Source organism: Zingiber officinale, chromosome 2A, assembly GCF_018446385.1.
Source record: "Zingiber officinale cultivar Zhangliang chromosome 2A, Zo_v1.1, whole genome shotgun sequence".
In the NCBI taxonomy this organism is placed as follows: Eukaryota; Viridiplantae; Streptophyta; class Magnoliopsida; order Zingiberales; family Zingiberaceae; genus Zingiber; species Zingiber officinale.
Genome location: NC_055988.1, coordinates 167188986 through 167261074, shown reverse-complemented (window position 1 = coordinate 167261074; position 72089 = coordinate 167188986). Strand labels below are relative to the sequence as shown.

Here is a 72089-nt window from a genome sequence, read left to right as displayed (position 1 = left end):
CAAACTACAACTATTAGTTTTAGTTCTTGATTTGAAAAAATAAATAACTAAATTCATTTAAGGGGATACAGTAGCAATGTATACCACATTCTTCTTGGATGTTAGAGAACTTTTGACATGTTGCAGAAAAATATCTTGAGAAGGAGAGAATATTGAGTGGACAGTGTCAATGACTTGGGGCACTCCCAATAACTTTAAAAAACATCAGATACTGTGTTAAACAATGAAAAAAAAATATGTGTTAATTTAGTATGTCCAACATAAGACCTGACCGTTCACCATTCTTGATATTTTCCAGTAGAACACCAATGATATTAGTTTAGTTAGACAATATAAAGCCTAATCATCATCTGATATGTGTGATTGGATCTTCACAATAACGATCAGTAATGACTAATGTGTAAACCCTGTTTAGTACCCTAGGTGAAACCAACCATCGCCAGTAAAATGTCAAATACTTGAGTTTGACAAGTGAAACGGTCATGGGTTTTTATTTCTCTGTGCAGTTACAACACTGTGTATCAATCACTCAGTTTAGGTAGCATTGGGCAATCTCTCATTACCGAAAAAATTGAACTACCTATCCTATGGTGTCAACTTATTTAAATCAAAAGTAAGATCATTCAGATCCTCAAATAGCCAAATTCTGCAAGTGATCCGCATAACAGATCCACGTTTTTTTCTACACGATTATCATGTTCTACAGCTCCATTACAGTCCACATTCCAAAGTTGTTCTTCAATAAATTCATTATTGATCGATCAAGGAATCGTCAATTCAAAGATCAGCGCCTTCATTCACAGGCTCAAACGGGAGCAACAAAAGCATGAGTAATGGGCACGATTTAGCATAACAAAAAAAGGAAGAAGTAGAGGACACTTCCCGTCAGAGGATTTCGTGTCGGAGGCCATGCCGTCCCTGATGGACTCGTCGAAGTAATCGTCGATGTCGTTGGTGGTGATGTCGGCCCTCCATACCTTCTTCCCCTTCCGCGATCCCTTCGCCGCCTTCCTCATTCCCTTCTTCGCCAACTCTGCTGCCATATCAGAGGAATAAGAGGGAGGCAAACGAACGAAGACGTCGAAGAGGGGAGACTGCGTCTGCGAGCAACTAATGGCTTGCGGCGTGACCTAATGTTTGGATATATATCGGAAGGCAATATTATTTGAAGCTTTTTGCCAAAAGAAACGGTTATTTATCAAAAGAGTATTCAAAAAAAAAATATATTAAAATAATGTTATCCTCTTTCTATCCCTCTCGTCAAACTCTTAAATCTCTTCTCGTCAAATTCTTAAATCTCTTCTCTCTCGTCATTTTTCAATGTATCCTCTTTCTTCATAATTAAAATGGATTTGATATATTTCGATATCAGGTTCATCATTAGACATGATATGATCACATATCAGACTCATGATAGACTTGTTATTTTCTATAGGCTCACGCTAAGTCTGATATTGAATCATATCAAGCTTACATTAGACCTAATATTTTCTCTTATAATATATATTAGTGGTCAGAGGTCGATTCTCAGGAACTGATAACCTAGAGTTTACCCCACCATCATGACAAAAAGGTGAATACGCTCGCCTCTAGCGCCCCCGCCAACCCGTCCCAGGGCCAACACGGAGGAGATAAATCACAGGAGGTTACTAGCCGGGCTACTAGCCTTTGGAATAGTGACTAGCACATAAGGGAGGTATTTTATCTCGGCTTTGTCGAGATTTGAACCCCATACCTCATGGTGTCAACACCTCATATGCTAGTCACTAGACCGTCCCGAGGGGACTAGGGTTTACCCCACCATGCGCCTATGGTCTGTGTACCTGCATGAACCTCCCTCTATATCCGTGGGGCTGACACTAAGGGGGCCGCTAAGATAACGGATCTACCTTTTTCTTATAATGCATATTGGGCCTTATATGAAAATTATCAGGTCCATGCTGCCCTGATATGGTCTAATATTAAGCATTTAGGCCCAGCGTAAGTATGATATTTTCCAATACGCTAGGTTGATATTTTCATATATCAAGCTCATGCATTGAAAAACGACGTGGGATTTAGGAGGTTGACAGGAGGGTAGGAAAGGAATAACATTATTTTTAGTGCTCTTTTGGTAGTTTTGAAAGTAGGTTGTTTCTTTTAGTAAATAAGGAAATGTGGCCGCACCTTTTAGTAAAAAACCATATTATTTATATTTATTCAATATATAAAGATATTTAAATAACTCATTAAATTTAATAAAGAATATTATAAATTATTTATTTATAAAATTCTTATCAATTTTATAAATAAATAAATAAATAATATATAATATTAAATTTGTTAGCTAATTAAATAAGATTAAAAATATAAATAATTTATTTAATCAAGAGTTCGATAATACATAAGTGAACGAAATTCAAACTATTTTTTTAAAAAAAAAAACAAATCAAGTTTGAATAACCAATTTAACATTTGATTTATGTAAGGCCCTTTAGCTCAGTTATTTTATTACATAAGTTTAAATATGGTTCATTTATCGTTACAATAATCTATTAAAATGTAAATCTAAAATTGCATGTTAACTAGAATAGAAGATTTTTTTTCCCCGAAAGTGCAATAACTAAAATACTCTTCAATTGAAATGGTCCTTTAACTAATGCACAAAAATTTTAATTGACAATTGGTTTGTCATCTAAGTCAGAAGGATGATGAGCATTAGGGGTGTAAATCAGTCCAACTCTTCGTAAATCGCTCGGTCAAAGCTCGAGTCGAGTTCAAGTCGGATCGTTTAATATTTGTGTTGTCTTAAACCCATTTAATACTGGCTCGAAGATTTATTGAGTTAACAGCTCGATTAATTTAATGTTCTAATATTTAAAATAAATATTACTTTAAAATTTAAAAAATAAGTTGAGGAGATGATTATGATTAGAATATTTTATTAAGTTCAAATCTCAACGAGTCCGAATTCATGATTAAATGACCGAGCCCGAGCTCAAATTTAGAAACTCGCTCAAGCCAAGTCTTTTTAATTAAAATTTTATAAACCGAATTAAAAAGGAGTCTAAATTGACTAATCCGTAGATTGTGGATCCAAGTGGGGTAGGATAAATTGATCCACATATTGAGAAGAATTTTTTTTAAAAAAATGAATTATGATTATATATAATTTTTAGTGAAAATTATTGCTTTTGCTTTTTATCGTAATTACTTCTACTAATATTAATATGTATAAGTGTAAAATAAAAATTAGAAAATTTATTGATTTTTTTAAAAAATATTTATTTATGAAATAATCAAAGTCGTAGAGAAATAGAAAAGCCCTCAGTTTGTAAAGTCATCCACTAGTTCACATTTTCTTTCTCATTGCGCAACGAGTCTAGTCAAATAAAACGATCTCGAGTAGTCGGGTATTATGGGGACACGTCGATTGGTGTATTGAAACTCTAAGGTTATTTTGATATGATCAATAAATTAAGTTAGGTCCTGTATATTTTTCACCTTGTGTCTAAGTGTGCAGGAGCTTAGGAGCACAGGTAGTCGAGCGAAAGACGCAGCTAGCGAGAAAGACAGTACGCGATGCGTCCGAGGGACGAGGCGCTGCGGAAGAATATACTGGCGGACGAGAAGGAAGCGTGCGGTAGTTCCGAGGGACGAGAAGCTGGAGCAGAAGATTGTTCAGGGAGCAAGAGATGCAGCTAGCGAGAAAGTCGGTATGGGGTGCGACCGAGGGACGAAGACTGCGGATGAGTACGTTGGCGAACGAGAAGGAAATACGCGGCGATTCCGAGGGACGAGAAGCCGGAGTGGAAGCCCGCTCGAGAAGACCGGAACTTGGGTTCGGGTGAGTCCTATTCTGGATGGCAGAGATCACACAAGCGAGCGGATGCGAAGTTGAAGACCTGGATCGAGGCGAACTGAACCGGAGCAGTGGACCCAGATAAAAAAAGTCAACCGGAGTTGACTTCTGGCTACGGGGCGCCCGGAACAGCCCGGGGTGCCCGAAGCAGCCCGGGGCGCTCGGAACAGCCAGGTGCGCCCGAAGCAACCCGGGCGCGCCCGGACCTTGACTTTTGACCAGATCAAGTTTTGACTCGATCTGAACGTTGGGGGATAAAGTTTATCCCCCAGGACGCCCGAAACCCTTCTAAGTGCCCCGACCAAGACTATAAATATAGTCTTGGTCCAGAAGCTTTTCAACAACTCAAGCAATTCATTCTTTCTACACTTGTACGCTCTCTCTGTAGTTAAGCTTTTGTTTTCTGCGCTTCATCGTTGTAAAAGGCTTCTCCGCCTGAAAGAGTTCTTAGTGCGATCATCTTCCTTGGATTAACAACCTCCCCGGTTGTAACCAAGTCAAATCCAGTGCCTCGTTTTTTATGATTTACTTTCTGCTTACATTATTTTACAAGTGTTAGTTTAAGAGTTCAAGAAGAGTCGTTTTAATTTGGTAGGCTATTCAACCCCCTCTTCTAGCCAGTCGTAACGGTCCTATAAGTGGTATCAAAGTCGAGACGCTTCAGGAGGACTAACCGCCAATCGAAGCAAAGACAATGGCCGGACCAAGCATTCACCCACCGAAATTCGAAGGGGACTTCGCTACCTGGAAAAAGCAGATGCAGGTATTTTTTACAAGACAGTTTCATTTAGTTTTAATAATGAAATTTGATTTTGTAACTCCAGAAGGCAAGGAAAAATATCAATGGACGAAAAAGGAGCAGGCCAACTACGTGGCGAACGACAAAGCAGAATACCATCTGCTAAGCGTTCTTCTGCCACAAGAAGTCAACCGAATCGGCAACTACACCTCCACAAAGGAATTTTGAGAGAAGTTTCTCGAGCTGCACGAAGGAACATCCGAAGCCAAGCTCGCTAAAAGGGATCTACTTCGCAATCAGCTCACTAGCCTGCGACTTGGGGAAGATAAGACAGTTGCACATCTGCACTCGAGAATCAAAGAGATCATAACCGGACTATCAAATCTCGGAGAAAAGGTAAGTAACCGAGATTCGCTAAGGTACGCGCTAAATTCTTTTCCGAGAAATTCAAAATGGGTGTCACTAGTAGATGTCTTTTACATTTTAAAAGATTTAGAAAAAAATTCATTAGAAGAATTTTTTCAACATTTGAAGTGCATGAGTCAAGATGTGCAGGTATGAAGGAGCCCAAGAACAACGTCGCCCTCAAAGCTTCGAGAGACGAACCTGAGTCAGAATCTTCTCTCGACGACGAGGAAATGGTAATGATAGTAAGAAGATTCAAGAAACTTTGTAAATCTAGATCTACTAACCATCTGCAGGGGAAAAAGAAAAGGACGATTCGCTGCTACCACTGCAACGAAGAAGGACACGTCAAGGACAACTGCCCCAAGCTAAAGGACAAAGACAAGGAGAAAGGTAAGAAGCCTGTCCAAAAGCGAAAGACCCTAAAAGCGACGTGGGATGATACGTCGTCCGAATCAAAAGTCGAGGCATTCTCCGGACTCGCACTAATGGCGAGTCATCAAGACGACGACTGCGATTCGAGTTCTTCCGAGATGAGCATCGAGAGCATCAATGAAGAGGGAGCTTCGTCGGAAGAAAGTAGCAGTTCATGGGGAGACACGGACAACGAAATCGACAAGGTAAGTCAGGTACGTTCTCTTCCTCCCGATAAACTTTTTAAATTTGTTAAACTGTTAACTAAAAATTGCTGTAAGTTTGAAAAAGAAATCAAGAATTTAAAATTAATATTAGCTAAATCTTGTCCCTTAGAAATGTTAGACAAATCAAATCCAGAAAATGAAAAATTGAAGTTAGAAATTCAAATTTTGAAAATTCAAATAAATAACTTGAAAAATCATGCATGCTTATCTAATACAAATTTTAAAAGATTTAATAATTTAAGTTGGTACTTTAGATATCATCAGGGACAAATTAGGAATATTTCAAGAAAATATGTCCCTAAGAAATTTTTAATTAATCCAGTTAGCTGGAACCTATATTGGGTTACTAAAGTCTTGTTTAAACTAAAAAATTAGAATTAGAGCTTTCAGCGAGAAAATTAAACAGATAGTTTCTTTATGAGGCTTTGTCTAAGGAAGTGGTTGTTACTCCAATAACCAAGAAGGTCTAGTGCCTCACCACTACCTGGAAGCCAAAATATTGAAATAAAATGTTAAATTAACTTTCTGGCAAAACATTAAAAATAGAATTAATTAATGCTTTAAGAAGTTATTCAAACATTTTTTTTCTATTTAGAAAATCTCTTTTAAGTTTTGTTTAGAAAATGTTTGCGTAAATTTTCAAAACTTACTTGTGTTTAAATGTTTTTTTTATTGTAAATTTTGTCAAGTTTTCAAATTTTTTAACTTATAAATTTTCGTTAAAAAGTTTTTTAAAATATTCTTTTGCCTAAAAATATTTTTTTTGAAATTTTTAACTTAGAAAAGTGCTTAAAGAAAATTATATTTTTTCCTAAGTTAAAAATTTTTCTAAAATTAGAAATTTTTACTTAAATTACTTAGAAAAATTTTCAAAAACTTTTTTGGGTTGCTAAGTCAGAAATTGTTTTTAGAAAACTTTCTTACTTAAAGTTTTTCTTAGAAATTTTTGTTAGCGATTGAAAATGTAAACACTTAAAAATTATTTTTACTTATGTTTTATTGATCGCAAAAACTTACTTCGAACTTTTTGATTTAGAAATATTTTCTAGATTTTTTTTAAAGTTTTCTAAGTTTTAACCCTTAGGGTGCGTTTGGTTCAAGTTATCATGTATAACCTTGGTTATGTGATTACCAGGTAATCACATAACCAAGGTTATGGGGAATAAAACATAATCAAATGTTGTTTGGTTCAACCTAGGTAATGCAATAAAAACTTATTTGTTTGAAGGTTTTAATGAATACCTTAGTTTAATATTTTACCGTATTACCCTCAGTTACAAAACCAACTATACATAATAATAATAATAATAATAATATTATTATTATTATTATTATTATTATTATTATTTATTTATTTATTTATGTTTTTTTTTTCTTTTTCTTGTATATTTTTTTTACTTTTTTATATGTTTTTTTATTTTTTAATGTTTTTATATTTTTATATTATTTATATTTATATTTTTTACATTTTTTTAATTTTAATTTTAATTTTAATTTTAATTTTAATTTATTTATTTTATTTTTAATTTTTTTAAATTTTACAAAAAAAATTTTAAAATTTTTAAAAAAATCCAAATTTTTTTAAATTTTTTTTTATTTTTAAAAAAAAAATTAAAATTTTTAAAATTTATCATTTTTTTTTAAATTTTTCAAATTTTTTAAAATTTTAAAATTTTTTAAAAAATTTTTATTTTTAAAATTTAAATTTTTTTATTTTTTTTTAAATTATTTATTTTTAAAAAAATAAATTTTAAAATTTTAAAATTTTTTAAACATTTTTTTCTCTTTTTTTCATGTTTTTTCTTATCGGAGGGTGTTTTTGGTAAAAAAAATTCGTTAACCCCGGAATCAAGGAAAACCTTAGTTGTCTGAGGTTTTCCGATTCCGGGCTGCATGACCCTTTTGCTGACGTGTCGGGCATGAAACATTACTCAGGAATCATCGAATACCTAAACCAAACAAGGTTTTTGTTGATAACGTTGGATGGATAACCAAGGTTATCAAGAATAACCCTGAACCAAACGCACCCTTAGATTTTTTCTTGAATCCCCATCTTTTTTATGTGATCAAAAGGGGAGAAAAAAAAATATAAGTCTAGGGGAGGTAGACACATTTTTCTATCTTTTTACATTTAATTGCAATATAAGTTAATTTATTTTCATGTATATTTTTTCCTATCTTAACTTGGGTTGCTCACATCAAAAAGGGGGAGATTGTTGGAACCCCAATGTTGTTTTGGTGTGATCAACAAATTAAGTTAGGTCCTTTATGTTTCTAACCTTGTGTCTAAGTGTGCAGGAGCTTAGAAGCACAGGTAGTCGAGCGGAAGACGCAGCTAGCGAGAAGGACGGTACGCGGTGCGTCCGAGGGACGAGGCGCTGCGGAAGAGTACACCGGCGGACAAGAAGGAAGCGTGCGGTGGTTCCGAGGGACGAGAAGCCGGAGCGGAAGATTGCTCAAGGAGCAAGAGACGCAGCTAGCGAAAAGGCCGGCACGAGGTGCGACAGAGGGATGAAGACTGCGGATGAGTACGCTGGCGGACGAGAAGGAAACACGCGATGATTCCGAGGGACGAGAAGCCGGAGCGGAAGTTCGCTCGAGAAGACCCGAACTTGGGTTTGGATGAGCCATATTCCGAATGGCAGAGATCACCCATGCGAGCGGATGCGGAGTTGAAGACCCGGATCGAGGCGAACTGAACCGGAGCAGTGGACCCGGATGAAAAAAAGTCAACCGGAGTTGACTTCTGGCTCCGGGGCGCCCGGAGCAGCCCAGGGCGCCCGGAACCCTTCCGGGCACTCGGACCTTGACTTTTGACCAAATCGAGTTTTGAGTCGATCTGAACGTTGGGGGATAAAGTTTTATCCCCAGGGCGCCCGAAACCCTTGTAGGCACCCCGACCAAGGCTATAAATATAGTCTTGGTCCAGAAGCTTTTCAACAACTTAAGTAATTCATTCTTTCTACACTTGTACGCTCTCTCTGTAGTTAAGCTTATGTTTTATGCGCTTCATCGTTGTAAGAGGCTTCTCCACCTGAAGGAGTTCTTAGTGCGATCATCTTCCTTGGATTAACAACCTCCCCGATTGTAACCAAGTCAAATCCGGTGTCTCGATTTTTATGATTTACTTTCTGCTTACATTATTTTACAAGTGTTAGTTTAAGAGTTCGAGAATGATCGTTTTAATTTGGCTGACTATTCACCCCCCCCCCCCCCCCCCCCTCTAGCCGGTTGCAACGATCCTACAGGGTGGAGGTTGAAATTTAATTTATATAACTAATTATATATAATTGCTAATCCAAACCAATAAATAATATAAAATTGTCTAATAAAATAAAATTAAATTGCGAAAGATTCAAAGAGTAAATATTATTTTTTTTACTAAGACCGTTTAATTTTTCTTTAAAACATTAAAAATTAACTATAATTCTAAATTTAAAATTAATTAAAAATTCGAGCTTACTAATAATTCTTTTTTTTTCAACTTTAAGTTATTTCCTTCCTAAAAAAGAGACTAAAAAAACAATAAATGCATAATTTAAAGTAAGAAGAAATCATGAAGCTCCACATATTTCTAAAATTGAGTGCCAAGAACAGTGTTAACGGAATCGTTTAACAATGAAGGCACAAGGAGATATTTACACCACTTGACCTGAAACTATAAACAAAAGGGGAGAAGAAAAAAAAAGTTTCACAGAAGGGGTTAGTTTATTAGTACCAAGCTCTCCACCATATGTGCATCTTGCCGAGATTTCCAAGTGAGATGGCTTCTTTAATGAGGCACTGGACCTGCCCTTCTACGGCTAATGGTAAAGAAGGTCTGGCTCCAACCCCAACCACAATTCCTTCGAGGCGTGCCTTGATATTGCTGATGGCCCGCTGAAATATATGAAATGTTGAAAAGAGTTTAGATAACTTTCTTAACATAAATGCATTAAAATGTCAGATATGCATTATCATCATCAATCAAGAATTCTCCTTATTTTGTTAAATAAATAAGATTAAGTAATTTTGTGTCCATACATGTGTACATGCTTAAACATTTATACAATGTCATAAACAAAATATGAGAAATTGGCTTTAATTACTTCCAAGCAAGTAAATAAAGTATGGATTATAAGAAATGCAAGAACTTTCCGTTTCATCTAAATTGGATGATAAAGAATCAAGGATTTTGAAATAATAGACCAAACCAGGCTATGTAATCAATGGCAAAGAATTCATAGAGAAATATGGATACCCACCTGTGCGTACGGATTTTGAACTTCCACCTTGCTGGATTTGTGTGATTCTGTCCACTCCACCAAGGGATCGTACAAGAAAGTTTCCAAAATGATCAACAACATTTCTCTATTTGTTCTCAGCACTGAAAGGGTAATTTCGCAGGCCTTTAAAAAGACACCCTTGTATCCCGTAATACCAAGACCATCAATCATGTTCTGTACTCCATGGCAAAATATATATTTAAGAAGAAAAACATCTTCAAAATAAATAAAGAAATGCATTTAATTCCTTACCTGGGTTAACCTAAAAGGTACCAACTCAGGCTTTTGGAATTGTAACCCTTTATCAAACAAGCAACTGAAATCAACATGGATGCAGTCACCAGTAGTCGAGTCAAACAGAATGTTCTCGCCATGCCTATCCCCTAGGCCTACAATGTGACCAACCATGGACCACACAGCACAGGTATGTGCATAAGCTACCCTTGCTCGAAACCACGAAGCTGGCTCTGAGAAAGTAGTCAAGAACCATTTGTGGAAAACAGGAGGGAACATAGGGAGGATTTGTGATTTCAACATCACCTCTTCAGATGTCTTGCGTCGGTCATAAATGTTTCTGATTTTAGGATCTGTCCTCCGTTTATCGAATTTCTCACGGGAAAAGTAGAGGTCCTGAAGAATGTGCCAAATCCCACGCGTATGTGGCACCCACTCCACCAGCCCACAATCCTCAGTGAGGGGGGTCACAGCAAAGGTACGGATATATAATTTTCTTTTGCGACTCTCAGGGAATTTGAAAAAGAGACGATTAATCATTGAGGTGAATTCCATCATCCGCGCATCTTTCCGCAAGTCATCATTTGGCTTGCAGAGGAACGGATGGTGAAAACCATCACTTCCAATAAAGACAACCTGCAATTGCAAAATAATACCGTTATAGCAAATATTTACTAAATTGGAATGGACATATTATGAGACGAGCAGCATTTTCCAGTGTTTTTCACATAACGATCAGATAAAAGAATTAGCTATAAACACACCATGCATCATCTCAATGATATTTTGTTAGGTGGACGAAACAGTTCGGGAACAAAATAATGTACTTTTAATTAGAATTTTCCTAGCAGAAACATGCAAAACAGCAGAGCTCAAATTGATAAATCCAGGTTAGTAATCTTAGTGCTCAGCACGCATTATGCAAGAGAAATGTGAATGGACCGATTCATCAACTTAATTTTGAGGTTGTCATTGTTGTTCATCCAGATCAAACTGACTGCTGCATAACTTGCTTTTATTTCAGTTGTGCAGGGGCAAACCAGAAAAATACTCGTACCTTTTTTGGTCGTTGAAGAGAAGAAAGGATTTCAGCCTCGTCTGATATGTCAGATATCATAACACGATTAGATGTTGAAAATACATCAAAACTAGGTGAATCTGCTGAAAGACTAGTGTCATAAATGGGTAAAGTGACAGTAAGAGCCTGCTGGACTGGCAATATGATATCTAGCGGCATCATTCTTTTCAAGGCACTAAATTCAGTTGAGATATCCAATGTTTTCGACTTTGGCTGTCCAGGATGAAAGCACAGCTTAATGAGGTGACCAATCAAGCTATCAAATTGAATAAACAAGTCCCTGTTTTCACTTCCAGTTCTTGCAGCTTGTATGATCTGAGCAGCAGCTTCGCACCTAGCAGCAACTGCTGACTTAGAAACGGCAGCCATCGTCCAAAGAACTTGCTGTGGGTATTTTTGTAGAACCGATGTAATTATGCACTTAACAATGCGAACTATTTCTTTATTTTCATGGCAGATGCGAGAAACCAATTGAGATAGCACAGTTAGCCATTGATATGTCGGTAAATTCTTCAGGCAACCCCGCATAATACCTGAGATCTGAAAGAAAAGACAGATAAATAATTACAAACCAGACTGTAGTGATGTACTAAGTATGGAACAGAAAAATGCGAGTACCTTTACGAAGAGAGCTTGCATAGACTCATCGGTTGAGGAACCATCTCGTTGACATATGCTACCAAATTCAAACCAAAGTGTAAGCAATCTTGGAAGAGCTTCGAACAAGTTTTTGTGCCCATAGTAAAGTCCTTTTGCATAAAACATCAACACAGCAGGTAGATACGACCAACATGCCTTCTCATTAGTAGATGCATTCAAAGAGCTAGTAGCAGTGCGGGAAGCAAGATTATCTTCTTGACGTCTCCTGGCATCAACAAGCAGATCATCAAAATATTTTGCCATGAAAAATAATCCTTGTTCCCACTTGGGTTGCAGTTTCCTCACTGTTACATAATTATTCATAATCTCCTCTTTCTGCTTTTGACCTGTAGAGTGAATCCATTTTGTGTAGAGGAGAATGGTTTTAGCCAGATCGCGGTCCACCTTTGATGCTTGTATATCAACAGCAGTAACTGGATTCGGGATAAAAGCCTGGAGCTCAGCTATGGCTTGATCAGATTTTCCAGTAGACCAAAGGAGTTTAGCTTTCTCCATGTGGACATTTGGAGCACCAGAGGCACATGCATTAAATATTGCATGGTGGGCAGTCTCGTAGTGACCAGCAGAACGACAAAGCTTTGCATACTGAAGCCAGCAGTTTCCCACTTGAGCACTCAAACTATTCGCACTGAAAACTAACCTACGAAGGGCTAACAATGGCTCTCTAGCCCAAAGAGATGGTTGTGTGAACTTTAAACGATTTTCCCAGTGCTTAGTCATTTTTATAAATTTTGGATCATTCAAAGTGAAGGATGTTTCAAGGAATGAACCTTGCCCAAGAAGAGCACTATAATCTTCCAACTCACAAAGCATGTGAAGCTTCACTATGTACGGATATGCACGGACATAAGAATCCATACCAGCGGCTGCCAAGGGACCAAGTAATGCTTGTTTTGATTGTGCAATTCTCTCAGCAACCATGAGCTGATCTTTCTTCATCATGGCCTGTATAATCTTGGCAATCCCCAAATCAAATGAAGCAATGCTCTCAGAGATATTGCCTGCTACATCTTTTTCAGCAGAAGAGAGGTACTCATCCATCAGATCCCATCTGCCTAATCTCCATGCTGCCTGCACACCTTGCATGCTCCATGTCTCCTTATATTGTGGCATTCTAGAGATTAGACCATCTACATGTGTAACCATGGCTTGAAGGTGGCACATGTTAAGCAAGCAATTGAGATAATCTGAATGCCTTTGAACTGAGGAAGGCTCCATCTGCAAAGCCTGTTCACATAACATCAGTACTTCTGCCCAATTTCCTGCTTTTTCATTTATTAGAAGTTGATCTTGCAGTTTTGATGTTTTTCTCAAGTTAGCCAAACCAGAGAGGCCATCAGGCTGATCTAAACCACTATAGATCTCCATCAAAAATGATATGTCTTCATCGGCAAAGGGATAATCTGAATCACTTCTTGTGGTGGGTGAATCAGTGGAACTTGACTTCTCAGGCTTATCAAATCTGATTCTCACAGCAACTGGATTGAATGAACCGGACTTCTCTCGGACATGTGATTCAAAATACATCAGTGCACGAGCATGAGCCTGGCATCTAAAGGAAGCCTTAGCAAGAGTAACTTTTGGAATGGACGCTAGTAGCTCAGATACATTGACCATAGCTTCACTTTTAACTTTAAGCCAAGAGGGAGCAGGTTCTTGTTTAAGATCATCAACCCATTGACCTAGATTATCGAGAAGAGTGAAAACAGCCTGTACGCATAGTTCACTCTGTTCGCCAGCAATTTCATGCAATGTAGCTACACTGTGCCCTAATGCTGCAGCATTAAGCACAGATAAAATTTCCTCAGTTATGCTATGCCTTGCTTCAAGTGTGCCATGACAGACAACATTAAGTACTAAATACGGTAGCAAAAAAGCAGCTGTCTGCATATCATGTTGTACTATTCCTAGGCATGCATTGAAAATACTCGAGTGTGGACCAGTTGTCTTAGCTGTAAGCTTCCTTATCCAAAAGAATATCCATTGCCGGAATGACATTGAAGGGTAATAAACAGGACCAACAAATGTTGAATCACTTACAACAGGAAGTTGAAACCTTGAAGTCAAACATGGTGCAATAATTTCCTTGACATAATTAGAAAATCGATCCCACAACGTTTGACCCCTTATATTAATCTCATTATGCTGGTCAAAACCATATGAAAAAGTAATTTCAGTTGTAAGATCCTCACTTAGTGATGCCTGGCAACCAGCTAGCTTCAGAAGTTCTTGTATAGCCAATGCAGCTGAATCCTGGACAATTGTATCAGAAGCAACTCTGAATGCCCTGGCAAGATGTTTCTGAATTAATTCAAAAATTAAGTCATCATCAGAGCATTCAATTTTAAAGCGCTCAGAAGATATTCCCTTAAATTTAGCTGGGTCTATAGCACCAAGTGCGCCTAAACAATCTCCACAGACTAACTTCAACCGTTGGCCAACTGCTGTCCTTGACTCCTCTGCACAACCTCTTAGTAGTGATGAAATCAAGGATCTTATAACATCCAAATCCACAATAAAATCTCCAGCAATAAGAGCAGTAACTTCCTCTCTTTTCAAATTCAACAGCTTGCTTAACTCACATGCCACCATATATCTTACATTTAGACTTTCATGATTAAGACCATCAACAGCATCTTGCAACTGATCATTCAGAGATGTTGATTCCCTTGCCTCATGTATGACTTTGTTCAGTTCACTAGGCAATTTCAACAACTCTAGAAGATCTATGTATTTTGGGTATATACTGCTGCTTCTTTCAACAGCAGTCAAGAATTCATCGTCATGGAACAACTTTTCTCGTGACTCGAGATCTGAATCATTGATGTAAAATTAAACAAGTTGGTGTTCAGAAATGCAGGTAACTAAACTAGAATTAATAGCCAAAAATCAAATTTGATAATAGCCTTTGTGAATACAATGTTGGCTGAGATGATAATTACAGAAACATGAAAAAGTCATTTGTTGGAGCATTAAAAATGCAATTGTAACATCATAAGCAACATGTTGAAGATATACTACCAAAAAAAAGAAAACATGACTTAAAGATTACAAAAATGAACAAAATTTGGATATAAAATAGCAAATAATAAGGCGAAATATATTGCATAGAAGGTTGTTCTAGATGATAGACGGTCATCCTAATGCCAGATGCTTAGACGGTAGACAAGGGGCCTAGGCAGCCATCGTTATAACAACATTGAAATAGAAAATAGAAGTATGTTAAATTAAGAAAAAACTAATGTTAATTTCATATTTAACAGTTGTATACCTAATAATCTAGCATAACAAATAAACATGCATTAACAAACTCTGGAACTTCTGGTAGCATGTTGCTATGTATCATGGGTATGGGTTAGTAATTTCTTGAACTTTCCAACAACTATCATATCCTCTATCCACAACCTTAACATAGCTTGTTTTGTGTGCCAAACAAAAGAACAAATCATGGTAAACTAAAAATTTTTGTGTGCCTGAATAAAAATGTGAACATAACAAAAAGATCAGTCCAATTAGGCATATTTGTAGCCAAGTGTTATGAAGGACAGTAGTATTTCAGAATGAACAAGGAACAGTATATTCTACCTCAGAGTGTAAGGTTTAAAGTCAGGTGAGCAATGTGTATATTATTTATTGCTTTGTTTCCACATTCCTTGAATTGACTTGTTATGGTTATGTTTTCTTGCTCCTATTTCCTCTGATTAGTTAATCCTTTTGAAATGAATCTTTTTGTGTGTATCTTCTATCATTTCTTAAAATTCGAAAAAGGTGATTTCTTGAAATGTTGTTAAAATTTAACTAAACAACCTGTTATTTGACTGAACTAACGACCTAAAACAATGTCTGCAAAAAGAAATTGTATAAACCTAGCTGGTAATTTCATACAATCCAACACAGAAAATGACAGAACTAGTGCACACCTTGAAGACACAATATGTTGTGAATAGCATGTAAATAGGTTGGCAAAATGGATGCTAGTAAGCTTGAATCCTTTGCCTGTGCAAAAAAAAATAATTAGTTGAGTGTTAATAATGGAGAATGAATAAAAAAATTCACATTCTGATATTCATTTACAAACCTGCTTGCGTGTCCAAGGAATCCATGAAAGATTTTGATGGAAAATGCTAGAGGACAATTTCGATCGTGGGTGAGCAGAAAAGGCAAGGCAAAGGAGACTAAGAGCTGTTATAGTTCTTTCTGGTTTTAGTGGAGAAGCTTCCAAGTTAGCAAGAAATGAACAAATTGAATTCCACAATTCATTTGCAAACTTTTTCTTCTGCTCAATATCCACAAGAAAATTTGAGGTGAACTCTATGTTTGATTCTGCAATCTTTTGAATCTTGAACGTAATAATAGGGTTGATTTCCATTGATCTGTTGCTACTGATTTGCATCAACCCGGATGACTTTAAATAAGCAACAGATGCGCTAGCATCAACTTCACCTTCTAGAGTATCACTGGAAATTAGTATAGAGAGTGCTGCTTGGATACATTGAATCAAGGGTAGATAAGGTATTTCCGAGTACAGCATCTTAACAAGAAGACTAGGTTCCCAAATTTGAGGATGGCAGCTTTTAGCAATTCTTACGTAGGCATTACACAAAGCTAACTGATGAAACCCAAGTGTCACTTAGAGAATCAAAAACGAATAAAAAAACAAAGTTAATTATAAATTTACCTGAAGTTCGCGACTCTCTGTGCTACATATGGATCTAGTGAAAGCATTAATGATCTCACTAGCTGTAGATTCAATAATCTTAGTTGGACAACAAGAATGTAGCAGATGGAGGCAAGCACCCATACAAGAATCATATGTTGTGTTTCTGCAAAGAATTAATGTATCATTAGAGAATTGAACGTACTACTTTCTAAAACAAAAAAAAAAAAAAAATGTGGAACCGCCACATCAGCGGCCCCCCTAGAGCCGGTCCCACGGATATGGAGGGAGGTAAATGCAGGTACACAGGTAGAAAGTGCATAGCGGAGACGTTAACCCCAGGCAGTGACACCCCGGGGATCGACCCTGGACCTTTCAGCCACAGAACCATGCACTCCCCATCTGTGCTACGCCCTGGGGACTACTACTTTCTAAAACAAGAAGTGTAGCAAGATAGAGCTTGCAATTGTCTCAAACAAACAAGACAGCAAGCTTCTGCTAAATCAAGGCTTTCTATATAGAATTGTTCACTAAACTATCCCCTTGGTAATTATATGATTTATATCTAAGGAGAGAAAAAAAAATTGAGATCATCATCAATGGTTAATGAGCAAGCTATTTCAAGTTCTTACAAAAAACTCTCCTGCACTACTAAACTACTATCCACATTAGCATTTAACTAGTTGACAAGGATTGAATGACCATTAACATATTCTTGGCTTCTTGCAGATGTGCTATATTTTTTTCTCAACTTCTTGTTCAATTACAGTACTAATCTCCTCCAAGTTTTTTACATTTGTTAACTATCAAGTCTTTATAAACCCCATGTAGAAAAGTTAAATAATCTCACAACCTAGCTTGTGGGATTAATGAGAAGAATGAAATTAAACTATATGTCAAGATCAAGCACTACTTTGTATGCAAAAATGGAGAGAGTGTATTTTGTAGATAAGAATGACTACTTTTTGACATTATTTTTGTGCATATTTATCAATTTGTTGTCATTTCTAAAAATAATAACAAGTAGAAATAAAATAACCAAAAGACTGAACAAAATACAATAATAATAACAACTAAGTCTTTATCCCACTAGGTGGGGTGAGCTAAAAGACAAAAAATTCGACCCTACTTGTGCAGGCAGTGCCACAATGTGACTCAAGGGGGTCAGCGGGGCCCACCCAATTGAGTTACGTTGGAGGACTGCCTGTACAGGCAAGGTTGAATCTTCCCTAAAAGACTGAGTATGACATCAAACATAAAGTGCATACCTGAATGCAGACTTATTTTCATCAAAACACAATATGCATGCTATTGAACGAATTACATATTCAACTGGTATAATATCCGCATTGATCACCTTTGTTGTTATTCGTGCAAAATCAAAACAAGCCTGTTTGCAAAAAAAAAAAAACAAATCACCATAGCATACAAAATGTAAATTCATCAGCATGTTCTTGAGAAATTAACCAACATACCATATGCAGAGTTGCATCCTCGTAGCCCAGTAAAAAAGAGCAGACTGAATGAACAAAAGAAGCATTAAAAAGACCTTCCATATTGAGCGTCCCTTCCATCAAACACTTGTTAATAAGCCTAATTGTCCATGCAGCAAATGGTTGCCATCTCTCTTTGTCAGTGAGGACAATCAATACACCCGGACCATCCAGAGGTCGGCAACAAACTGGAAGCTCACTAAACGTCACAGGGCAGTCTGATATCAAAGCAAAGGACTCGCTGAAACACTTAAGCGAAACTCTATCTGAGGTTGTTGAAATGTATGGAACATCTGTGAACAGAAGCCAGTTATGAAATAGAGAATGAAATTGGAAAAACAGTAGATGGTAACGCTTCTAATAACCAAACTGTACCTCTAATGACGTCCAAAAAGAATTGGCGATAGACTTTAGGCTCACCAATCCGGAGTAGCGCAAGAAGAGAATCGATTGTCTCGAACACGACTCCATGGCGGAAACTACAGGGACGAAAATGATTAGTTATGCTCATTGGAAATGTTTTCACATATAGAGTTGGAAATGCTACCTGAAAGAAGGTTCCGTGAGGAATGGAAGGAGACGGCCGACTACAGGAAGTATGCCAGCAGCTCGACCGTGGAAGAAGACACCGGGATAGTTCTGGGCCGTGAATGAAAGCAGATTGAGAACAGCTGTAACTTCCCTCTCGTTACTGATTAAAGGGATGATATAAGCTTGCAGAAGATCGGGTAAGACGCCGCTTAACTTGGCCTCTACAGATTCCTGGCCGTGGGAGGATGACGTCGCGATGGAGGCTGATCGGGAGGTGGAGATAAACTCCCTCAACTCGCGGATGAGGCTGGAAATGTTGGCCATAAACTCCCTCAACTCCGTATCACACGGTGAAAAACTCACTCAACTTAATAAGGAACAAATCAAGAGAACCCTGATCCTGTGTTCACCCACCATTTATGCCTGTGTTCTTTAAACAAAAGCATTGTCAACAATGCTTTAAGAGAAGATGATTCTCAGAAAGAAAACTTTACCAGAATCACTGGTTCAAAAGCCAGTTTGTATTGTACAACATAGCTTAGAAGGCATAAGATAACACAATTCTGTGGAAATCCATCTTATGTTGTATCAACATGTGAATAAATTAAAAGTGCTTCAGAGGATGGGACTCTTCAGGCCTGGGAAGAATACATGTGGCTATGGAAATGCAAACCAGGGTCTGAGGAAAAGTTACTGCCTTACACATGCTAGGGCCAGGTCACTAGCAACCATGCTTTATTTTGATCTAATTGATTGGTTTATGTTGTAACAACTCTGGAGTAGCACTCATGTGGCTATGGAAATGCAAAGCAGGGTCTGAGGAAAAGTTACTGCCCTTACACATGCTCGGGCCAGGTCACTAGCAACCATGCTTTATTTTGATCTAATTAATTGGTTTATGTTGTAACAATTCTGGAGTAGCACTAGTGGTATGTGACCTATATCCAGTTTCAATACGAGAATCCATTGAGCAAACATACTTAGTTCATTCCTATTGATTTTTTTTTTAAAAAAAAAAGAAAGAGTTTGAAATGCTTCAGAGGAGCTAGAGTAAAGAACGTGAGCAACAGAAAGTGACAGGATATGAGAAATGAAGGCAATGTGCTCTGCATGAAAGACCTGATAACATATGCTCTCAAAATCAGGCTGTGTAAACTTAAAAGAAACATTTATGGAGACAGTATATCTTCTGTAACCTAAACAAATCCTCTGAGCTAGACCCATGTGAAACTTTTCTTTTGTCCATTATCTTTGAGGAGTTTTAATCAGGACTGTGGATATGTACGTTTGTGATAAAATAATTGCCATACTCTCCCAGATGTAGTTTCGTACTAGGTTAAGAAAAATCTTTGGTAGTGTTCGTATTTCAAGCAAACATTTAATAGTGCACCCCATTCCCATAGAATGGGAAATTGTTCTGGAAAGCCTATAAACTGGACTACCAGAAGACTTTCAATATTTAAGAAGCAATGCTATTATTTGAAGTTCCTACAGAATTTATGTTATAAAGTCAATTGGCATAATTAAAGCCCAAGGTAAAAAAAAGGGATCATGTCAGCTGCCACAAAAAGGTACACACAAAAACCAAATACAAGAAGAAAACTTATCCTACGTAATAATATAATTAAGAGCTAATCAAGACATACTAAATAAGAAACCAGGAAAAAATGCTCAAAGAATAACCAATTTCATCAGTGTGCAAGCTCAATGACCATAGTATATTTTGGATCCATAATACACCTGCACAAACGTGGAAATTGATAAAAGGGGTTTCTCTCCAACCTTTGCTTTCTAGCCTGTCGAACAGTACAGATATAAATGCATGACAAACCCTCATACCACATTAACTATGAAAATGAAGTAGAGAAAAACTCTCACGTATCGGCACTCGGGAGACCGAGACGCGGAGACGGAGACGGAGACGGAGACGGAGACGAAGGCGGCGACTTCTCAGTCCTGGAGTCACTGAGTAATAGGGCATTAATATATGTCACCATTTTATATGGAATAATAAGTATAACGTTAATATTAATATTAATTATTTATATGTCTCATTATCCATTTATTATCTTTATTCTTTATATTTAAAATTTATTATTATTATTTTTATATATATAATTCGTTCTCAACCGTGTCAAAAAATTAAACGTTATTATTGTGGGGTATTATAATACTCATCTACTTTGATTTCTAACCTCATTTGAGTATTATAACCCCTAAACCCAATATTAATAACGATAAACTGTCCTTTACATAATTTAAACTTTATCTCAGTCCTCATGTTAGATAATATTTATTCTCACTCTCTAACCAAATATATTTAATACCAACTTAGTTATACTTATACATAAAAAAAATATAAAAGAAAATATAATTCTTTCTAAATTCAACATCATTTAAAAAAATTTGATATATTTCATTCAATTGAACACGACTCCTTTTACACCTGATCAATAAATTGGGAGTCATACCAATCGATTAGCTTAGATCGAATCGATTGACCCAATCAATTCAGGCTAAGCTAATCAATTTAGCCTAATTAATATGATTCTCAATTGATTGTTCATGTAAAAAAAGAATCATACTCAATTTGATAAAAAAATATATTAAATTCTAATTTAAATGTGCTACATGTAAAAAGAATTATATTTTATTTTAAATTTTTGTATCTATAAAAATGAAGAAGAATTAGATAAATATATTGGCCAGTTGCATGACCATGGATGCCCTAATATGGTAATTGTAATATTCATGTTTATGAACGCTATTATAAACTATATTATTTTATAAAAACTTTATAGCATATTAAATATAAAAAAAATAGAAAATAAAATATATAGAGGTGAGAAGGAACTGATAATAAATTAAAAAAAATACCTTTTAAACTATTCTAATTAAAAAATAGTGTCCTTTTTATTTTTTTATTTTTTTAAATTATAAATTTTGATTATTAAATTAGTTTTGAACTATTAAAATAGTATATATTATCATTAAATTTTAGCAACTACATTTTATTTAATATAAATATATATATATATATATATATATATATATATATTAAATAAATTAAAATAGAAGTAAATTGCGGATCCATTAAATCATGTTATGTCTATTACGAACGCAACACAATATAAAGATAAGTTTGCTAAGCGTGATCAATTTTTATCGGGTTAAATGGGGGTCATAAATGTCCAAGTTTGCTTTAGCTGTGAAACTCAACTACATGTTCTCCACGCCTCATTTCAAAGCTTTAGCTGTGAAATCAAAAATTAAATAATAATAATAAATAAACAACCTTAAAATTATATAATAAATAATAATATTATTATATATTAACAAGCTCACACATGACTATGTCATGATCTATTTTTTTTTCAACTTAGAATGTAAAAAGATTGTTCGTGTCTTTATAATCTATATTAATTAAGTTAATTAATTTGGACTGTACGAGAATATCAAATCTTAAACATTTCTTCATTAATCTCTTTCGTCGATATGTATAAACTTCGTAAGTGTATTAAGTTATAGATCTATTAGATAAGCTAAGACTAGTAGATAAATTAGACTAAGTAAACCGTAAAAAAATTAATAAACTCAATTAGCTTTGTGATGATCAGTTTGATCCTACAAAATTTTTTCATCAGCCACTAGAATAAATCAGAAAAGACTTATGGCAGATCGTCTAAAAGTTCAGTATTCATTAATTACACATCTTATTAAAAAATATATCAATAAATATATTATAATCAAGGATCAAACCCTAGGCTAACTAAACCGAGTAGACAAAATAAGAATTTAATTATCACGGAGACCATCTTTTAAAAAATGGTTACGTCTTATCCATTTCAATATTTAATACTAATTATTTTTATTTCAAATTTTTTTAAAAAAAAGTATATATATTTTGTTTTTTGTCACAACTAGCTCATCTACTACATCAATTATATGTATTTAAAAAAAAAATTGGAAAATAAAAAATTGTAATTAATTGATCTAAAATCATGTATTTAAATTGATGGATGAGCGTACAAGCCAGCCACCACGTCATGTTAAATTTCAATTCTCACATTTTTTTTAAAAAAATATTTTTTAATTTAAAATTTAAACAAATCAATTTATTATTATTATTATTATTATTATTATTATTATTATTATTATTATTCCAACACAGCCATTGAATTCGCTTGAAGACTTATATTGATAATGTTGATCATCTATAGAGACAATTAAGTTCTAACCTATAACTTGCACTCCGAACTCTTTATCGTGTAATATCCCTCGTCCACTCGAATTCATCTAAGGGTAATAAAAGGTAGAATTTGTTATACCAATAGTTCCATGATTATATGAGGAGGTAATTAGGGGACTGTAGTTGGTGGAGAGGATTTTTTTTACTAGGCTCGAATTGACTTAAAAGGCTTATAGTTACATTGATCATCTATAAAAGCAATAGTGAACATGGACCTTATGCCTTATAATTGTATTGGATTTGCCATTGTACAGGTAGGTTTCATCAAAACAATCGAGAACACAGACTCTCATCCAATATACCTCACTCATCTCGTCTATTTCATTATTCTATGTGAGTCAAGATCTAAGCTTTGATCGAGCCAAACCATACACATGAACACTCAAATACCTTATTATTATTTTTAGCATTATTTTTTAGAAAATATATATAAAAATATTAGCGGAAAAAGAAATTATTCATAATTTAATGGTGCCAAGTAAGCTCCTCATCAGCCTATTTATCTTTTTCTTTTTCTTTAACTGAGAGATTCATATATTTAATATTATTATGAGATTGGATCATAACAAAAATGTCATTTTCTCTTAATAAAAATATATTATAAATTAGAAGTCAACTGAAGAATTTTTGAACTGGTAAGAATTTCTAATCCAATGGAATTCGATTTGGCTGAACTAGATTTTATTTATTTATTTTTAATTATATAATATTAAATATTTTTATTTAAGAATTATAGTTTTATTTTTTGAGAATTAAGGGAAGGGGAAAAAAAACGTTTGTTTTTGGGTGCTATATAATAGAACAGAGAGGAGAACGAGTGAAGCAGAAAAAGAAATCGTTCCTTTCCTGTTGATGCATCTGAAGAAGGATTGCGAGTAGAGAGATCTTCGATCGGTAGGCAATAGATTGGATATTTTTTTCTGTGATAGTTCATTTCGCGGCCATTCGCTAGCTTCCGTACCCATGAATCGCTATGAAATCCCGGAGTCCGTGAAAGGAGGAACAGGAAGGTTGAGGAAGCGGCGGCTTCTCCGGCGGGAGGTCAGGAGGAGGCTTTCCGGCTGCATTGCGCGTGAGAAGGAAGCAAGGAGCATTCCCGCCGCCCTCCATCGGTAGATTTCGGCTCGGATGCCCTCTTTCGCCGGTCGTGATTTACGTTTTCCCTCTATTTGCGCAAGGATTTTGAGATCTTTGCTTTTTACTCGGTAGGTTTCCGCGTAGGGTTTTCGATCTTTGTCGGGCGTAAGGAAACTGCTGTTAGGGTTTATTTCATTGGTTTGGGCATTTCCTACTTGTGGACGTTTCCTAATGAGATTTGTCAGAATTTTCTTCTCATGCTGTAACGAGTATCTGATATCGCTCGAAGAAGTTGAGATCTCTCTACATTTTCTAGTGAAACTCTTTTTTTGTGATATGAAACGCAGTTTTGAATTTTGCCTCGTAGATAGTCAATTTTGAAGGTCAACTAATGAAAGTTGACCTAGATAGTCAATTTTTAATAAATTATGCTTCTAAGTTTAACATAAATTTTTTTATTTTTCATTTTAAAAAAATATTTTTTATTTTTTAAATTTGACTAATAAAGAAATGAACTTGGGTACATACGTGACCTAGAAATTAATTTTTTTACAATGTATAAATTGTCCTTTTAAATGTTACTAATAAAATTAAATGATTCTTATAATATTTTATAAAAAATATTATTTATTTTTAAAATATATTAAAGTTTTAAAAAAATCAGACAATTTGATATGAAAGAAAAGTAGGACTGTAAATGAACTATGGTGAATAAGTTTGGTATTCGACTTGGTAAGAACTTATTTATGTTCGTTCAATATACACAAGACTAATTAAACAAATAAGCTTGAACAGCTCGTTAAGTTAAACAAACAAGCTTCAACACAGATGTGTTCAGCTCGTTAACGCTCATAAAGACATGAACAACGTTCGTGAATAATATTTGTGAACAGTGTTCATGAATAATGTTCACGAACTATATTCATTAATAAAACTCTTTTAAATATATTAAATAAATAATAAAATAAAATAAACAAATAAGTTTGAATTATCAAGTTTAATAACTAATCAAACAATTAAAAGTTTCAAACAATCAAACAAGCTTGAATTGAGAGCTTGATAACTTATAAACGAACCAAGCTCAAGCTAAGCTTAAGCCAAGCTCAAACCAAGCTCAAGCCAAGCTTGAATTGAGAGTTCGATAACTTCTAAATAAGCCAAGCTTCAAACAAACTCAAGCTTATAAAAAATAAACCATGCCAAGTTTGAATAGCCAGTTCAAAAGCTCGATTCATTTTAAGCTCGGTTTGGCTCGGTTCGATTACCTTATCAAACAAGCTTGAACACCCCAAATCTTGGCTTAGTTCGGCTCGGCTCATTTACAGCCCTAAAGAAAAGGACTCTCTAAAACACTTGAACGAAACTCTGGTTGCTCTTGAAGTTGATGAAATGTATAGCACATCTATGAACAGAAGCTCGTTATGGAATAGAGAATGAAATTCGGTGGGAGAGGGGGAGAAAACTAGTAGAGGAGAATGTTTTTAATGGGGGTAAGTTTTCGATTAAAATTTAAACAAATTTAACCGAATTAATCAAATTGATCCTAATCAATTTTTTCAAAAAAAAAAAATAATAAACCTATCGATTTTTTAAAAAAAATCGAACAAATTGAACCGAGAAATATCAGTTAATTTGGTCGAAAATCGAATTAATCGATTTTTTTTAAAGTTATTTTTTAAAAATAAAATTTAATTTCGATCTTCAAAAATAATGTCTATAAATTCAATTTGTCCAAAAATTTAGTTAATTTGTTCTATTAGTTTAGTTGAATAAGACATTTTAAAATCGAACTAAATTAAATGAAATAATTAATTTTTCAGAGAAAAAAAACTGAATTTCTGAATAAATCGAACCGAATTTTAATAGTTTGTTCGATTTAATCGAATTTTCTCACCCTTATTTCTAATAACAAAATTGTATCTTGAACAACGTCCATGATATCCGAAAAATAACTGACGATACACTTTGGGCTCTCTAGTCCGGAGTAGCGATAAAAGATAAGTGATGGTCTCGAAGACGACTCCATGGCGAAATCTATGGAAATGGGAACGAAAACTATTAGTTATTTGATGCATTAGAAGTGTTTTCAAATCTAGGGTTAGAATCCCTACAAGAAGGAAGGTTCTATACGGAATGTGACGAAACTTAATAATGAAAATGAGAAAATGAGGAATATAATTTTCTATATGTTTATTACATATAACATTTTCATTCATACAAATTTACACATGTTAATTAAGGAAGATATCCTTAATTAATTATGATTGATTACAAATATAATCTATTTCCATATATACACTAATATGAGATCCTTAATTAATTATGATTGATTATAATCATAATCTATTTGCATATATATACTAATACTCTCCCTCAACCTCAAGGTGGAAAATCATTGGACAACTTGAGGTTGTGGACAAGAATTTGAAATCGCCGAGGTGGATGAGATTTGGTGAAAATGTCTACTATCTGAACTTGTGATAATATGGGAATCAATTGTAGAGTACCATAAGTGGTATGATGTCGTACTAGATAACAATCAATCTCAATATGTTTTGTGCATTCATGAAAGGCATTATTGTACGTAATATGCATACCACTGTTATTATCACAGAAGAGTGGGGCAGCAGAAGACAAACAATGAAAGAAACGCCTATATCTTGAAGTAACCATCATAGTCATGGAAGCTTAGAGGTAGTGTCTGCAAGGGCTCGATATTCTGCTTTGGTATTGGAGCGAGACACAACAATTTGTTTCTTGCTACACCATGAAATGAGAGATGTTCCAAGAAAGAAACAATATTCAGTGGTGGATTGGCGATTAGTTGGGTCACCCTCCCAATCAACATCAGAATATGCTCGCAACTCCAATGCAGGTGAACGAGAAAAGTGTAGCCCATGAAATAAAGTTTCCCAAATGTATCGTAATATGCGAAGAACTGCTAAAAAATGAGTGGTATGAGGGGCTGACATGAACTGACTCACAATATGAATGGCATAGGCAATATCTGGCCGAGAGACAGTGAGATATATAAGGCTTCCAACTAATCGTTGATAAATCGTACCATCACTGAGAGGAGTACCATCAGTAGTGGACAAATGCTCAGTAGAGTCAAATGGTGTACTAGCAATTTTTGTGTCAGTGATGCCAACCCGAGATATGAGATTTGTGGCGTACTTTGCTTGTGACAAGTAATAACTTGATGCATCAGAGGATACTTCAATGCCCAAAAAATAATTTAAATTTCCAAGATCTTTCATTTCAAACTGCCGATGAAGAAAGGATTTGAGATCATTGATGTCATTTGCTCATCGCCAGTGATTATCATATCATCCATATATAGTAAAAGTAGAGTACTCCCTTGATCTATTTTACGTAAGAACAAGGCATGATCATAGAGGAGCTAGACTAGAAGCTGAAATACCCAATAGTAGAGCTAAATTTGGTAAACCATGCTCGGGGAGCATGTTTGAGACCATATAGTGCTTTGTGAAGTTTGCAAACTTTATTAGGAGGTTAATTAGAGCCAAGTGGAGGTTACATATATACTTCCTCTGTTAAATCATCATTAAGGAATGCATTTTTAACTTTCATTTGAAATAATGACCAACTTTTGCTAGCAGCCATTACAATAAGGTTACGACTAAAATCAAGCAGACAACAGATGCAAATGTCTCCTCATACTCAATGTCATATTCTTGAGTATAGCTCTTAGCAACAAGTTTGACTTTATATAAGACAATTGAACCATCAACTTGAGTCTTGATTTTAAAGACTCATTTGCGACTAATAATAGATTTATTGGAAGGTTTATCAACTAAGTCCCAAGTATTTGTTTTGGTAAGTGTCTACAATTCTTTCATCATTGCTTATTGCCATAGAGGGTTAGAACTAGCCTCACGAAAAGTGCGAGGCTCATAAAGAGAGACAATAGCTGAGTAAACATGAAAATCATGAAGAAGAACAAAGGGTTGACTTACATGGTTAGTATGATGAATAGGTAGAGGAGTGTTTGATAAGGGGGGATCAGATGGAATGTGCTAGAACCTCAGTTGGAGAATGTTCCAAGGTAGAAGGCTCGCGTGAGGTTGAGCTATCTAAACTGTTAGATGATCTTGCAAAAGAGATGTCAGAGAATAAAGAAATAGTAGGAACATAAAAGAATTGTTGAGGGGGTTCATGGACGTGAAATTTGGAGAGAATTAAGAACGTCTTATGTTCCTAGAAGGTTACATGACGATATATATGAAGTCTTTGAGACAGTAGATCCCAACATCTATACCCTTTGTGTTCAATGTCATACCCTAGGAAACAACATAATCGGATTTGAGGTTCTAATTTTGTGTACTCATGATGTTGCAATAGTACAAAACAAGCACAACCAAAGACTTTGAGAGTATGATAATTAAGGGCTCTATTAAAAAAAGCTCAAAGGGAGAGATATTACATATGATGGGAGAAGGGATACAATTGATAATATAAACGATTGTAAATGATGCTTCCCCCAAAAAGTTTCAGGACAAGAGGAAGAAATGAGAAGGACTCGAACAACATTGAGGATGTGTCTGTGTTTGTGTTCTGCCCGACCATTTTGTTGAGAGATTCTAGGATAAAATCTTTGAATAATGGTTCCATGATGTGCTAGAAACTAAGTTAATTTTGAATCTCTGTATTCCATGGCATTATCAGTGCGTAATATTTTGATTTTAGTGGAAAACTGAGTTTGAATCATGTTGGCAAAACGAATGTATATAGAGGACAATTTAGACCTATTACACATCAAATAAATCCATGTGTAATAAGAAACTCATTAATAAATATCACATAATATTTCAAACCACCTATAGTGTCATGTGGCATAGGACCCCATATATTGGAATAAATCATATCAAACATAGCTAAAGAAATAGAATCATTTGGCAAAAAAGGTAAGACATGACCTTTCGATAATTGACAAGAAACACAATCAAAATTATCTTTTTTAACATAGCCCAGAGAATCACTAGAAATTAAAGATTCCAAATGGTCAATAGGTCGATGACCTAGACGAGAATGCTAAATTTGAGAGGTGACGGCTCTAACAAAGGTTTGTGATGGAAGGTTTAGAGAAGTCAGTTCAAACAACCACCCAACCTTACACCCTGTTCCAAGGATCTTGCCTGTCTGTGGATCCTGCACATTATAACCATTACTTGAAAATGATAAGTCAAAGCCAAAGCCACATACTTTATTTGATTGCTTAGAAGGAATTAGAGAGGAGAAGTTTATTAATTAACACAGCCTATCTTGAATTTAACAAAGTTAATTATAAATTTACCTCAAGTTCACGGCTCTCTGTGTCACATATGGATCTAGAGAAAGCATTAATAATCTCACTAACTGCAGATTCAATAATCTTTAGCTAGACAAGAAGAATGTAGCAAATGGAGGCAAGCACCCATACAAGAGTCATATGTTGTGTTTCTTCAAAGAATTAGTGCATCATTAGAAAGTTGAACGTAGTACTTTCTAAAAGAAGTGTGGCAACATAGAGTTTGCAGTTGTCTCAAACAAACAAGACAGCAAGCTTTTACTAACTTTCTATTATCTAAGGAGAGAAAAAAAAGAGTTTTGAGATCATCATCAATGGTTAATGAGCGAGCTATTTCAAGGTCTTACAAAAAAACTCTCCAACATTACTAGACTACTAACCACATTAACATCTAACTAGTTGATAAGGATTGAATGACTATTAACATATTCTTGCATATGTGCTACTTTATTTTTTTTTCTCAACTTGTTCAATTACAGTACAAATCTCCTCCAAGTTTCTTACATTTGTTAAATATCAAATTTTTATATCCTCAATGTAGAATAATTAAATAATCTCACAAAGTAGCTTGTGGGATTAATGAGAAGAATGGTATTAAACTTATGTCAAGATCAAAAGGAGATAGTGTAAAATATCATTTTGTAGATAAGAATGACTACCTTTCGGCATTATTTTTGTGTATATTTATCAATTTGTTACCATTTCTAAAAATAATAACAAGTATAAATAAAATATCTAAAAGACTAAATAAAATACAATAACAACAACAACAAGTTTTATTCCATTAAGTGGGGTGGGTTAAAAGTCTGATAAAGAAATCAAACATAAAATTCATACCTGAGCAAACTTATTTTCATCAAAACATAGTACGCACACACTATTAACAAATTACATTTTCAATAGGTATAATATCTACATCGATCACCTTAGTTGTTATTCATGCAAAGTCAAAAAGTCTATTTGTAAAAAAAACAAATCACCATAGGATACAAAATGCAAGTTCATCAGCATGTTCTTGAGAAATTAACTTCAGCAATACCAACATACCATATGTAGAGTTGCATCCTGATAGCACAGTAAAAATAAACAAACTGAATAAACAAAAGAAACATTAATAAGTCCTTCCATATGGAGCATCCCTTCCATCAGACACTTGTTAATAAGTCTGATTGTCCATGTAGTAAATGGTTGTCATCTTTTGTCAGTGAGAACAATTAGTACACATGGGTCATCCAGAGGTCGGCAATAAACCGGAAGCTCACTAATCATAGTCTAATATCAAAGAAAAAGATTCAATGAAACACTTCAACTAAGCTCTTGTAGGGGATAGATGGCCGGCTAGAAGATCCCTCAATCCGTCGGTGGATTAATCTCGATAAACTCCAGCTAGCTCAAACCTCCTTGTGGGTGGAGAAACCTCGCCACAAACTCACCAAGACCTCTTGGTCATAAGGGAAACCTTGAGCACTAGTAGACTACTAATTAGACTTTAACCAAATCCAATTTCGTCAACTATAACCAAGCTCCCAAACATTGGTTATATAGGCCGTGGGTTGGAAAACCCCGGCCTACCAGTCGACTGTCAAAACCATCAGTCGACTGTCCTTTGTGGAAATTTGACCGTTACAACCCAACGGCTCGATATCAGTCGACTGATCAGTCGATTGCTCCATGCTAATCGAGCGAACAGAAGCATTCTGTTCGCTCCCAGTTGATTACCCGGTCGATTACACCAGTCAAATGATGAAAACACTAGTTGACTACTACAGTAACTGCTACAGTAACTGCTACAGTACCTGCTATAGTAAAACCCTAAACCTAGGATTTTACCCTGAGTACAATCTCTCATGCACTCGTACCCTCACGACTCACTTGACCCTTCATTGCAGCCTTGACCTCTAGCCTTCAAACCTACTTCCTTTGACTCTCATCCCTCGGATGCATCTAAGCCCGCGGCTCGTCCCTAATGTCATCCTTCGCGTATACCTCGAAGTCGCTTCCCTTGGCCCTTGTTCTTGCTGCCTTATCCACGGTCCCTTGGATGCTCCATCCTTCACCGGACCTGAAGCCATTAAGCTGAGTCATATGCGTATCCTGCAAACCTGCACACTCATATACACATATCAAATAACAAAGGTGAATCTAACTTAAACCCTTTGTCCCAATGCCAAAATACATAGTCACACGGACCATTGGGATTGTTCCAACAACTCTATCTAAGGTTGCTCTTGAAGTTGATGGAATGTATAGAACATTTATGAATAAAAGTCATTAAAGAATAGAGAATAAAATTAGGTGAAGCAAATTATGGAATAGAGAATGAAATTAGGGTATAAAACATTAAATGGTAATGCTTCTAATTAGGGAAGAGTATTCCATTATAACTGAACCTAATCGAATCAAATTAATCGAACCGAATCATTTTTTTTAACAAATCAAACTAACTAATTTTTTTTTAAAAAAATCAAACAAACCAAACCAATAAAATATCGATTAATTCGATTCAAGATTTTTTTAAAAAAAAACAGTTTGTTTTTAGTAAAATTCAATTTTAGTTTTAAAAAATAAGATCTAAAAATTCAGTTTGGTCTAAAAATTCAGTTTAACCGAATAAGAAATTTTAAAACTGAAACCGAACAAAATTATCTAAAATGATCAATTTTTTTTAGGAAAATATCAAAAGGAAATAGTGTAAAATACCATTTTGCAGATAAGAATGAATAACTTTCGATATTATTTTTGTGCATATTTATCAATTTATTGTCATTTATAAAAATAATAACAAGTATAAATAAAATATCCAAAAGAAGGAATAAAATACATTAATAACAATAACTAAATCTTATTCCACTAAATGGGGTGGGCTAAAAGACTGAGCATGAAATCAAACATAAAGTGCATACCTTAGTAGACTTATTTCATCAAAACACAATACGCACAAATTACATTTTCAACAGGTATAATATATGTATCGATCACCTTAGTTGTTATTCGTGCAAAATCAAAACAAGTCTGTTTGCAAAAAAACAAATCACCATAGGATACAAAATGCAAGTTCATCGGCATGTTCTTGAGAAATTAACTTCGGTGATACCAACATATTATATGTAGAGTTCCATCCTAGTAGTACGGTAAAAATGAACAAACTAAATGAACAAAAGAAACATTAATAAGTCCTTCCATATGGAGCATCCCTCCCAAGACACTTGTTAATAAGTCTATTATTCATGCAGCAAATGGTTACCATCTTTTGTCAGTGAGAACAATAAGTACATATGGGTCATCCAGAGGTTGGCAACAAACCAAAAGTTAACTAATTGTAGTCGAATATCAAAGAAAAGGATTCATTGAAACACTTTAACGAAACTCTATCTGAGGTTGTTCATGAAGTTGATGAAATGTACAGAACATCTGTGAAAGCCTATTATGGAATAAAGAATGAAATTAGGGGAAGCCAGTTATGAAATAAAGAATGAAATTAGGATGGAAAAAAGTAAATGATAATGCTTCTAATTAGGAGTGAATATTTTGTTAAAATGGAATTTAATCAAATCGATTTTTTCAAACAAACCAAACCAAATGATTTTTTTTAAAAAAAATTGTCACGCCCCGAGGAGTCCCTGCCAGACAAAAATCCGGCAGTATCTCCCCTATACCGGTGACAATCTGAAACTTTTCTACATCTAACCCATACATGACCAACACGGTCGGAACCATACAATAAAATAAAAGCGACAACCACGCAGTATAATAGTAAATAAACCAAACTAAAGTAACGATAAGGAAATCATCTCAAATATCATACTCAACTACACTCATAAAACTCAAATCACCAGCATACATCCAAACCTACCTCTTCTGTCATCCTGGCAGGCATGTAGGAAGATGTACCAAATGAAAATACATCGGTAATAAAGAACCCTACAAGATCCAAAGTGCCAAAAAGATACAAGTCTGAAAATATAGACGATAACATAATAAGAAGAAAAAAAATGAAACTAAGGAAAATATCCAAAATAGAAATCCTTGCAATCTGGAGGGGGGACTAGCGATTGAAAAATCCTCCAGACAGCCTCAACCTGAAAATGGTAATATCAATGGGGTGAGTCAACTCCTCAACGAGTAACTACTCACATGAATAGTAAGAAATAACAACTAATAATAAATATGCGTACAGTCTCCTGGATATATCATATGGGAAATGTCAAACTGTAAGGAGAAGAAGTATCTGTACTAACCATGACCTAGGTATATGGATAACAAGGTCGTCAGACCGAGAGTATCATAAATCATGTATGCATGTCAAACATATGCGTCCACCAAATATGCAACATATAAAGTGCAGCAAACACAAGTAATAAATGCAGTCAGTGCATATGATGCAACATGTTCTGGTCACCCCTGACACCAGTATTTTTAATATTTTATTGATGAAATTTAACTTTATTTATTTAATTAAAAATATTTATTAGATAAATATATTAATTTTTATTAAATTATGCTTGAAAGTTTTACATAAAAGAATTTTTATTTTTCAATTTTACAAGAAGTGAGCTTTGGTAAAGATAAAGTAATTGATATGTGACCTATAAGTCATCACTTTTGATTGCGATTTTTTTTTACAATGTATAAATTGTCCTTTTAAATTTTACTAATACAATTAAATATGTATTATAATATTTTTTAAAAAGTATTTTTTTTATTTAAAAAATATTAAAGTTTTAAAAAATTCGGACAATTTGATATCAAAGAAAAGGATTCCCTGAAATACTTCGGCGAAACTCGAGGTTACTACTGTAGATGATGAAATGTATAGAACATCCGTGAACAGAAGCCAGTTATGGAATAGAGAAAGAAATTCTCGTAGAGAGTGAGAAAACTACTAGAGGGCAATGCTTCTAATTAATGGTGAGAATGTTGGGACCGAAATGTAGCTAGAAGGGTGGGAGGTGGGGGGTGGGGAGGAGGGGGTGAATAGCTCGTCGCGATCTCGTGCTTGTCGTTGTTTGCTTCTTGTGATGATGTGCAGCGAAAAATACAAGAAACAAAACATTACAACGCTAACTCGTAGATTTATTTGATATCCACCTCAAGAAGAGGTGACTAGACCAAGGATCCACACATTCACGCACCCTCCACTATGAAAAACACTCCTTTTCGGTAACTACCGAAGGCGGAGAAGCCCTACAACACTCTTAATACAACAAGAAATAAAGAGAAGCAAATACAAGGGAAAGCTTACACGGTTTACACAAGAAACCCTAACTCTAGTTTCTTCTTCTTGTTGCAACTCGCCTCTTGACTTGGATGTGCCTCCAAGAACCTTCAAGAACTAACGTGAGAGTGGAGAAAAATCACTGGAGCTGTAGCTGTGGTCGCGTGGATGAGAGCCTGAGAAGAACTTGCCGAAGACACGCTCGCCAACGGCTTTATCTGCGCCAACAGTCGAATCACAATCGATTGGATTGCTCCCAATCGATTAGGGAGGCTTTGGATCGATCGACCGATCGATCCAGAGCACCTCTGTGCTCTCTGGAATCGCCTGGATCGATCGGCCAATCAATCCAGGGCTTATCGCGCGAAATCGCAGCTCCCAATCGATCGGCTGATCGATTGGAGACTCTAAATCGATCAATCGATCGATTCAGAGCTATTCTATGCGATCACGAGCTTCTCCCAATCGATCCACTGATCGATTGAGAGGAGGCTTGTCGCGGGGACTCACCCAATCGATCAGCCGATCGATTGGGTATGAGCCGATCAATCGACTGATCGATCCAGCTCATGGTTTTTGCCCAAAACCAAGTCCAAAGTCCCCTAAACCAACATCTGGTCAACCGTGACCTGTTGGTACATCATGCTTAGCATCTGATCAATCCCTTTGACCCACTTGGACTTTTTCTCCTCGTGTCAAGTGTCCGGTCAACCTTGACCCACTTGGACTTATCGATATCATGTGTCCGATCAGTCTTGACCCACCTGGATTTTCTGTGTCTGGCTTCACTCACCAGGACTTCCCTTCAGCCTAGTTTCACTCACTAGGTCTTTCACCTGACTTCACTCAACAGGATTTTCCTTCTGCCTGGCTTCACTCACCAGGACTTTCCTTCTGCCTGGTTTCACTCACCAAGACTTTCACCTAGCTTCACTCACTAGGATTTTCACATGGCTTCACTCACCAGGATTTTTCATCAGCCTGGCTTCACTCACCACGACTTTCCTTCTGCCTGACTTCACTCACCAGGACTATCACCTAGTTTCACTCACTAGGATTTTACTTCTGTCTGGCTTTACTCACCAGAATTTTCCTTCTGCCCAACTTCACTCACCAGGACTTTCACGTCAAGTATCCAGTCAATCTTGACCTACTTGACAACAATATTCCCACATGAACAATTGCATCTGCAAACTCCATGTACTGTCTCCATGTATTGTCAAATATCGAAAATCTAAATATCAATACTCAAGCTTGAGCCAACTCAAGCTTAGTCAACCAGGTCAACCTTGACCTAGGGATATTGCACCAACAATCTCCTCCTTTTTGATGTTTGACAATACCTTTAAGTTAGGCTAATCTCATAGCCTCAACTTCCTTCATGTCAATGTATGAATGAGAGTTTCCTTCATTCTCCCACTTTCCTAGAGGGCAAACTTCCTCTTTAGGTAATGAAGGCCTAACTTAATCACACTTTCTCCCCCTATTGGCATACATTAAAAACTCTTCCCCTGAAGAGTTACCCAACGTTGTTCACAACTTCGATAATGAAAGTCTCATACCTTTCATTTTTCTTAATGCTCACTCTTGAGCATTACCACTTGAACAATGAAGATATCCACTCCCCATTGTATTCAAATGTCCAACCTTGAGCATTTTCACGAAAGAAGGTTAACCACCTTCCAAGGTATATGAAAAATAGATTTTCATGTCCTTAAAGAGTAACTTCCCCTAAAGACATGCACATAACTTCTGTCATTGTACCAACAATGAATTGAAATCCCTAAACATATAGGAAACCCAAATTTAGAAGTTTTGATGTTCTAAAATTCAATATTGAAACCAGAACTCAACATAAATCTCTACTTAGTCTTCCTTAGCCAATCCATCATTATTTTCATAATAAAAACTCCCCTTAAATGTATACAAGTATATTCCAAGGGGTTAGGAGTGGTTTTATAGGCTAAAAATGGTTTAGAATGCTGAAAATAAGCTTTCTCAGTCAAAATCAGCATCTCAATCGATTGGAGTTGGGTCTCAATCAATTGAACCCGCTTGAATCGATCCACTGATCGATTCAGCTAGTGTGGATCGATCGATGGATCGATCCAGCGAGCTTCTGCTCGCGAGAAAACATGTCTCAATCGATCGCCCGATCGATTGAGACACTTCAATCGATCGGGTGATCGATTGAAGCATTGAAAAATTGAAATTCAATTTCAGTGAATTTCAGAAACCCTTAGAAAATTCTATAAAATTCAAAAAATCATGAAAATTCATGTAGGCACTACTTAGGGGATATACTATCAAGAAAAAATAGTTCTCTATGAAAATACTTCCTATTTTCAAAGATTGACACAAACTTCGAAACTTGTAAAAACTTTAGTGTTTTCTTCCAAGTTTGTGCTCAACTATTCAATGATAATTACTATCAAAAGATAGCCTTCATCAAGGTTTTCCAAAACATATTTAAAATCATTTTCAAAACCAATATCCAACCATGTTCTTTGGGCTTAATGCACATGACTTGTACATTCGCTTTTCCAAAGATTTAAAAACACATAACTATGTGTTTTGATGAACTTAAAAATCAAAAGAATGTACTTAATCAACACCTTGAGTTTTGTTCATCACCCTAACATCTCACTTGTATCTAATATGTACGAAACCACATACAAGTCACCTTATAGTTCTTTAGTGAGATGTAAACTTTGGTTTTGCCCTAATCTAGGGATCATGCATATCTATCTAGGCATTTTGAGGTTACGAACATCCACCAAGGATGTTATTTGTTAATGAATGTCATTTGTCCTTAGTTTGCAAGGAATTAAAATAATGCATGATGTGTTATGGCATACATCAAAGATAAATAATTTTCAAAAGAAAATTTTCTATGACTACATGATGTATGTATGATATGACATGGTATTTTTATATTTTTCATAATAATGCATGAGTGCAAGAATAAATATGATGTCATGACATATGATGGGCAAACAAAGCATGACAACTTAGCATAAATAAAATACCTAGAATAACTATCTAAGTATCCTTAAATCTTAGCAAACTTAAAGTTTAAACCTAGATTGCCCAATATTTCCACAAAAAAATGCCAAAATCTAATTTTGACATTTCCTTTGCTTTTCCTACATTGTGCCAATTTAAATTAATCATATTCCTCAAATTTTGGCATAAATTACTCTTTTAAAGAGTAACAATTTAAAATAAGGCTTAGATTTACCTTTAACTTCCCAATAAAATATCAAAATCCCAATTTGACATTTCTTTACGATTCTCCCACTTATGCCAATTTAATTTAAAATCGATTTTCTCAAATTATGACACATTTTACTCATTTCAAGAGTAAATCATAATCCTTTTTATTTTCAAATGTTAACACTACCCTTGAAAATGCTCTCTGAGTATCAACTTCATTAAAGTTGGGTTAACTACCATTCTAATCGGAGTTGACACTCTCTAACCCATCTAAGGGGTAGAGAAAATGCTCCTAGGAACTCAAAACCTATTGGTGTTCTTTAGATGTTCTAGGTATTAACTAGGGATAACTTCCTTAGATACCTTCCTAGTGACCTTGTTAGGCTTCTTAGAGTCCTTGGTCATCTTTTCTAGGTCAACTCTAGGGATTTATTCCCTTGTGACCTTCTTTGTGACTTTCTTACACTTCTTAGAAGTCTTAGTCACGTTTGTTGTTGCAAAAATACTTCTAGGGATAACGTTCCTTGTATTTTTGACTTGACCACTAGGCCTAGGGTTAGTTCCATAACTATATGGAACTCTATGGTAAGAAGACACATTCCTTTTGGTATTAGGTTTGTATCTCAAACCCCTATGACCCTTGTTGTTCTAAACCTAGGTTTTGACTCTTGGGCCCTTGTGTATTATTTGTGATTTTTCTAAGGGGCCTCTCCAATTTATCAAGTCTTGATCTTAAGACTTGATTTTCTCTCCATAACTCTTCAACCTTAGATTTTTCATTAAATCCTTGAGCATTTTTATTTCTAGGCTTATAACTATGGTCCTTAATGTTATTATCTAAACTTTTACCTACCTTCCTAACTCTAGGTGTGATAGTCTTAGCATGAAGAGTCATATATTTTTCTTTAATGCTATCATGTTTCCTATTTTTATAGTAAATAACATTAAAATGATATAAATTGGAATTAGCATGTTTTTTACCATTTATTAAAGGAATAGGTTCAATAAATGATACCTTGGAAGCTCCCCCTTGACTCGTGCTTCCTCCTTTGACTTTGACCACTTTCTTCCCCTCAGGACATTGGCTCCGATAATGTCCTTTTTGATTGCACAAGAAGCATATAATGTGCTCCTTGCTCTTCTTTGTTGTAGGAGTGGTCTCTTTGGGCTTCTCATTGCCCTTTAGTGCCACTTGACCCTTCTTCTTGGCCAAATTAGAGCACTTGCTTTTGTAGTGCACATGTTCCCTACATTCAAAACATATGACGTGATTTTTATTTTTAATTGAAATATTTTCACCTTCACATGTAGGGATGACACTTGATCCTCCATTTGATGTTTCCTGATTTTTGGAGGATGTATTGTCTTCTTCTCCATTTGACCCGGATGTAGAAGCTTCTCCTTCTTCTTGATCCGATGTCAACAACGGTCTCTCCCCCTCAATCCTAGAGGTGGAGACTTCTTCATCTTCCTCTTGCATATAGAACAAAGAGTATGCTCCCTCTTTGTCTTTTTCATTGTATTCCTTTGAAGATGAAGCTTCTTGGACCTTTTCTTCGGAAGTTGAGCATCTCTCAACTTCGGAATCCTCTTCCCTTTGATCTTGCTCCAATGAGTCACCCTCTTTGGATTTTTCTTGGATTGGTACAGTGGAGGGGATCTCATGAATCGTTGTCAATTTGCTCCAAAGCTCTTTGGCATCCTTGAATTATCCAATTTGCTAAAAAATGTGGCTAGGTAAAATATTGACTAAAAGCTTGGTCACTTTATCATTTGTCTCGCTCCTTTGAATTTGTTCTTGGCTCCACTTGCTTTTCTTGAGAACTTTGCCCTTTGAACTTGTTGGAGCTTCGAAGTCTTTCATGAGAGCAAACCATTGCTCTATCTCCACCATCAAGAAATTTTCGATCTTTGATTTCCAAAGATCAAAGCTCATCATTGTGAACGGTGGAGGCACCCTTGTATCGAATCCAAGTCCATCCTGGAATTCCATTTGAAGTTGAGCTTCTTGAATGAAGTCTTCGACTTGTAGAATTGCTCCAACTTCTTCACCCTCTAACTTTTTGCCCCTTCCGGCAATGATTCCGGTGAAGAGCAACCTTGCTCTGATACCACTTGTTGGGACCGAAATGTAGCTAGAGGGGGTGAATAGCTCGTCGTGATCTCGTGCTTGTCGTTGCTTGCTTCTTGTGATGATGTGCAGCAGAAAATACAAGAAACAAAACACTACAACGCTAAATTGTAGATTTACTTGGTATCCACCTCAAGAAGAGGTGATTAGTCCAAGGATCCACACACTCATGCACCCTCCACTATGAAAAACACTCCTTTTCGATAACTACCGAAGGCGGAGAAGCCCTATAATACTCTCAATACAACAAGAAATAAAGAGAAGCAAATACAAGGGAAAGCTTACACGGTTTAAACAAGAAACCCTAACCCTAGTTTCTTCTTCTTGTTGCAACTCGTCTCTTGGCTTGGACGTGCCTCCAAGAACCTTCAAGAACTGGCGTGAGAGTGGAGAATAATCACGGGAGCTGTAGCTGTGGTCGTGTGGATGAGAGCCCGAGAAGAACTTGCGAAGACACGCTCGCCAACGGCTTTATCTGCGCCAACGGTCGAATCTCAATCGATTGGATTGCTCCCAATCGATTGGGGAGGCTTTGGATTGATTGGCCGATCAATCCAGAACGTCTTTGTGCTCTGTGGAATCGCCTGGATCGATCGGCCGATCGATCCAGGGCTTATCGCGCGAAATCGCAGCTCCCAATCGATCGGTTGATCGATTGGAGACTTTGAATCGATCAGTCAATCGATCCAGAGCTATTCTGTGCGATCGCGAGCTTCTCCCAATCGATCCACTGATCGATTGGGAGGAGGCTTGTCGCGGGGACTCACCCAATCGATCAGCCGATCGATTGGGCATGAGCCAATCGATCGACTGATCGATCCAGCTCATGGTTTTTGCCCAAAACCAAGTCCAAAGTCCCCTAAACCAACATCTGGTCAACCATGACCTGTTGGTACATCATGCCTAGCATTTGATCACCCTTGACCTACTAGGACTCCCTCACCAAGTGTCCGGTCAATCCCTTTGACCCACTTGGACTTTCTCTCCTCGTGCCAAGTGTCCGGTCAACCTTGACCCACTTGGACTTACCGATACCAGGTGTCCGATCAGCCTTGACCCACCTGGATTTTTTGTGTCTGGCTTCACTCACCAGGACTTTCCTTCAGCCTAGCTTCACTCACTATGTCTTTCACCTGACTTTACTCACCAGGATTTTCCTTCTACCTGGCTTTACTCACCAGGACTTTCCTTCTGCCTGGCTTCACTCACCAGGACTTTCACCTAGCTTCACTCACTAAGATTTTCACCTGGTTTCACTCACCAGGATTTTCCATCAGCCTGACTTCACTCACCAGGACTTTCCTTCTGCCTGGCTTCACTCACCAGGACTATCACCTAGCTTCACTCACTAGGATTTTCCTTCTGTCTGGCTTCACTCACCAGGACTTTCCTTCTGCCTGGCTTCACTCACTAGGACTTTCACGTCAAATATCCAGTTAATCTTGACCTACTTGACAACAATCTTCCCACATGAACAATTGCATCTGCAAACTCCATGTATTATCAAATATCGAAATCTAAACATCCAGACTCAAGCTTGACCCAACTCAAGCTTAGTCAACCAGGTCAACCTTGACCTAGGGATATTGCACCAACAGAGAATTCAATTAAAAATTAACCGAATTGAATCGAATTAATCAAACTAATCCTAATCAATTTTTTTTTTCGAATAAATCAAACCGACCAATTTTTTAAAAAATGAAACAAACTTAATTGATAAAATATCAATTAATTTGGTTGAAAATCGAATTAATCAATACTTTTTTAAAAAAAATCATTTTTTAAATAAAATTTGATTTCAATATTCAAAAATAAGATCTCTGAATTTGGTTTGACAAAAAATTTAGTTAATTTGTTCTATTAAATGTAATCGAATAAGAAATTTTAAAATAGAAATTGAATTGAATTAACTAAACATTGAAATAATAAATTTTTTAGAAAAAATAAGTTGAATTTTCGATTAAACTGAACCGAATTTTAAACATGGTTATCCAATTTAACTGAATTTTTGTTCATCCTTACTTTTAATAACAAAATTGTACCTCAAAAAAGGTCCATGACATCCAAAAGTAATTGACGATAGACTTTGGACTCTCCAGTCCGAGATAGCAAGTGAAGAGAAGTTATGGTCTCGAAGACAACTCCATGATGAAAACTAAGGAAATGGGAACGAAAACTATTAGTTATTTGATGCATTAGAAATGTTTTCAAATCTAGGATTGGAATTGCTATATGAAGGAAGGTTCCGTAAGGAATGGAAGGAGACGACCGACTACAAGAAGTATGCCAGTGACTCGACTATGGAAGAAGGCACCCGGGTAGTTGTGGGCTGTGAATTAGAGCAGATTCAGAACGGTGGTGATATCCCTTTCATTACTGATGGCAAATACGTTCGCCCTAGCGCCCCTGCCAACTAGATAAATCACGAACAGCTACTAACCTTTAGAATAGTGACTAGAACATAAGTGAGGTATTTACCTCGGCTTTACCGAGATTCGAACCCCAGATTTTATTATGATAACATCTCATGTGCTAACCACTAACTCATCTGAGGGGACAATTTGTTAGGTTTATAAATGAAGTATATGTTCGTTTTTAGTATTAACATCCATGAAAATCTTTATAAACTATATTTGATAAAAATTTTATAACATACTAAATATATAAAGAAATTTTTAGAAAAGAACGTATATATAGAGGTGAGAAGAGGTGAGAAGGAATGATAATAAATAAGAAAGAAATAACTTTTTAATAATTCTAATTAATATGAGTCTCTTTTTGTTTTTATCATTTTTAATTATTTATAAATTTTGATTATTAAATTAGTATTGAAAATATTAAAATTTTATATATTATCATTATAAGTTTTATGAACTACGTACATTTTATTTTATATAAAAATATATTAAAAAGAAATAAAATTGATGTAAATTGAAGGACGATCATTAGAATCATGTTATGTTTATATCGAATGCAACACAATCCATATAAAGATAAGTTTGCTAAGCGTAATCCATTTTTATCGGGCTAAATGGGCATAAATGCCCAAGTTAAAGAATGCAACCTTACCTTTGTTCGATATTATAACAAAGTGACGGTGAACACACTCGGCTACATGGTCTCCACACCACATTTCAAAGCTTTAGCTGTGAAACCAAAAATTAAATAATAACAATCTTAAAATGATATAATAAATAATAATATTATTATATATTAACAAGCTCACATATGCCATGTCATAATCAATAGATCTCTCCTTTTTTAAAATTAAACTTAGAATTGAAAAAGATTGTTCATGTCTTCATAATCTATGTTAATTAAGTTAATTAATTTGGGCTATACACGAATATCAAATCTTAAACATTTCTTCATTAATCTCTTTCTTCGATATGTATAAACTTTGCAAGTGTATCTTAAATTATGGATCGATTATATAAGCTCACACTAGTATATATAAATTAGATTAAGTAAATCGAGTAAATAGAGCGAGTCAATTCAACTATAGCCGAGACTATCTTTTAGAAAATGGTTACTTCTTATTCATTCCAATATTTAAGACTAATTATTTTATTTTTTATTTTTGTCACAGCTGTAAATCATGGAAGGAGCTCATCTACTACATCAATTATATGTATTTTCTTTAAAAGAAAAAGTGTTATTAATTGATCTAAAAATAATTTATTTAAATTGATGGATGAACATGAATCAAGTGTAAGCACAGTGACAATACAAGCCAGCCACTAAGTCAGGTTCAATTTCAATATTCATTTTTAAAAAATAAACAATAGCATTTTTTAATTATAAAATTTAAGCAAATTATTATTATTATTTTATTATATATAAAAATATTAGTGGAAAAATAAACTAGTTATAATTTAATGGTGCCAAGTAAGCTCCTGATCAGCCCATTTATCTTTTTCTTTGACTGAGAGATTTCACATATTTGATATTATTATGAGATTGGATCAAAACAAAAATGTCAATTTCTTTTAATTAAAAATATATTATAAAATTAGAAGTCAATTGAAGAATTTTTAGCTGGTAAGAATTTCTAATCCAATGGAATTTCATTTGGCTGAACTAGATTTTATTGTAAAATTTTAATTATACAATGTTAAATATTTTTTTATTTAAGAAATATAGTTTTAATTTTTGAGAGGAATGAAAAAATCGTTGTTTGGGGTGCTATATATATATAATAGAACAGAGAGGAGAACGAGTGAAGCAGAAAAAGAAATCGTTCCTTTTCCTGTTGATGCATCTGAAGAAGAATTGCGAGTAGAGAGATCTTCGATCGGTAGGCGATAGATTGGATATTTGTTGCTGTGATTGTTCATTTCGCGGTCATCTGCTAGCTTCCGTACCCGTGAATCGCTATGAAATCCCGGAGTCCGTCAACGGAGGAACAGGGAGGTTGAGGAAGCGGCGGCTTCTCCGGCGGGAGGTCAGGAGGAGGCTTTCCGGCTGCATTGCGCTTGAGAAGGAAGCAAGGAGCATTCCCGCCACCGTCCGTCGGTAGGTTTCGGCTCGGACGCCCGCTTTCGCCGGTCGTTATTTACGTTTTCCCTTTTTTTGCTCAAGGATTTTGAGATCTTTGCTTTTTACGCGGTAGGTTTCCGCTTAAGGTTTTCGATTTTTGTCGGGTGAAATAGGGAAACCGCTGGCGAGGGTTAGGGTTTATATCATTGGTTTGGGCATTTCCTGCCTGTGGATGTTTCCTAATGCGATTTCTCAGAATTTTCTGCTCATGCTGTAACGAGTAGCTGATATCGTTGGAAGAAGTTGAGATCTCTCGTTTTCTAGTGAAACTCGCTTTTTGTGATTTGGAACGCAGTTTTGAATTTTGCCTCGTAGATAGTCAATTTTTAAGGTCAACGAGTGAAGGTTGACCTAGATGGATATTACAAGTGAAGTCTAAGAGATCCATCTGCGGTTGGCTTGTCTCTACAATTTGATGATTTTTATTTGAGTGGCTGCCATCTTTTGTATAATTTCCCATAATCTTCAGTCATGTGCTGTGAATCTCTTACAATGGTGCAAATGAAGGATTGTTTTGTAGCTAGCTTTGAATGCTTATTTCATGTTAGATTGAAATTATGTGTGCAGTACATCGACGTTGGCCACAGAAAATGCAGGGAGCTGTTCTGGTCGCCATTGCTGCTGCAATTGGCAATTTCTTGCAGGGATGGGATAATGCCACCATTGCAGGTAAAACCAGAATCAAATGTTCAATTTTTTCCTTCTCGAATGAAAAGCAAAATGTTTGATATTGATCCCTATGATAGTGCATCTAATCTCATCATGCTCAGCGTGATCTTTCTATTAAATTTTCGTGGAAGATGACCGGAGAAAAGCTTTGCTTCTTGATTCTCACATGCTTGTATCTTTCTCAGGCTCTGTTATTTATATAAAGAGGGAATTTAAGTTGGAAGATCAACCAACAATGGAGGGATTAATAGTGGCCATGTCACTTATTGGTGCGACTGTCATTACGACATTCTCAGGAGCAGTATCAGATTGGATTGGTAGGAGGCCTATGCTAATTATCTCTTCAATTCTGTACTTCCTCAGTGGCCTCGTGATGTTGTGGTCTTCAAATGTGTATATGCTGCTCCTTGCAAGGCTTATAGATGGATTTGGAATCGGTTTAGCAGTCACCCTTGTTCCTCTATACATATCGGAGACAGCCCCATCTGAGATAAGGGGATTGTTGAATACCCTTCCACAGTTCACTGGATCTGGAGGAATGTTTCTCTCGTATTGTATGGTTTTTGCGATGTCATTACAGATCCAACCTGACTGGAGAGTGATGCTCGGTGTACTCTCTATTCCTTCCCTTCTATATTTTGTGTTGACTGTATTCTTTCTGCCTGAATCACCAAGATGGCTTGTTAGCAAAGGGAGAATGAAGGAAGCCAAACAGGTTTTGCAGAGGTTGCGCGGAAGAGAAGATGTCTCAGGTTTGTTCTATAATAAAGTGCACCACCTGATAGTCATTTTTGCATAATCTTCCATGTGTGTTTATGGCTTAGTTTCATTATGACTCCTTAATCTATTTTTTGAGCTAAAGAACACCGAAGAGAATCAGTTTTTGCATGACCTCTCATGTTGGTTTGAAATTTTAATTTCTGTTCGTTATCCTCTATTCTATTTTTTATTTATTGGATGACTTAAAGTCTTATGTTATCCAATTGCATTTAGCAATAAAGTCGAACAGGTAGTTTAATACATAATCGATGTGTCATTGCAATTACTGGAATCAAAGTCCTGAAATAGATGGTGTTTACTGAACGAAACTTGACACTTAACATTTACTTAGATACTCCAGTTTCTTTTTGCTCGATAAAATTTGATTTTTGATGTGAGATTCTTAGGAAGGCACAATGAGTTTCAGGAACTTGCAAGTTTTGGCTTTTAGAATGTGCTTCGTAATTGCTTATGTTCAGACTAGAGTTTTTCTTTCAGTAAGAAAAAGGTGTTTTTTTTAAAAGTTTTAGCTAATGCAGATCTTTGCTCAAATACAAAACTTTATTTAATTAAAAAAAAAAGATCAACTTTTTTTTCATCTACCAGATTAACTAAACTTGCTGGCTTGTTTAATACTTTAAATGTTGATGTTTATCTATAGTCAATGTATCTTCTGTTTTCTTTTTACAGGAGAAATGGCACTTCTTGTTGAAGGGTTGGGAGTTAGTGCAGATACATCTATCGAAGAGTACATAATTGGACCTGTAAATGAACACCTCGATGAACAGGACCCAACAGCTGAAAAGGAGACGATAATGCTATATGGCCCAGAAGGCCTCTCGTGGGTTGCACAGCCAGTTACTGGTCAAAGTCATCTTGGAAGTGCCTACGGTCTTGTATCACGCCAAGGAAGTATCGTAAACCAAAACATCCCTCTTATGGACCCTCTAGTTACCCTATTCGGGAGTGTCCATGAGAGGCTACCCGAGATGGGAAGCATGAGAAGTACTTTGTTTCCAAATTTTGGCAGCATGTATAGTGTGGCGGAGCACCACCACAGAACCGAGGAATCTGACGAGGAGCAAGGTCTCCCTGAGGGTGACGATTACATTTCTGATGGTGCAGGTGGCGACTCCGATGACAATTTGCATTCTCCGTTGCTCTCACGCCACGGAACCGGCATGGGTGGGAAAGATATGAGGCATAATAGCAACCTTATGCAAGGAAATGCTGGAGAGGCAGTTAGCAGTATGGGAATAGGAGGCGGGTGGCAGTTGGCTTGGAAATGGGTTGAAAGTGAGACCGCAGATGGAATGAAAGGAGGCTTCAAGAGGATCTATTTGCATCAAGAAGGCGTGCCTGCGTCGCGTCGAGGTTCCCTTGTTTCAATTCCCGGTGGTATCCCAGAAGAAAGTGAATATATTCAAGCTGCAGCATTGGTAAGCCAGCCCACCCTGTATTCGGAAGTCACTGGCCATCATCCGGCTGGTCCAGCAATGGTTCACCCGTCGGAGGTTGCTTCCAAAGGGCCAAAGTGGCGCGACCTTTGTGAGGCAGGAGTTCGACATGCACTATTTGTTGGCATTGGCATGCAAATCCTTCAGCAGGTAATTACAAACAATAGTATAAAGAAGGAAATGATCCATTTTCCTAACCTTTCTTCGAAGCAATATAACTGCCTTTCTAATAGTCATCTACTGGTTTCTTGTCACCAGCATAAGCATGAAGTCAAAAGAAATATCTCTTTTTGTATTTAGATTTATTCGGGAAACTAGTTCCTCTTCACACGAGAGAAATGTAGAGAATGTGAAAAGTATTCTCTTTAGGATATAAACTCTTTAGATTGAGGTTTTATATCGACTATGAGACAACTATGAAAGTAAATAACAAAGAATAGCATTCTGATCGGGTAATATTGTTGTCAGAAAACTTATCTTTCTCTTCATCGAAGTATGATTGTTCTTGTAGTTTAATGATGACTTAGCAGTCCTTTCGGACTCACTAGCAATATGAACTAAAATTGCTTTCCATTTCCCAAGATTGCCTCATTCACTCGAACCTAAACTGTCTCGTAAACTATCATGAAAAATTAACTTCATTGTAGCGAAGGTTTACTTTCTTTCAGTTCAAGGTTGTTAATTAGTATGATACTGTTTTTTTATTAACTGAAGAACATTGTCACTTGGTACAATTTGTAACTCAATTTTTGCTACCCGGTTGTTCTTATGTAGAAAGTTTTATTTAAACTCTTGCAGTTTGCTGGCATCAACGGAGTTCTTTATTACACTCCACAAATTCTCGAGCAAGCTGGCGTCGAAGTTCTTCTTGCAAACTTAGGAATTGGCTCTGATTCGGCATCCATACTTTTAAGTGCTCTTACAACTTTGCTGATGCTTCCATGTATAGCGGTCGCTATGAGGCTCATGGATGTCTCCGGTAGAAGGTAAACTCCCATCTCAACTCTGACTACACTATTTGTTTTCGATATGATCGTGCTCGTGCAATTTATTGTGATTTCCTTTGTGCAGAACTCTTTTGCTAGCTACGCTCCCCGTGTTGATTGCTTCACTTTTCATGTTGGTTCTCACAAACCTTGTCGACTTGGGGACCGTTGCTCACGCTGTGCTCTCAACCATCAGTGTCGTGGTTTACTTCTGCTGTTTCGTCATGGGCTTCGGTCCAATCCCCAACATCCTTTGCTCCGAAATCTTCCCAACTCGAGTCCGCGGCGTGTGCATAGCCATATGTTCCCTCACCTTCTGGTTCTGTGATATAATCGTCACCTACACACTTCCTTTGATGCTCAACACCATTGGTCTCGCCAGTGTCTTTGGAATATATGCTGCCGTCTGTCTCGTAGCTTTGCTGTTTGTCTTCCTCAAGATTCCTGAAACTAAAGGCATGCCTCTCGAAGTGATCATCGAGTTCTTCAACGTCGGGACGAAGCAGCTCACCAGGGACTCGTTCAAAGATTGAAAATGGCATTGAAACATAGTACAAGTATACTTTTGAAGGGGCATGTTTACTTTGAATGCCCATTCTGGTTGAGGATGGAAATTTGAAAGGAATGAATTTGTTTCTTATACTCGTTTCGTTATCGATCTGTTTGGTGAGCTACTTCTGTTGCGCATTCTATATTCAAGCTTTAGTTTTGTTTGTCGATATACTCGTCCAATAAAACACTGCTTTGAAAGAAAGAATATGTTCTTGGGAATTTTTCAGTGTCTTTTGTCGTCTGAGTTTGTCCTCACAGATCCAACTATTTCTGCTCCGACGGTGAGTTTATCGTGTTGTCGGCAACTATTTCTGCTCCGGCGGTGAGCTTATTGTGTTGTCGGCAGCTTGGTCCAGTGGTATCGTTGATGTTCATGTTGTCGAGCTAGTCAAGACATCCCTTAGCGCAGGCATACTCCCCTTCAATTAGTTGGCGAGTTGAGATCCTCTGTCCCCAAAATGGTGTGTCCTGTTAAATCATATCTCAAGGATGCAATGCACATTACAAGGCCATCATGACCGTCCGATTGGTGAGGGGATATGAGAACACACCATTTTATGAACAGAGGATCTCAACTTGTACAAGCTCATTTCTTGATTGTTTTTGTTTATGCCGTTTAACTAATGGGACAGAGGAGACACAAAATTACAGGACAGAAGCTTCAATCTTCATCTGATCAGGCCAATACCAAACCGATGAATAAGCAGACGGTATCCTCTGTCCCAGAATCCTGCGTCCCCGTGTCCCATACGCTATAGCCCACTCGCCGCCCGCCCGATCTAAACTATATCCTGGGAGAAAGGTGAATCCAAAGGGATCATGACTAGCACGATTGCGGCCGAAATATGCCAGAGGAGGAGCAGGAGCTGGAGTCGATGGAAGAGGAAAGCCAAGGTCCAACAGTGGCATGATTCCGATAACTATCGTGCCGGTCACAATCCTCTTAGATTCACCTTTCCCAGAGTATAATTTGAGTCAGGTCGAGAGCCTCAAGCTGCGATGAGTGGGACACCGGGACACGGGATCATGAAACAGGGGATCTCGTTTGATGAATAAGATGATTTCCTTCGTCACTTGAATAATTTTAAATATTAATTTATATAAATGAATATAAATGACAGTTTTCTGTTAAATTTATTAATTGATCTTATAAGGCTTGTCCATTTGGGCCCAGCTGGTATGTGCTTGGCCCAATATTTTTGAACCTGCTAACTGCCTAACTCAATTCACCGGCTTGAGCCAGCTCAAACCAAATCGTCTGTGTGCTGAGATACCCAATTAGCAGTTCAGATCCTCTATCTTCAAATTTCTCTGTCCTCATATTCTCTGTCAATCAGACAGATCAGATTATATTTTAAAGCATCATGACATCTTTAAGATGTGTGCAGTATTCTCATGATGTGCAAGGTATCCTTGGGATGTAATCTGGTCTGTCTGATCGACAAGGGAACACGGAGACAGAGAAATTTGGGGACAGAGGATCCAAACTACCCAATTAGAATTTTAAATTAATCGAACGTTTTTAAATAAATTTAATATTTAGCTTGATGTTCATGAATATTCGTAAATAAACTTAAACAACACGTTTAACTAAATAGAAATATTTGAATTTATATGTATTCAACTCGTTAATGATTATTCGTGAACAATATAAATAATATTCATAAATAATATTTATAAACAATATTCGTGAATCATATTCATCAATAAATTTTTTTAACTCCCTAAATAAATAAAAAATATTTAAAATGAACAAATAAATTTATATAATCAAACTTAATAACTAATCAAATAAGTTTAAAATTTAAAAATTTTAAATAATTAAATAAATTTGAATTGAATGTCCGATAATATCTAAATAGACCAAAGTTAAACTAAGCTCATAAAAAAAAACTAAGTAAGTTTGAATAATTATTGTAATAACTTAATTTATTATAAATTTGATTTAACTCAGTTTAACTCATATAAATTATTTATCAAATAAATTTAAACACCAACAAGCTTGGTAGAACTTGTTTACATATGTGATCCGGAAGACCGGTATCGATGAACCCAATTTAGCCGGACCCAGTGGATGCTCGACCGGGTTTCATCGATTTGGGCCGGCCATGGAGGTCGGAGTTATCGATGTCGAGCGGCAGTTGCCCTTCTCGAACTCATCGACCATAAAAGCGCCACAATCCCTTGCGAAAAGGATCAGATTGCTGAGCACCATGGCGGCGATCGCGAGCTCCCTCGTCTCCGTCAACGGGCCTTACCTCCAACGGAACTCCGGTAAGCTTCGTGCCTTGGTTCTCGGGGTCCTGGCGTCGATCCCCCATGTTAATTGTGCTGTACCCCTAATTTCTGTTGATTCTGTGTAAATCGCACGGTCTGCCGTTTCTCGTGTTTGTGTTTTTTTGGGGGCAATTCTTAAGATCTGATGCAGGATTATGGTTACATTTGTTCAGTTCTTTAGTCGAAAGAATTTTTTTCCCGCCGATTTCATGTTTCTATTGGTGTGCTCAGGATCGATTTTTTTGATACTTTTTCATTCCAGGAAATGCGTTGAAGATGTCGGAGAAATCTTTTGTCATTTGCCATCCTCTCGGTTTGTCTTCTGCTCCTCTTCGCCGAAAGAGTGCTGGAGTCGCAATTCCCAAAGGTCGATGCATTCCCAGAGCTTCTTATAGGTGATTTAATTGCTAAAAAGTGCCTATTTTTTTTTTTCTGTTATCTGTTTGTTGATTTGCTAGAATTTAGGCGCTTGCGCAAGAACTTAATCTATTAAGGAAGAATTCTATCTGTATGTTATTGTATGCTCAACCCTCCCCTTCACCTGTTGATATACAAATTAGACACACCAATTGATTTAACATAACTATAGATTAATAGCGAGATTCTAAACGTAATTATGGATCAGTAGCAGGATTCTGACTCAAGATCTGAGACTTTTTAGTGTTGTGTTAAATAAGTTGAGTTTAGTGTTTATTAACCAAACCAGGGATAAGGTTCTGGTGTAAATCGAATAATGATTCACATAATTGTTGTATAGTTCTTTCCAAGGACTTGCAATAATATTGTAGTAAATTAGACATTTATGAACTGGTAACCATTACGGGCTCTTAGGCATGGATATTCACTTAAGAAGCCTGGTTGTTTAATCTTTTTAGATGATGCCAAATTTGACACCGCTATTTAAGTCTCTAGTGGATTCCCACTAGTGATACAACTGGATTCAAATTTGAGGCCTGTCACAAAATCCAGAAAGGAGAACTGCTTTATCAATTTTATGCACCAAGGTTTATAATTATAAACTGTGAAGAGATTCAATTTGATTCAACTTTCTTCCTGTCTAAATAAGCAGCAATTTTTTGTGCTTTGTGCAATCAAAATAGAGAGGGGGGAAGGTCAAGCACTGCGAGCTCATTCATTGGTGGCTTTTTGCTGGGAGGAATGATGGTTGGCACACTTGCTTGTGTCTATGCACCTCAGGTACAAAGTGATATTTTCTTTGTTAGCTATCATCTCCATTTTGATATGTTCCATGTGTGGATGACTCAACTTCAGCATAATATGCAAATTCTGTATCATATACCGCTCATAATGGTAAAGCTTCACCTTTTGCATCATTTTCCAGTTGTAGCTGAACCAGATCCGCCGTCTTTATAAATTAAGCTGTAGAGGTAAAGGGGTGAAACTATAACATTTGCTCTTAATCTGACTTCAAGAGTACATAAAATCTGTTGTGTTAGGGCATGTGCATGCGTGTGGCGTTTCTATGTGCATTTTGATCTTAAACCAATTCTTTTAAAAATGTTCTATAATGATAGTAAATGATTTGTAAACTTTCATTTCAAGATTATGCAAATGGCATTCACAAAGTTCAGCCGTGATCATGTCTTTTTCTATTCCTCCTGATAAATGATTATTATTCCAGATCAGCAAAGCACTGGCTGGCACAGACAAAAAAGAACTTATGAGGAAGTTGCCAAAGTTCATCTATGACGAGGAGAAAGCTTTGGAGGTACGTGTTATTGTAATAGTTTTAACATCTGTGGTAGAAGGACCTTGCTACAACCAAACATCTATTGTAACAGAACTAACGATTAGGTTTTCTGGACACATCTCTTTCCTCTTAGTTGACTCACTGATCAACTCTTGTTAATAAATAGAATGACATAATTCCTCTAGTGGTAGAAAATAAGTAATGAACCATACAAACTTTGGGAAATTGAAGAACAACTGAAAATGAAAATTGTTTGAAATCAATTTGTCTTATGTTGCAAGATCAACCAATAGATTATAATATTGTAACAAGCTTCCTTGATAGTTATTCTGGATTTGACACAATTAAACAATTATTCATCAATCATAGTCCCTGAACATAAAGGAATACCAGTCTGTAAAGAAGATTACAGATTTGCAACAACAGTTACACAAAATGGAGTTTCCACTGGCCATTATTTGCGGAGCTTACATAAGGCCAGGATATGATCCTTGTAGCTAATATAGTTTGGTCATACATATTACCACTAATGATAGATGTGATTATTACTTGGAGCACAATCGCAGAATTGATCACATAGCCAACTTCAAATAGGTGTTATTCCTTGATGTGGCTGAAAACAAGGTTTTAAATTCAAACTTATCATTCATCCCTGACTGCAATATGGAGCACTTTGAACTCAGTTCTGCAAGTTGTGAGCACCCTATTCAGTTCCGGGCTAGCATTTTCCACAGCCATAAGTGTCATCTGCAATTGTGGTGAGCATCTGCAGTTTTGGCTGCAAGCAGAAGTGGGTTGGTAAATTCATGGGGTAGGCTGATGGATAGTTGCTGTTGGGTCTTCCCAAAACCATGATTGTCGGCTAGGGCAGATTCAATGAGGTAAATTGTGAGCCTCTCTTTTTCTCCCTCTTCAGCTTCTGCTGCTCCTTGACTCCACTCCCCTACTCATCGATGCTACTAATTCCATGTGTTGACTAGCACCGCATCAATACTATTTTATCCTTGCTGGAGACTCTACTTTGGCTCAAACGAAATTGTAAACTTTGGTAAAAGGGGTGAATATGGATTCATCACGTCTGTTCTATATTGAATGATTGACTTAACTAGTCATTGAACACATAATCAGGAGTTTTCTAAAGCTGATGGGACTTCAATCTCAGGGTTAAATGAGTAGTCACAGATTTGAATTATGAAAATAGCATGGGTAAGGCTGTGTAATAGACCCTTCCTTGGGACCATATATTAGTGGAAATTTTGTGCACTAAGTTGCCCTTTTTTATATCTTAATAAAGGGCAGAGACATCTCCAAGCTAATCTTGTGTCTTTTTGGTTGCTCCAGACAATTGAATTCTAGTTCTATACTGAATTAGCAAGTTCATATCGCTCACAGTTTCGCTAACTTGACAAAGAATCTATACTTTCGTGCCTTCACTTTATGTTTAGCCCAGATTTGGTACCTGATTTGAGCTGCACTTATGCTTACGATAGCGAATTGGTGATTGCAGAAAACCAGGAAGGTGCTGACACAAAAGATTGATGAACTTAACCTGGCTATCGATGAGGTTTCTTCTCAAATCCATGCAAATGACAAGCCAAATGGAGTGGCAGTGTCTCCTGATGAGATTGAAGCTGCTATATGAATATCAACTATGTCCAGCAGTTGTGTTCGCTAAGCTAGTTCTCCCTTTGCCGTCTGCTTCTTTTCAAGTTGCAACTTGTCGATCGGTTGGAACTCGTCAATGAATAATATGGTTCTTGATTCACTAAAATATGTAAACCCTAGCCGCTTGGTTGGGTTGCATGGATTGTTAGACTTTATGATTGCATCACAGTGAAATTTAGTTGTAAGTGTTTATTAGAATTTCTGCTTTTTTAATCACCGATGAAGAATATGTTTCTTTGTTGCAAAGATTATGCTTTAATGGGACATTTGGTACATAAAAATTAGCTGGAATATTTTTTTTTATTTGACGATAAAAATAAATTAAACATTTTAATTCTCATGGAATTGCTATTTATTATTATATATATTTTTTATTTGAAGGAATATTTATATTTATTTATTTATTTATTATTCTTTAAAAAACACCTATCTATATTTTGTTTAATTCTCCAAGCAATATGTATAAACCAGGTCAGCCATGAATAAACCAGGTCAGCCAGGTAAATTATGTCTGGATGATCTAGTCCGTAAATATTTAACTTTTAAAAATTAATTTTGAAATATAATAATTCAATGAATCCATTTATTTATCTGATGGACATCAAAATTAATTAAAATTAATTTTTCTTCCAAATGGAGATACATAATTAAAAGATGCTGAACTCCCCATAGTATAATTAAAAGATGCTGGACTCCCCATAGTGTAAAATCAGACTGGTCATCACAAGCTTGAGGTTATTAATCTTTTTTTTTTCTTTTATCTGAACTTAAAATTGGCTATGACTTATGAATATATATATAACTTATATTTTAAATTTATCTTATGAACAAGTTGAAGAGGTTTTCAACTCGGAAACAATTATTTTCTTCCATATCAAATTCATCCAACACGAGTGAATAGACAATAGGCTCCAAACATGTCCAATAAGATGAAAATAAAATTAGGATCGTATCAAGTTTAATGATATAGTGGCATTGGCTTTGAATGCATCCCTCAACTTCAAATCAAACAAAAATGATAAAATGGTGTCTTCGTATCAACTTTCGGGTTCACGATTGGATTCAAATGTTTGTGATATCTCCTAAAAAGAATCTTTGGTTATCGTTTGATTTTCCGCTACAGCTCTCCATGATCCATCGCGGAGGAACCACTGCAACCAACACAACAAAACATCAGCTTAGTATATAAACTGTAAAGTCAATCATGAAGCACAAGGACGTACAGATATGTTGTTATGAGTGCAAACCGGGAATTGTGAAGATTCTTATCGATGAAAGTTCTAGAGGATTGGTATAATGCAACTAGATTGAAAGAACCATACTTGTCTCATGAACAATTTCAAATGTATCATCAAAATTTTACGACCGCTAAGATGCTACTAAATTGGAGAAAAAAGTTGCAACAATTTGATCACTCCATGTTTGTATACATACACCCATTTTAGGGGGCCATACTTATTTATCGAAAGTTCTAGGAGGATTGGGAAAATGTTACTAAATTGAAAGTTCTTTCAGCAAAACTTTCAATAACTTGACTTATACATGAACCCACTATTTTAAGAACCTCGTCTCTTGACCAAGGTTTCAAATGCCGCGTCTAAAAGTTTTAGAACTGGTAAAATGCTACTAGATTGAAAGCATCACACTGCTAATCAAATTAGTATATCTTATATCTCTTGACCAAGGTTTCAAATGCCGCATCTAAAAGTTTTAGGACCGGTAAAATGCTACTAGATCGAAAGCATCACACTGCTAATCAAATTAGTATATCTCTTGACCAAGGTTTCAAATGTCGCGTCTAGAAGTTTTAGGACTGGCAAAATGCTACCAGATCGAAAGCATCACACTGCTAATCAAATTAGTATCTCTCTTGACCAAGGCTTCAAATGCCGTGTCTCAATGTTTTAGGACCAGTAAAATGCTACTAGATCGAAAGCATCACACTGCTAATCAAATATTAGCATTGCGTTTGATCACTCCACATCAAATGCATAAATGAATCCCACAATAAAGACCGTACTTGTCTCATGGGCTAGACCCAGAAGAGACCGAGGCCTTGGAAATTATTAAAGATGCGCTCAAAGACCACAAGCTATGGCACAGATAAAAGAATGTTCTGAATTAGTAGGATCATGCACCCGAAATGTGATCTACGAGTTCTAATGGCAGAAATAGCCAACAGGAGATCACCACAGGGATGCTAATTACCTGGAGTAGCTGCAGTGTTTACTGAGATCTTGACAAAGGACTTTGCTTACACTGCCGGCTTGCGTAAATCCTTTCTTTATCCACTCTGCAAGCTGCGAAAAGAAGATGCTCTTGAGTCGGTGTTGTTGCAGCACTACCAAGAGCAAAATAATCGATATGTCTTGTATTGGCTGTACTTTTGGTTGGGTTAACTTTGTGTTGGAAACAGATCGACAAATAAACATTGGAAAAACAAAATTATCAAGGATGCAAAATGAAACCTCAGCTCACCTCATCCTCTGTGTCCTCCAGCAACCTGAAATGCAACAAAACATCAGGTCACTCAATCAAACAGGGTCTCCCTATGGCATGATGTCAATAGGAACTGACAGTTCTGATGAGTTAAATTTTGTAGATTAGCTAATCCATCATCTAAGATATAGAAAGCTTAACATTATCGACACCATGATGAGGTACTAAAAAGAGGAGTATAAGGTCCACATTACCGAAAACAATGTTAAGAAATTGAGATTCTCATAAATAGGGTTGAAAGCGAACTAATATTAGGGAACAAATTCAATACTCACCTAAATAAGAGTTCGTACATGTTCGTTTCAAATAAAAAAATATATAAATGAATGCTCAAAGACTAGTATGCTCAACTCATTGATATTTATAACAAAGCTCATTGTGATCTTGTTTCTTTAGTTTTTAATTCAAAGATACAAAAGGATATAAAACATGTGTATATTTTGCAACCTTATAAATTCCAAGTTTCAAATTATCTGTAGTAGGTTAAAAATGAGTAATAATATAAGATTTATTTATTGGATCAATAATTTAACTAAATAGTTAGGACAGACATATCATTAGCGAGCTCGTATAAGTAAAAGCTGATTTTTAATAAACAAATTCAGACAAGCTTGACAAGATAAACAAACAAAACAAGATTGAATACCCTCAAGCAAAAAGCATGGAAGATAAACGACCATACGCGGGACAATAATACATAATCTACCTTCCACAAAACGAGGATAACTGTTTCGAGTATGCTAGTGCTGCTTGCTTATCTGCCTCCAGTAAACAAAAAGAGAAGAATAAAATAGAATCAGAATACTTTGATAGATAACAGTTAATTTTCTCCCCACATAAATAAACAATCAAAATGATTAGCATGAGGGAGTAATGTCCTCTAAACTGGGTCTATATTTAAGAGCAACAGTCTTAACCGGCCATTAACTGATGTATCATAACTGACAAAAACAAATGCCCAAGACCAGAACAAAAGCAATCATCCATCTCGGTCTCTTTAAGAGGATAGATAGAATACAAGAACAAGAAACTGTCTGCAATAGCAGAAATATAATATCATGAGGATTCTTTCTTTCTTTTAGTGGCCAGAAAGAAGGAGCTATATTACCTAGAATTTAGAAATAAGGAAATGGAAATATAATTCATCTTATAGGAGTGAAAGAAAGATTATTGCAATAGTATTATTCACAAATTACATGTGATAAAACACATCATACTTCCTTTACCAAATAATGAAAAAAAAAATAAAACAAGCCTTTTTCTATTGCTCAGTTCTTTCAATTGCACATAAGAATTAAATTTTAAAATTGATTGCATAAGTGATTTGCAACTTTGTGAAACACAAAAGACGAATAGTTTAGCTACTCACCACCTTCAATGCTGTCCCAACTTCTTACTTTTACCCACATTTGTTCGCCTGAATCTGACTGCAAACATTAAATAGAAGTCATTAGCAGGAAACATAGTTACACATTTTCCATTTCTCTGTTTCTAAGGCAGAAGTGAAAATTGTGCAGACTGACTAATGGAACTCAATTCTCTCGAAGAGAAAACCTACCTCCTCAAGAGTAAAATCCTGCATTTTTTCACAGAGACCATCAAGGAGTTCAACCACCCTTAACTCACTAACCCTGTTTGAAGTGAATATCAAATACGTTAATCAGATAAAAATAATCACAAAGAACCCAATAGTTTATGTGTGATTCATTGGCTCCATATAGAAATCCTTCCATTGTAAGGTAAATATAATAGAATTTATAAAAAAAAAACAAGTTGATTTTTGGTGCTTATCAGGAAAAATTAAGCTTAAGAATTGAGTTGTCAATATATGAAGACACATCTGCTGCAGACTGATAATGAATACTATAATGTATGCAGTGCATTGATACCTGTAATCAATTACTTTTCCTTCACGCTGTCCTCTTGAGTCCAATCGATGGCGCATATCTAGATGATTTCTTGGTTTCTCCTGCAGCAAAAATCAATTACAAAATCATCACAAAATCATCAGCATCTGCATGTGTGTCCACACTTAAGTTCACATAAGACCATGAACAAGATAGCAAAAATTGAATCAAATAACATAATCCAAATTAGGTTTATTTTGAACATGTTTTTATCTGTGCAACCTAAAAAATAAGAATCGTGGGGAGGGCAGGAAAATAAGATGGAATTTTCAACTGACAGATGGCCTCATCAGTTGATCTTGAAATATTCTCCTAATTTACATTGTACAAGATATTCAACGGTAGCGTTTTAACTTGAAGTGACTGTTTATGGATCCTATTACTACTTCAGGCACTCAAAAATCTACAATTGTACTGTAGGATTCCGTAAATAAACTATTTGACACCAGAATGTAAAATATTATGTTGTTTTATGGTTGCCAAACTCAGTTAAAATTCCCCATAGTGCTTTTAGGTAATGAAAATTACAGCAATTGAATTCAAGTCATGATAACTGTGACTAGTGGAGACACACATGTAAATGCCTATTGATACTCGATGCTGATAGACATGATAACGAACTTCCTTGTATAAATACCTGTCTCATGCAATGTTTGCAACAAGCAAGAATGCATATATTTGTTCACAATACCAATAAATTAAGCAATGCAAAATAACTATTGAAACCTCCATCAATCACTACATTTGCTTGCATCTTTATTAACATCTGATGAAAGTAATTGAGTTAGAAATGAGCTTTGGGCAAAGGTGTCTTCAATTTGAATCACAAAAGACAAAATTGAGATCGTTCTAAAAAAAGATGGACACACAGTATGTGGGACATGAAAATAGAACATAATACATGATGTGAGAGTCCAAACCAATATGTTAATAGTGAATGGAGCAACAATTAACTAGAAAAGTAGATAGTGTGATACTTACATTAGAAAGTACAACCTCTATTTCAGCCTGCAAAAATTTACAATGTATCTCATGTAAGAAAGGCAGAAATCAAGGATAAGATACTGGCTATTGATGTTTGCACAACTTAGCAAGTAATTTGATAATTCTGTTCAGTAGGTGATAATCAGTGACAGATATGGCAATTATAATATAAACATTACTAATTACAAATTTCAAATCTTCAAAAGGAATCACAAAGAATAACCTTGCCATCAATAGTAAGGTTAGTCCATCACCTCACAACCAAGAGTGGGAGTGAAGAAAGTGTCTCTATTTATATGGTCGGCCCTCTTCCAAAATGGGGAAAAAAACTAAAATGCCCTCTTCTACAACATCCACCTCCAACATCAAATTGCAACATCACATGTTCACGAGCATCATCACCCACAAGCTTAGTCTTGTTTTGCAACCAGGTGTTGGGAATGGGTAAAGGCATAATGGTCGTATTTGAGAAGATAGTATCTTTCTTCCCAGATTGTTGTAATCAATCATCATTATCATCATCATTGAGCCATGTGTCCCAACTATCGAGGGTTGGCTACATGAATCTTAAAAATTCTATACAAGATCATATTACTAGCAATAACTATGACTTCATTGAGCTTTATGAGGACCATATTACTAGTAATATCCAAATTGGAGTAACCAGAAGCAATATCTATCCTTCTCAACAGAAACGAGTGCTTGAGGCTCGATCCTCAGAATTATTAGCAGCTACTTCATTCTTGCACTTCAATATAAATTTCGAAACCTCACCGTCTTGGTAAACTCATGGCAAATGTTTTCAAGACTAAAATTCGAAGTAAATACGAGAAATAGACAACGACATCATCGTCCAGCTACAAATACTCGTAAATAACTTCGGGATCCACGGAATCCACGATAAAAATTACAAATATAGCAACACGAAAGGGAGGCGAAAGGTACCGCGACAACGTTGCAAGCGGCGCATCTGTCATCTATTGAAGCGACGGAAACAAAAATCGCTAGAAACGCAACGAGCTGCAATGCGGATCCGGCGATCGCCGCCGCCGTGATCTTCCTCGTCGCGTTCATCTTCGCCGCTACGCTGCGATCGACAAAATTGGCGAATGGGGATTCACTGACGAAAGCCCTCGTTAATTACCTCACTAATCGGGTCGGAACATCGTGGCCCAATTAAGACCCACTAAGTCTAGTTATCGTCCACTATTTTCCATGGTTATTAAATTTTTAAAAAATTTTCCCCCTACTTTTATGAATTATTAAATATTTTTCAATGAATTGATTATTCGAATGTATAAAAAATTAAAAATATTTATTTCGGTTTACAAATATGAGACAGTATTTTTTTCATTTAATTTTAGCAAACAACTTTATATTTATATATATATATATATATATATATATATATATATATATATATATATATATATATATAAAATCAAAAATCAAAATAGTGCTCTTAAAAGTTTTGACATCCCTCTTTTTAAAAATTATTAAAATAATATTTCATTTATAATTTGCAACTTAAAATATTTCATTAATAACTTTAGTTAAAGTTGCTACATTAAGATGGTGCAACTTTGATCCAATTGTTACTATAAAATGGTACAATTTTAATGAAAGATGGTTCGGGTTAGGATAATGGTATAGTTGTAAGATATTTTTTTAGTTTTTAGATATTTAAGGATTGAGTCCAATTTTATTGAATTAACGAATGAATTTCTCTTAACGTGCGGTTAATCTAAGAATGATAGATAATGGATCATCCGTTATAAATACTTCTTGATTTATCTGGTGATCGATAAGAAATTTTTGTGTTGTCAGACTGATTTTTCTTAAGATTAGTCGACATAAATTGGATACTGATATCAATTTTTTTAATGAAAGATGCTTTAAGGTGGTACAGTTCATCAAAACTTCTATGAGGTAGTGTAACTTTAACGAAAATTATTTAAAAGTAAAGTTAAAAGGATATTTCGAGTGCCCCAAAATTATCATTAGGACAGTAAATGAGTTAAATTTGATAGTATTTAATTTTGTTTATATGGTAATCGATCCAAGTTAAGTCGAGCTTAAATGAATCAAATTATTAATATAGTTGTTTTTGATTTTTTTTATAAGTTTGAGATTGATTTAACTTAATTTGAGTGTAATTTATTTAAATGTTTTCAAATTCTCAATTTAAAATTATGCGATTATTTGAAACTTTTACATTTTAAAATTTATTTAATTAACTATTGAATTTCATAATACAAGGTTATTTATCAATATAGATAAGAGTTTGTCGTTGGGGTAATAGTGTAGTGACAAGGTGTCTTCTCAGTTTCTTAAACATCAAAGAATCAAACCTCACTCTTGATGATTAATAAAAAAAAAAATTCTTAATTAACGGTTAACCTAAGAACATTGGGTTGATGGGTCGTCTGTTATAAACGTTTTCCGATTTATCCTAGTGATCAATGGAAAATTTTTATAAGATCAAACAAAAAGAGACGGGTAGGTTGAATGTGTTGGTGCAACCTTAGGTCAAGGTTGACCTGGTTGACCCGACTCGAGTTGACTTGACTCGAGTTGTATTTTGATGTTTGACTTGGGAAGATTGTTGATGCAACCTTAGGTCAAGATTGACCTAGTTGAGTTGCATGTTGATGTTTGACACTCGTGGAAGAGTTGTATTCTTGATGTGAGACAAGAATAGATGGTTGGGAGATTATTGGTGCAACCCTAGGTCAAGGTTGACCTGGTTGACCTGAAAAGTCCAAGTATGGAGACTTGGCAAACGGAAAAGTCCAAGCAGGGAGCTTGGCACGCGAAAAGTCCAAGTATGGAGACTTGGCACTGGAAAAGTCCAAGTACGGAGACTTGGCACGGGGAAAAGTCCAAGCAGGTAGCTTGGCACGCGGAAAGTCCAAGTATGGAGACTTGGCACGGGGAAAGTCCAAACAGGGAGTTTGGCACGGGAGAAAGTCCTGGTGAGTGAAGCCAGGCAGTTGGAGAAAGTCCTGGTGAGTGAAGCCAGGCAGGGGAAAGACCTAGTGAGTGAAGCTAGGCAGTGTGGAAATCCTGGTGAGTGAAGCCAGGTGAAAATCCTAGTGAGTGAAGCTAGGTGAAAGGGAAAGTCCTGGTGAGTGAAGCCAGGTGAAAGTCCTGGTGAGTGAAGCCAGGCAGTGGGAAAGTCCTAACTGGGATGTTAGGCAGTGTGGAAATCCTGGTGAGTGAAGCCAGGTGAAAGTCCTGGTAAGTGAAGCCAGGCAAGGGAAAATCCAGATGGATCAGGGATGATCGGACTTCTGGTGTTGGAAAGTCCAAGTAGGTCAAAGGGATTGACCGGACACTTGGCAGGGAGTTCTAGCAGGTCAAGGGAGTGACCAGATGCTAGGGATGAAGTACCAATAGGTCAAGGTTGACCGGATATTGGTTTGGAAGTCTTGGGACTTGGTTTGGGCCAAACCCAAGCTCTGGATCGGTCACCAGACCGATCCAGTGATACTTGTTTGCTCTGATCGGACCAGAAGCTCTCTGTTCGGTTACTGATCGGTCTGGTGACCAATCAGCAAGCGAACAGAGGCAAAGAGAGGCAGGCTGATCGGTCCACAGACCGATCAGGCCATGTCCTGATCGGTCTGGGGACCGATCAGGAGACGACGTCGCGAAGGAAGAGCCAGCTGGGATCGGTCTGTGGACCGATCCAGCTATGTCCTGATCGGTCCACAGACCGATCAGAGTACGCACAGAAGGTTCTGTACACTGGCTGATCGGTCTGGGGACCGATCAGCGCAGGGCCTGATCGGTCCATGAACCGATCAGGGACGGAACAGAAGCATAGGCTTCTTCCCTGATCGGTCTGCAGACCGATCAGGATGTTGCCTGATCGGTCCACAGACCGATCAGGGTTCTAGCCGTTGCGACGCAACGGCTAGTTTCTTCGCTGTTTTCTTCGCAGGTATAAAGGGGTCGAGGGCTGCTGCTGCACTCCTTCTTCTTCCTCTTCTCTTCTGCTACAGAGCTGCTGTTCTGGTGCTTGAGCTCTGTTGAGTTCCTTCCTCGCAAGCTTCGCGTGAGCTTCCCCGACTGGAACAGCTGCTGCTGTTAGGGTTTTTGAAGCTGCTGCTTCAGGGTTTTTGAAGCTGCTGCTTCATCCGGATTTCTTGCTTATTCTTTGTACTTGTACTCTTTGTTTGCTTTTGCAAACGTTTGTGGCGAGGTTTCTCCACCCACAAGGAGTTTGACATTAGCCGGTTCTCCGGGGACTCATCCACCGACGGATTGATAGGGCTCGTCCACCTTACGGACACGCCGAGGAGTAGGAGTATCATCTCCGAACCTCGTTACATCGCTGCGTCTAAGGTTTGATATTCTTCCTTTCGTTTCTAGTTTATTTTTCCGCTGCGCTAACGAAGTGTAGGAAGAAACGCGAGCGATTTGGGGCGGCTATTCACACCCCCCCTCTCTAGCCGTACAAAGGATCCTAACAAGTGGTATCAGAGCGAGGCCGCTCTTCGACGGATCAACACCCGGGGGAGCACGGGCTAGAGATGGATCTCTATGGAGAAGATGTCACGATTCAACCCTTCTACGAGTCTCACGACAACTTCACATATTGGAAGGTAAGGATGATGTATTTTCTTAGGACTAATATGTTAAATTGGTTTTGTGTACAAGAAGGGTTTTCCCCACCGATGGATGAGGAAGGAAAACCTATCAAGAAGAAGGAGTGGACGAAAGAGCAAATCCACCAATCCACAATCAACGACGAGGTAACGAAAATCCTTGAATTTTCATTACCTAGTGATATCTTGCATAAGATAGGTAGATACAACGATGCCAAGGAATTGTGGAACAACTTGGCAAAGTTCCATGAGGATAGCTCAAGTTCAAGCCATGAAGAGGAGCTAAGTGAGCCAAGTAGCTCACATCATGGAGGGAGCGAATTGGGAGTTGAGGGCTACTCAACTTCCAAGGAAGAAGAGGAGGAGAGTTCCTCTTGTTCAAGTTCGGAGCAAGAAGAAGAGGCATCTACCTCCGGAAGGGATGAGGAAGAGAGCTCACACCCATGCCCAAACCTAGGTAACTCAAGCATTTCAATTTCAAATAAGTTACATATAATATGCTTTGAGTGTAGGGAGTGTGGACATTACAAGAGCAAATGTCCAAAGAGAGTTAGGAAGACTCCACCGGCACCAAAGGTCAAGGAAGCAGGAGTCCCAACACGCAAAGGCAAGAAGCACGTGGTGTGCTTTCAATGCAAGCAACGGGGACACTATAGGAGCCAATGTCCGAAGGGGAGGAAACCTCGCAAGGACAAGAGATCGAGCACATCGATAGGGGGAGCTAAGGCAAACCCTAAGGTATCTTTTAAGGCTCATTCGTGCAATTCTAGTAGGATACATGCTAGTAATTTTATTGCATTAGTCAATAATGATAAGCATGTTAACCTTAGGAATCAATACATGTGTTTAGATGCTAAGCATGTTAACTTAGATAAGGATAATACTAGGAAGGCCAACTCTAGGATTAACTCATCTAAGGCTAAGGAGAACCTAGGTAGAAACCCCAAGACAACTAGACATATGCCTAGGAACACCTCAAGAAAGAATGATAAATCAACACTTGAGGTATTAGAGAGGGAAAATCAAGTCTTGAGGTCAAGACTTGATAATTTAGAAAAGGCTCTTAAAAACATGGAGAAGTCATCTCTAGGGTTTAAGGGTCAAAAACCAAAGCCCAAGGACAAGAAAGGTTTGGGTCACAAACCTAAGTCCCAAATGGTCAAGCCCACTTACCACAATGTTCCATTCGATTATGGAACAAAACCTAGGGCTAGGAAGACCATTACCAAGGTTACAAGGGGAGTCACCCCTATAGTTGACCTTGATGAGACCCAAATGACCAAGGCTTCAAAGCCTAAGAGGGTCATTAGGAGGGTTGATAGGGAAGTTATCCCTAGTGAATATTTAGTGAACCCAATGAGCTCTAATAGGTATTGGGTTCCTAGGAGCATCTTCTCTATCCCATAGATGGGTTAGAGAGTGTCAACTCCAATTAGAAGGGTAGTTAACCCAACTTTGAGGAAATTGACACTCAAGGAGCATTTTCAAGGTTTTGGGAACCTTTGAAAATGAAATGGAATAATCTTTATCATTCACTCCTTGGAAGAGTAAGTTGTGCCAAAGTAAGAATATATTAATCTTACTTTAAATTGACACAATTTGGAAAAACCTAGAGAAATATCGAATTGGGATTTTGATATTCTCTTAGGCCCGGGCCTTAAATTAGAAGTGCTACTCTTGTAGAATTTTAAATGGTATAAATCAAACAAGAGATCAAGAAATGCCAATTTGGGTTTTGACATTTTCTTGGAGCACTTTGGGCAATCTAGGATTAGGACTTAAGTTAGCTAAGTGATTAAGGATACTTAGATAGGGAATTTAGGTATTTTATTTGTGCTAACTTGCCATGATTGGTTGCCATATGCCATGCCATGACATCATATTTATTTTATTATCATTTGAAATGTCATGATAATGCTTAGGTTATCTATATGTCATGTGTTAGTTTAGTTTCAAACTTTATGCCATGACATCATGACATTGGCACATGTTTTCATTTATGTTATTAATTTATGCCATGTCATCATCTCTTGCATTAATAATCAATGAAATTGATTTAAGGATGAAAAACACATTTTGATATTAAGATCAAATTTGTGTTTAGAAAATGCATGAGACCTTAGTCTAAGATACCTAAACCCATATCTCACATCAAATTGACTTGAATGTGATTTGATACACCTTAGATGTGTGTGAGATATTAGGATCATGAGTTAGGATCAAGGTACATAGTTCTTGTACCTAGATGAGCCTAATTCAAGAAATGGGGGATCATAGGGAAAGCTTGTGTACAAGTCATGTGCATATAGCCCTAAGATTGTGGTCCCAAAATTAAAAGGTTTAAAATCATTTTGAAATTGATTTGAAAAACCTTGATGAAGCTTTCCTAGTGATAGCACTCATCATTGAACATTGTGATACAAAACTGACTTAACTTTGAACTATTTCAAAGTTTTCGAATTTTGTATCAAGATTTGAAAATGGAAACTATTTTCATAGAAAATTATTTTTCCATGATAGTGTATGATATGAGGAATGTATCCTCAAAGTTTCGTAATTTTTTGAATTTTCTGGAATTTTCTAGGAGTTTCTGAATTTCCGGAAGGGGAAATCAGAAATTCTGATTTCAGTGGCTGGATCGGTCCGGGGACCGATCCAGGGAAGCTCTGATCGGTCTGCGGACCGATCCAGAGTATTGTGGATCGGTCTGCAGACCGATCCAGTGAGTTCCAGTAGCACTGCGATCTGGTGAAAGGCTGGATCGGTCTGGGGACCGATCCAGAGGGGTTCTGATCGGTCCGGGGACCGATCAGGGCGTGCCAACCTGCTGAATTTCAGCTGTTGTCTGAAATTTCAGTTATGGAAGTTGTGATTTTGGATTTCTAAAGGTTTGGAACTCTCAAAGACATTGTTGGTGCAATGGTCAAGGGGGAGTTGACCTTTAAGGGGGAGTTTTTACCTAATTGTCAAGGGGGAGTTGACTTTTAGGGGGAGTTTTTACTCCTTAAAACTTTTGAGGATTAGTGATATGAGATTATCACTAAGTTGATTGTTGAGTTTAGTATCAAGGGGGAAATTAAGAGTTTCAATGAAAGGTATGGGACTTTCATTAGGAAGAAACTTTTGACCTTGATATCCTCCTTTTACTTTTTGATGTGTGTCAAAAAGGGGAGAGTGTTTATTGGAGAACCCAAGTTAGGTTATCGGGTTAACCTAAGCTAGGGGAAGAATGTCAAGGAATGTTCAAGGAAGAACATTGGAATTCTTTTTGATGTGTGTCAAAAAGGGGGAGAACTATTGGAGAACCCAAGTTAGGTTATCGGGTTAACCTAAGGGGAGAATGTCCGGAGAATGTTCAAGGAAAGAACATTGGACATTGGAAGATGGTTGGAAAACCTAAGTTAGGTTATCGGGTTAACCTAACTTGATTATAGTTTTGTCAAACATCAAAAAGGGGGAGATTGTTGGTGCAACCTTAGGTCAAGGTTGACCTGGTTGACCCGACTCGAGTTGACTTGACTCGAGTTGTATTTTGATGTTTGACTTGGGAAGATTGTTGATGCAACCTTAGGTCAAGATTGACCTAGTTGAGTTGCATGTTGATGTTTGACACTCGTGGAAGAGTTGTATTCTTGATGTGAGACAAGAATAGATGGTTGGGAGATTATTGGTGCAACCCTAGGTCAAGGTTGACCTGGTTGACCTGAAAAGTCCAAGTATGGAGACTTGGCAAACGGAAAAGTCCAAGCAGGGAGCTTGGCACGCGAAAAGTCCAAGTATGGAGACTTGGCACTGGAAAAGTCCAAGTACGGAGACTTGGCACGGGGAAAAGTCCAAGCAGGTAGCTTGGCACGCGGAAAGTCCAAGTATGGAGACTTGGCACGGGGAAAGTCCAAACAGGGAGTTTGGCACGGGAGAAAGTCCTGGTGAGTGAAGCCAGGCAGTCGGAAAGTCCTGGTGAGTGAAGCCGGCAGTTGAGAAAGTCCCTGGTGAGTGAAGCCAGGGAAAGACCTAGTGAGTGAAGCTAGGCGTGTGGAAATCTCGGTGAGTGAGGCGGTGAAAATCCTAGTGAGTGAAGCTAGGTGAAAGGAAAGTCCCGGTGAGTGAAGCGGTGAAAGTCCCGGTGAGTGAAGCCGGTGGTAGAGTGTATACTGATGTTAGGCAGATGGAAATCTGGTGAGTGAAGCGGTGAAAGTCCCGGTAAGTGAACCCGGGAAGGGAAAATCCAGATGGATCGGGGATGATCGGACATCCGGTGTTGAGAAAGTCCAAGTAGGTCAAAGGATTGACCGGACACTAGCGGGAGTTTTAGCAGGTCAAGGAGTGACCGGATGCTGGGATGAAGTACCAATAGGTCAAGGTTGACCGGATATTGGTTTGAAGTCTTGGGACTTGGTTTGGGCCAAACCCAAGCTCGGATCGGTCACCGGACCGATCCGGACTTGTTTGCTCTGATCGGTCCGGTGACCGATCGAGATACAAAAGCTCTGTTGATTCTTGTCGATCGGTGACCAATCGCCAGCGAACGAGGCAAGGCGGTGATCGGTCCACGCATCGATCAGGCCATCTGATCGGTGCCGGGACCGATCGGAGACGACGCGCGAAGGAAGAGCCGGTGGGATCGGTGCGTGGACCGATCCAGGCTATCTGATCGGTCCACGATCGATCGCTGAAGGTTACATCGCCGATCGGTGCGGGGACCGATCAGGGCCTGATCGGTCCATGAACCGATCGGGGAACAAGCATAGGCTTCTTCACGATCGGTGCGACCGATCAGATGTTACTGATCGGTCCACGACCGATCGGGGTTCTAGCTGCGACGCAGCGGCCAGTTTCTTCGCCGTTTTCTTCGCAGGGAGGGTTGCTGCTGCACTCCTTCTTCTTCCTCTTCTCTTCTGAGCTGCTGTTCCGGTGCTTGAGCTCTGTTGAGTTCCTTCCTCGCAAGCTTCGCGTGAGCTTCCCCGACTGCTGTTAGGGTTTTTGAAGCTGCTTCATCCGGACTCCAGTCGACGAGAAAGCAAGATTGGTAGAGTGCTTGTGTATTCTTACTGTATTTCTTGCTTATTCTTTGTACTTGTACTCTTTGTTTGCTTTTGCAAACGTTTGTGGCGAGGTTTCTCCACCCACAAGGAGTTTGACATTAGCCGGTTCTCCGGGGACTCATCCACCGACGGATTGATAGGGCTCGTCCACCTTACGGACACGCCGAGGAGTAGGAGTATCATCTCCGAACCTCGTTACATCGCTGCGTCTAAGGTTTGATATTCTTCCTTTCGTTTCTAGTTTATTTTTCCGCTGCGCTAACGAAGTGTAGGAAGAAACGCGAGCGATTTGGGGCGGCTATTCACACCCCCCCTCTCTAGCCGTACAAAGGATCCTAACAGAATGAATATAAATAAACTTTTTAAGCTAAATCAAACTTCTCAAAATGTGTGGTTGAGTTATAGCTAAGCGTAATGTAATGGTTGGTTTGAACTTGATTTGGGAACGATTTATTTATCAAACTATTAGCTTAATAATATAATCTTATTTTTTAATGTTGATATGAGTTTGTCCTCAAGGCAATGATAAACGACACGACAAGATGTCTTCTCAATTTTTTAGATATTTAAGGATCATGTCTTACATTGGATGAATTAATAGATAATTTTTTTTAATGGACAATTGACCTAAGAACTAGGGATGACAATGAGACGGATTTAGATCAAGTTTGGTCAATCCCAGAACCTGCCCCACCAGAAAAAATGAACCAGAACTTGGACTCTCCCCGCTTACTTTTTCAACTTGCCCAACCCCGAACCCGCTCAAAACTCGGCGGGTTCGGGGCGGGTTGGGCCCACCAACCTGCTATATATACATATATATTAGGGGTGAGTTCATTGAAATTTGTAACCCGTCCAGAATCTACTTCTAAACCCGATCAACGGGTTTAAACTCATCCCGTAACAAGTTTGACCTAGTTTACACCCACCCCGAATAGGGCGGATTTAATACAGGACCGAGTTTAAACCCAACCTATTATTATCCCTACTAAGAACACTGGGCCGATGGATCATTTATTACAAACACTTCCCAATTTATCCTGATAGTCAATCGAAAACTTTCTTAGGATAGGATCGATCATCTTTAGGATTAGTTGATATAAGCTAGATATCTAGTATAAATTAAGTTTATTGATGAATATGATTGATAAATTTTATTCTTGAATATTATTTAGAAATAGTTTACAATCTATTTATATTCATTTAATTTAACTAGTTATTCAAATGTATCTATTTAATTGATCTAGTAGATTAAATGAATATAAATAGATTCTCAAAATGTTTGGTCGGTAGCTTGAATGAATATAAATAAATTTTCAAAATGTTTGGTTTGTTTATAGCTAATTGGAATTTAATGGTAAAACATTAACTATCAAATTGAAAAATTAAGTACTATTATAGTATCAGTTAATTTTGTGGGCCGGAGATAGTAGACTTAAACCGTTGACATCCGTCATAAGATAAATCATTACCTCTCAGGGCTCCTCGATTGATTCTATCATAGAGGTCAATGACAGATAATAACTCCTCCAAACACAAGTAGTAAGAGAATTAGAATTTAAATTTAAAATGGAATAAATATTTTAAAAGTTTAGAAGGTGCTTGGTATACATTCAGCAATGAAAATGGTAATCGATTTTGATTGAGGGGTTAATGATAATGTGAACGAATGTTGGATTGATGGTACTTGGTATAGATACTAGAATTTATATTATTCCCATTACTGTTGCTTGATTTGCCTTAAATTATGGAATGCGAATAAGTAAAAAAATTTCATTTTACCCATATATGTAAAATACAAAAATAATCATAAATTCATGGACAGGACCTTTTTTATGAAAAAACAAAATATGGTGTGTATTTTTTCAATGTACAAAAGACATAATAGAACATAATAATATATTCAAAATAAATCATCATCACATATTAAACAATTTTGTCAATAGTTTTGCATAATCAAAACATCTACCAAGGTAATCAAAATAATAAAAGTTATTTCATATCAAATACTTATGTTGTGCAATTGTAAAATTACTTGAATATATAGATTGAAATGATGAACTGTCCCACGACTTCATTTAAAAAGGAGACTCATCGTTCAATTTTTTTATGATATGCCAACACGTAGACAAATAAGACTACAATTTCATTAATAGTGACATTTTTTATGACTTTTAAACCCCTAATAGTAGGACCGTCTCTAGAGGGGCCGCTGATGTGGCGATTCCATATTTTTTTAATGTTCTTTTATCTATTCGAAGTTCCCTAATACTTATTTCATCATTCTCTTTTGTAAGACTTAACATCCATTCCACACACACACACAATCCGTTTATCCTCTCTAGTTTTTATTTGACGAATCCTACTTCGACGATATGCAAGTATTGAAATTTGATAAAGTACGATAATCAAACAAACCATGAGCATTGCATACATATTTCACAAAGTGCACAATAATTTACTTCTTCTATGGTTAAACGATGGTCGTGTCATGTTTATCTACATCACATATCAATGACAAATTTAACACAATTCCAAAATCAACTTAGAAAAAAACATAATTCCAAAATCACTAGGATAAAAAGATTTACTTATAGATTACAGTTTCTTTCGATGGCAGCAACTTCGATTGGAAGGAGGAAGCTTCGGTAGGAAGGAGGAAGAGAAGGGGAAGGGGGAGAAGAAA

General features: G+C 36.7%; 4 protein-coding genes across 4 annotated transcripts; 2 read left to right on the top strand and 2 right to left on the bottom strand.

The window, feature by feature from the left end:
* Positions 1–9196: 9196 nt before the first annotated feature.
* On the bottom strand, positions 9197–18955 carry LOC122044226 (serine/threonine-protein kinase ATR-like). The gene is made up of 12 exons (XM_042604752.1): positions 18561–18955; positions 18389–18492; positions 17996–18306; positions 17789–17910; positions 16542–16686; positions 15942–16472; positions 15784–15859; positions 11822–14676; positions 11183–11743; positions 10144–10761; positions 9871–10065; positions 9197–9505 (listed from the first exon to the last, which is right to left on the bottom strand). The coding sequence occupies exons 1-12, from the start codon at positions 18866–18868 to the stop codon at positions 9338–9340; spliced, it is 5994 nt and encodes a 1997-aa protein (XP_042460686.1). The 5' UTR covers positions 18869–18955; the 3' UTR covers positions 9197–9337.
* Positions 18956–43930: 24975 nt separating this feature from the next.
* LOC122043119 (monosaccharide-sensing protein 2-like) lies at positions 43931–48831 on the top strand. Its single transcript, XM_042603593.1, has 6 exons — positions 43931–44258; positions 44850–44951; positions 45137–45703; positions 46401–47317; positions 47966–48153; positions 48239–48831. The coding sequence occupies exons 2-6, from the start codon at positions 44873–44875 to the stop codon at positions 48684–48686; spliced, it is 2199 nt and encodes a 732-aa protein (XP_042459527.1). The 5' UTR covers positions 43931–44258; positions 44850–44872; the 3' UTR covers positions 48687–48831.
* Positions 48832–50798: 1967 nt separating this feature from the next.
* On the top strand, positions 50799–54556 carry LOC122043118. The gene is made up of 5 exons (XM_042603591.1): positions 50799–50979; positions 51245–51377; positions 52083–52179; positions 52625–52711; positions 54201–54556. The coding sequence occupies exons 1-5, from the start codon at positions 50814–50816 to the stop codon at positions 54333–54335; spliced, it is 618 nt and encodes a 205-aa protein (XP_042459525.1). The 5' UTR covers positions 50799–50813; the 3' UTR covers positions 54336–54556.
* A 700-nt stretch (positions 54557–55256) lies between these two features.
* LOC122043117 (protein canopy-1-like) lies at positions 55257–60879 on the bottom strand. Its single transcript, XM_042603590.1, has 9 exons — positions 60694–60879; positions 59746–59772; positions 58747–58826; positions 58416–58488; positions 58227–58284; positions 57564–57615; positions 56837–56861; positions 56567–56658; positions 55257–55509 (listed from the first exon to the last, which is right to left on the bottom strand). Exons 1-9 carry the CDS (start codon positions 60820–60822, stop codon positions 55476–55478), a joined length of 570 nt encoding a protein of 189 aa, XP_042459524.1. The 5' UTR covers positions 60823–60879; the 3' UTR covers positions 55257–55475.
* Positions 60880–72089: the final 11210 nt, after the last annotated feature.

What these genes read in the sequence shown, in the direction of transcription:
- LOC122043119 (XM_042603593.1), top strand. Translation starts at nt 44,873, where the DNA reads ATGCAGGGAGCTGTTCTGGTCGCCATTGCTGCTGCAATTGGCAATTTC. An exon ending in GCATGCAAATCCTTCAGCAG is followed by an intron (nt 47,318 to 47,965) that starts GTAATTACAAAC and finishes AAACTCTTGCAG; the next exon opens with TTTGCTGGCATCAACGGAGT. An exon ending in ATGGATGTCTCCGGTAGAAG is followed by an intron (nt 48,154 to 48,238) that starts GTAAACTCCCAT and finishes TCCTTTGTGCAG; the next exon opens with AACTCTTTTGCTAGCTACGC.
- LOC122043117 (XM_042603590.1), bottom strand. Translation starts at nt 60,822, where the DNA reads ATGAACGCGACGAGGAAGATCACGGCGGCGGCGATCGCCGGATCCGCA. An exon ending in TTGGGACAGCATTGAAGGTG is followed by an intron (nt 57,616 to 58,226) that starts GTGAGTAGCTAA and finishes TACTGGAGGCAG; the next exon opens with ATAAGCAAGCAGCACTAGCA. An exon ending in TGGAGGACACAGAGGATGAG is followed by an intron (nt 56,659 to 56,836) that starts GTGAGCTGAGGT and finishes TTCTTTTCGCAG; the next exon opens with CTTGCAGAGTGGATAAAGAA.
- LOC122044226 (XM_042604752.1), bottom strand. Translation starts at nt 18,868, where the DNA reads ATGGCCAACATTTCCAGCCTCATCCGCGAGTTGAGGGAGTTTATCTCC. An exon ending in CAGAGAGTCGCGAACTTCAG is followed by an intron (nt 16,473 to 16,541) that starts GTAAATTTATAA and finishes GGGTTTCATCAG; the next exon opens with TTAGCTTTGTGTAATGCCTA. An exon ending in TTCAAAATCCGTACGCACAG is followed by an intron (nt 9,506 to 9,870) that starts GTGGGTATCCAT and finishes CATATATTTCAG; the next exon opens with CGGGCCATCAGCAATATCAA.
- LOC122043118 (XM_042603591.1), top strand. Translation starts at nt 50,814, where the DNA reads ATGGAGGTCGGAGTTATCGATGTCGAGCGGCAGTTGCCCTTCTCGAAC. An exon ending in TTACCTCCAACGGAACTCCG is followed by an intron (nt 50,980 to 51,244) that starts GTAAGCTTCGTG and finishes TTTTCATTCCAG; the next exon opens with GAAATGCGTTGAAGATGTCG. An exon ending in CTTGTGTCTATGCACCTCAG is followed by an intron (nt 52,180 to 52,624) that starts GTACAAAGTGAT and finishes TTATTATTCCAG; the next exon opens with ATCAGCAAAGCACTGGCTGG.